Source organism: Gouania willdenowi, chromosome 7, assembly GCF_900634775.1.
Source record: "Gouania willdenowi chromosome 7, fGouWil2.1, whole genome shotgun sequence".
NCBI classification, from domain to species: domain Eukaryota; kingdom Metazoa; phylum Chordata; class Actinopteri; order Blenniiformes; family Gobiesocidae; genus Gouania; species Gouania willdenowi.
In genome coordinates this window covers 39176412-39246827 of record NC_041050.1, presented here as the reverse complement: position 1 = coordinate 39246827, position 70416 = coordinate 39176412, and the positions used below count along the sequence as shown (strand labels likewise).

General features: G+C 39.8%; 5 protein-coding genes across 11 annotated transcripts in view; all 5 read right to left on the bottom strand.

The window, feature by feature from the left end:
* The window catches only part of acss2 (acyl-CoA synthetase short chain family member 2), a 19910-nt gene extending 5077 nt beyond the window's left edge, over positions 1-14833 (bottom strand). Inside the window, exons 1-11 of one of the 2 annotated variants that reach the window (XM_028453533.1) lie at positions 14243-14833; positions 12950-13145; positions 7853-7944; positions 5822-5925; positions 5690-5762; positions 3540-3615; positions 2913-3021; positions 2365-2409; positions 1460-1597; positions 1025-1195; positions 806-939 (exon numbers count right to left, since the gene is read on the bottom strand). In XM_028453533.1, the coding sequence (XP_028309334.1) occupies positions 806-939; positions 1025-1195; positions 1460-1597; positions 2365-2409; positions 2913-3021; positions 3540-3615; positions 5690-5762; positions 5822-5925; positions 7853-7944; positions 12950-13145; positions 14243-14369 (1265 nt within the window). In that variant the 5' untranslated portion in view covers positions 14370-14833. The remainder of the gene's footprint in view (positions 1-805; positions 940-1024; positions 1196-1459; positions 1598-2364; positions 2410-2912; positions 3022-3539; positions 3616-5689; positions 5763-5821; positions 5926-7852; positions 7945-12949; positions 13146-14242) is intronic. The other variant, XM_028453534.1, reaches the window with a different exon arrangement.
* Positions 14834-15542: 709 nt separating this feature from the next.
* Positions 15543-25684, bottom strand: mapre1b (microtubule-associated protein, RP/EB family, member 1b). Its single transcript, XM_028453539.1, has 7 exons — positions 25505-25684; positions 23995-24125; positions 22912-23057; positions 21224-21425; positions 20825-20934; positions 20308-20460; positions 15543-18234 (listed from the first exon to the last, which is right to left on the bottom strand). Exons 2-7 carry the CDS (start codon positions 24113-24115, stop codon positions 18190-18192), a joined length of 777 nt encoding a protein of 258 aa, XP_028309340.1. The 5' UTR covers positions 24116-24125; positions 25505-25684; the 3' UTR covers positions 15543-18189.
* Positions 25685-26458: 774 nt separating this feature from the next.
* LOC114467337 (zinc finger and SCAN domain-containing protein 20-like) lies at positions 26459-32106 on the bottom strand. Of its 4 annotated transcripts, XM_028453535.1 has the most exons (4): positions 31545-32106; positions 30917-31016; positions 28610-28726; positions 26459-27923 (listed from the first exon to the last, which is right to left on the bottom strand). In XM_028453535.1, the coding sequence occupies exons 1-4, from the start codon at positions 31839-31841 to the stop codon at positions 27526-27528; spliced, it is 912 nt and encodes a 303-aa protein (XP_028309336.1). In that variant the 5' UTR covers positions 31842-32106; the 3' UTR covers positions 26459-27525. The 4 variants fall into 4 exon arrangements, with proteins under 4 accessions (XP_028309336.1, XP_028309338.1, XP_028309337.1 ...); XM_028453537.1 differs by lacking the exon at positions 28610-28726; XM_028453536.1 differs by lacking the exons at positions 30917-31016; positions 31545-32106 and adding an exon at positions 29444-29891.
* An 876-nt stretch (positions 32107-32982) lies between these two features.
* On the bottom strand, positions 32983-57529 carry LOC114467335 (uncharacterized). Of its 2 annotated transcripts, XM_028453532.1 has the most exons (25): positions 57106-57529; positions 55400-56082; positions 53078-53308; positions 52823-52987; positions 51434-51529; positions 50273-50549; positions 49161-49241; positions 47235-47335; positions 45615-45743; positions 45441-45548; positions 44278-44404; positions 42696-43139; positions 41118-41162; positions 39654-39733; positions 39190-39302; positions 38938-39121; positions 38592-38676; positions 37893-38038; positions 37725-37815; positions 35882-36030; positions 35702-35787; positions 35553-35622; positions 34664-34785; positions 34175-34538; positions 32983-33952 (listed from the first exon to the last, which is right to left on the bottom strand). In XM_028453532.1, the coding sequence occupies exons 1-25, from the start codon at positions 57425-57427 to the stop codon at positions 33785-33787; spliced, it is 4467 nt and encodes a 1488-aa protein (XP_028309333.1). In that variant the 5' UTR covers positions 57428-57529; the 3' UTR covers positions 32983-33784. The 2 variants fall into 2 exon arrangements, with proteins under 2 accessions (XP_028309333.1, XP_028309332.1); XM_028453531.1 differs by having other exon boundaries at positions 32987-34538.
* A 3732-nt stretch (positions 57530-61261) lies between these two features.
* The window catches only part of dnmt3bb.1 (DNA (cytosine-5-)-methyltransferase 3 beta, duplicate b.1), a 20536-nt gene continuing 11381 nt past the window's right edge, over positions 61262-70416 (bottom strand). The window contains exons 8-22 of one of the 2 annotated variants that reach the window (XM_028453097.1): positions 70181-70288; positions 69058-69199; positions 68857-68979; positions 68453-68497; positions 68301-68380; positions 68110-68222; positions 67032-67215; positions 66586-66670; positions 66339-66484; positions 65883-65973; positions 64873-65021; positions 64715-64800; positions 63608-63677; positions 63404-63522; positions 61262-62894 (exon numbers count right to left, since the gene is read on the bottom strand). In XM_028453097.1, the coding sequence (XP_028308898.1) occupies positions 62753-62894; positions 63404-63522; positions 63608-63677; positions 64715-64800; positions 64873-65021; positions 65883-65973; positions 66339-66484; positions 66586-66670; positions 67032-67215; positions 68110-68222; positions 68301-68380; positions 68453-68497; positions 68857-68979; positions 69058-69199; positions 70181-70288 (1683 nt within the window). In that variant the 3' untranslated portion in view covers positions 61262-62752. Of the gene's footprint in view, positions 62895-63403; positions 63523-63607; positions 63678-64714; positions 64801-64872; positions 65022-65882; positions 65974-66338; positions 66485-66585; positions 66671-67031; positions 67216-68109; positions 68223-68300; positions 68381-68452; positions 68498-68856; positions 69200-70180; positions 70289-70416 lie in introns of both variants that reach the window. The other variant, XM_028453096.1, reaches the window with a different exon arrangement.

Below are 70416 nucleotides of genomic sequence, written 5' to 3'. Positions count from 1 at the left end.
TCGTCAGTGAAAGCAGCCTCCCTTTTTATCCATAGTGAGAAAAGTTTCAGCTTTTAAATTTTTATGCAAAAAAAATTGGTTTCAAATCAAATTTAATAGAAGTAAAAAATGATCAAAGGCAAACATATTCATAATTTATTATTTTATAAAAATCTAAAGGCTTTGTTGGACAGGGCATCAGATCAGAGCTTTTAAATTAAACAAAGTTAATACTTTTGAAGTTTTAAAATGACAATTTTTTTATTGATGACAGCGACCAAAGTTTGAAAAAACATTAAAAAAAAATAAAATAATGATAATTTGAAACAGTTTAGATGGTGTTAAACTTAGAAAACCCTCGACTTGAAGATAGAAATGATAAATATGCTTTGATTTATTGCTGTTCAAATCTCAGTTTAAAACACATTCTAAACTCCATTGTTTTACTAGCGCAAGGCATGATGGGTAATGACGTAGGGTGGTTGTGCGTAGCTCTGGAATTTTCAGTGGAAGCGAAACAAAGGCAGCGATGTGAGTCTACAGAGATTTCTACAAGAGAAGAAGAAACCTGAGCTAATAGAAGAGCTCATATTTCCTAACTTTGTTTTTAAAGGTCAGAATTTTAAAATAAGTGTTTTTAATACTTATACTTTATACTATATATATTAATTATTTTAGGGAATTTCAAAATTAAATCGATTAAAAATTAATGTTGATTGTTATAACCTGATCAGTCAGTGCTGCCACCTACTGGTAGACGTGTACAGTGCAGCGTGACGACATTAAAAAGCCTGACACAGAAACATGAAGTGATTCGCTGACTCACCTCTGCACCGGTTCACTGCCGTACTTCATCAGCAGTCTGATGGCGGTCGGTGCTGTGTAGAATTTGCTGACGCGGTATTTGTCTACGATCTGCCACATGCGGCTCACGTCAGGAAACGTGGGCAAGCCTTCGAACTGAGATACACACACACACTGTTAGCCCCGCCCCCTCAGTGACAGTGACCATGGAGCCAAGTAGTTCCACGCTCCCTGAACTCACCAGGACGCTGGTGGCCCCATTGGCCAGGGGCCCATAGGTGATGTAGGAGTGTCCGGTGATCCATCCGATGTCGGCCGTGCACCAGTAGACGTCGTCAGGCTGATGGTCAAACACCAGCTTAAAGGTGGTGGCGGTGTAGAGCATGTAGCCGCTAACGGAGTGGAGCACGCCCTGTGGGTGCGACACAGGTGTTACACACCAGCTACTGACATGCTACCAATGCTACAGACGAGCTAAATATGCTACTGACAAGCTACTAGTGCTAAATGTGAACTACAGCTACTGATGAGCCAAAGATGCTACAGGAAAGCTACTGACAAGCTAAAGATGCAATAGGAGAGACGATGTCATAAGATGTCATTAAGTTGCAGATGTTACTGTGTGTGTGTGTGTGTGTGTGTGTGTGTGTGTGTGTGTGTGTGTGTGTGTGTGGACCTTGGGTTTCCCGGTGGAGCCGCTGGTGTAGAGGATGAAAAGCGGATCCTCTGACTCCACCCACTCCGGCTCACACACGTCAGATGCTCCTCGGAGGAGAGCGTGCCAACACAAGTCCACGTCAGGGTTCCACGGCACCTGAAGAGAAGAAGAAAAACACCACCAACAAATCACAAACAACCTTTAGATCTACGTCACAACAACAACATGTCTGCGATCTACGAGAAACTAAAGCAGAAAACAGAGTTAGTGTGAGAAACATGCCTTTGGAAACGAGCCCTGAAGAGAAAGACGTGAGTCACCATGTGTTAGGACCAAAAATACACACTTAGAAAAACTACAAACCAGAAATAATCAGGAAGCGGGAAAATAAGCGCTTCATTTGTTCCATTAAAACTTTACACGCTCACGTAAATCTTTTTACGTGCGCACGAAAAAAGATTTACACACTTTGCGAGTTCTTACGTGTGTGCTTGTGAAATGCGAAAAACTTTTAAAATGCATGTAAAAAGTGTTTTATGTGCAGGTAAACAATTTTATACAAGCACTTAAAAGTTTTACGCTCACAAGACCGTTCTCGTACGATGAGAACAAGAAACCGTTAAAGTCGCACACGTTAAAAAAAATTCAATTCATTTCATACAATGTTTAAATGTATGAAGAGTTTCCACAAATTCAGTCCCAACTGTCAAACATCTGCTATTTTACATTAAAAACAATGAGTTTTTATTATTTTACAGATTAAAACTAAGAATGATCAGCTGTAAAACATTGCAGTGAAAGTGAATGATGAAAACTCTTTTACATTTACTGATTCTAAGCGTTCAGCAGGTAAATGTGAGTCCAGGCTGTGAGTGAAACGCTGACAGGTTCAAAGTTGAGCTCAGTCAGAGGAGGAGAAATACCTTCGGGACAGGGCGACATTTCTTTACTCTCCCTGTCTCTTTCTCCTGTTGCATTATGGGTAGAGGAGGAAGAGGAGGAGGAAAGACAGGTTTAAAAACATGTAAAATGCAGCAGAAATCATAAATACAACCAAAGCAGAGACTGTAATGATGATGAATGATGTGAAGCAGTTTCCAAACCACCAGAAAGTGACTTATTTTGAATTATCGAGTCGTCGTTTGAAATATATATACATCACAACCAGCCACCACTCAGACAGACACTACTTAACACAGAGGTTCTCAACGTTAGGGTCAGGACCTCATTTGGAGTCGCGAGACACTAAGAGGGGGTCACCAGATGTCTTTCAAGAAGCTAAGAATATTTTTTTTAACAATTTGAGTTTCTGCAGCTACACCAAACTCACCAAATTTTTACCTTTTTTCATCACTTTTCTTGCCATATTTTTTGCTTGTTTTATGCATTTTTGTTACATTATTCCCATTTCTGACACTTCTTCATCACATTTCATTAGTGTGTGTGTGCATGTACGTGTGTGTGTGTTTACCTGTAGATCTGGACACGAGCGTTTAGCAGGAGGACACTGAGAGCTCAGGTCGTCTTCTGCTGCTTTGGACAAATGTCTCAGCATGATACACTTCTCTACTGGGAAACCTCTACACACACACACACACACACACACACACACACACACACACACAATCATCAACTTTTATTAAAAATATCCTATTCTAATAACAAAAATAATGATAATTTTTTTTTAAATTAAGAAAATAACAATAAATATAATAATAAGACTGTAAACAACAAGAACAATATATAATTAAGAATTATAATAATACCAGTTGGGGGTTACACTTCTATTGGTCATCATGTTATCTGTAAAAAGCTTCTTATTAGGTGCTTCTTTTATTGTTTTGTGACAAAAAAACATTTACTGCCCTAAAAAATACTGAGAATTATAACATTTGAAAATTAGTAGGAAGACGTTTATAAACAAGGAAAACTAAACGCATTTAAAACATTAATATTAATAATATAATTCTGTCATTACAGAAGAAGAAGAAGAAGTGCAGAGTTCAAACTTTTGATTCATGAGAGGTGAGCTGTGTGTGTGTGTGTGTGTGTGTGTGTGTGTGTGTGTGTGTGTGTGTGTGTGTGTGCCCCGTCTTACTTTTCTCTGCATTTCTGTAGCGCCTCGTCAGCTAAGAGCTTCAGGTTGATCAGCTTATCTCCTCGATAGAAGCCGTCTGACACACACACACACACACACATAAATATATAGAAATGGTAATAAGCAGACACTTAATCACTTACTTTTGTTTTTCTGTTTAAAAATGACATATCTGCACAGTGAACATTTAACATTCACCTCTTTAATATTGATTATTACGATGGTGTATCAGGGCCACATTAAAATAAAAATACATTTGAGCACAACGATTAAAGTCAAAATTTGATGAGAATAAAGCCATATTTTAATAAACTGGTGATGGTCTAGTGCTCAGAATTCCCTGTTGAAGTGAACACAACGTAACGTTGATATCCCTGAAGTCGACCACTTCCTGCCACTTCCTCCTCCACAATAAAAGAAGCTATTAGCTCTAATTCTTTGGTCTTTAAAGTCCTTAAAGTGGTAACAGTGGTGATGATAGTATTTCACCATGTGTGAAACATAAAGACTAATATATTCTCACTAAATGTTCCACATTCTCCAGAACACAACATCCTGTTTGGATTTATGTTTTGTGCTGTGGGGGCGCAGAGAAATAGTCTGCTTCTGTTTTTTCACCTTTGAGCATCCAGGATCAGCCCATTGGCAGGTAGACATTTGTAGAGCTGGACTCCACCTTCTCCTTTGCTCATCATTCTGACTGTTTTTAAAAAACAGCTCCACCTCCTGAGGAAACTGAGCACTAACTTATTAAAGTGCCCATGTTATGTTAAATTAACTTTTCTCTGTTTTAAACATGATAAAGTTCTATTATGGCTTCATACACATGTCCAAAGTGTTTATTCCATTGATTCCATCAACTATTAGTTAGAGGGTGATTTACTCTTTTCTTACTACAGGGTGAGACCAAACATCTCGCTACTGTTTAATGACGCGTTCCCACTTTGACGCAGCACTGAGCTGGAGAAGCCACGCCTCCAGGAAGCTCTCTATCGTGATTGACATGCAAACAAACATGCCCACGAAGGTGAACATGTCAGCGTCCTTCACACAGTGCTATGTGTGTAATTTCTACAGCCTATGTATGTATCAGTGAATGCCCCGCCCCCACGCTCTGTCTGTGTTTATAAAGCAGCATGAGCTCAGCTACAGAGTGGGTGGGAGGAGGGTGGGCCGTCCTCTGGCCCTACGTCACTGTGCGGGGAGGAGGAAGCCAGTGTCCTGTCTATAGACACGCCCACTCATGAATATGCATAAGTAGGACGCAAATCAGCCTGTTTGTGTAGAGTTGGTCAGAAAATGACTTTTCAGAAGATAAAACACTGGAAAACAGGCGAGTTTGGGAAAATAAACTTCGAATACTATGTTTTTAAATTTCTTAGAACAAATGGAGATGATGGTGAATAATAACATGATATGCTTTAACCCTGGTTTATGTCCTGTACAGCTCCCTCTTCATCAAATCCAAAAACAAACTGTTCCGTGTTGTCAATCAGGCAAGTAGAATTATTGGTTCACCACAGACGCCCCTTTCTGAACTGCACCACCCACTCTGTGATCACAGAAGACCCATCACACCCCCTCCATCGCTCCTTTCAGCTCCTGCCATTGGGCAGACCGTACAAAGTTCCTCTGGCTCAGAAAAACATCTACAAACACACGTTCACCTCCTCCGCAATAACTGCTCTGAACAACATGAGATAGACATTACAATGCAAACTATTTCTATCTGTTGTTCTTAAAATGATCCTCATTGTGTGTTTTTAAGTCAATTTTATGTTTCATTGTGCTGAATGTGTCAAAAAAAATTAATCTGTCACTGCTTCAGGACAGACAAAGTTTATCTATTCTATTCTAAATATTACAACTTTAATCTTTTAGGGCCCAGATTTTTTAGTTTTAATGTAGCCATAATACGCCTTCGTAGATTAGAATTTATTTTATGACCTTTTTACAAATGCTTTTATATGGATCTCTCTCTTCTTTTACTGCCTTATATTAATGAATTGATTAGATAGCCTCAGGTTATTTTCTTTGCAATGATCGTATTGTTTTCTTGGCTTTGATCATGAGTGGAGTTTGTGTCTGAGAGCGTTAGCTGCAGTGTGTGTGTGTGTGTGTGTGTGTGTGTGTGTGTGTGTGTCACTGACCTGCGGTGATGACCAGTGAACACTGTGAGTCCATGATCCTCTCACACAGAGACTCAGCAGAGAAACCTGCAAACTGAGAGCACGACATGTTGGATGATGTCACGGTTGGGGGGGGCGGAGCTTAGACCTCACCACTATGGAGTGAACGGCTCCAATACGAACGCACGCCAACATGGCAACCACCAGTTCAACCACCATGGGCATGTAGATGGACACACGGTCGCCTTTCTTCACCCCTGGAGGACATAGACATTAACCATCATTTATCAACTGTTGGTACGTTCAGATATGAGCACACGTGCGTTCCACCAATCAACGTTGACGTGATGGTATGCTACGATCAGATCTAACATCAGGTCTGATCTGGTGTAGATAATCTGAGTGGATTAGTGGAGCAGCAGCAACATGTGACTGAGACTGAAAATAAAACAATAAAGGTATTGTGGAGGATGTTATTTTGGCTTCAAATTGCAGGTGGATCATCTAGGCTATTGGTCCTCCTAACTGTCATTCATTCTGACGTAAGGCCGTCATACGTGCTCGTCCCGAGCTAGTTTTCACAAGCTGTGCATGCGCATTTTCAAGTGTTTATGTGTCACGTGAGCCATTCGCAAATCTTCATTTGGAAAGTTAGCTTGTATAAGCGATGCTGCCATTAACTTGTAAACAGAGCTGTGCACTAGGTAAACTGGGCTCGTGCACGCTCTCTCGCACACGTTTGATAGGCGTTCCCTCATGGGAGCAGGTTGAGTGTTGCGCATGTGCATTTTTTTTAAAAGTGGGGAGGGCGTTTCTTTTCTGAATGTCAGGAAAATCCTCCTCTATACCTTTAAACAAACCTCAGCTGTTATTGGAGCATAAATAAAAACACATTCATAACATCTAAACACATTATTCAAACTAAATACATCTAGAATATTTGCATTTGCTGAAAAAGAGCAAGTGATGATGCCACTGCTGGCCCATGCCATTGAACATTAGCCATTAGCATTAGCCTAGCATTAACATTAATATTTATTTACCAACAGATAGCTGAATATTTTAAAAGTTGAATGGTTGAAATCCATTGAAGAACGGCTGAACAGCTGAAGTTTAAAGTTGAAGCTGTTAAATCTTAGAATGGGGACATTATTGAATAAAAACTTTATAAAAGTTACAAATCACAAAAGTACAAACACCTCTAGGCTGAATTTTTGACACGTTTTGGTATTTTAATTGTCAAAATTGGTCAAACGCTAAAGGAGTTGAAACATGCCAAAAAGTAAAGTTGTTCTCAGTGCACACAGGGGGGCAGACGTCTCCTGCTCAGTAGCTGATCCTCTTCCACAGAACATTTAAATTAGATCCTTTAAGTCCAGTTTTCACACCTTCAAAAAGCTCATCTTTGTATTGCTCCACCTCAGATGTGAGGATGATGATTTTCATACTGGAAAAGTACATTTTCTTGTTTGACCTCAGTGGGCGGGGCCTCCAAAACAGGAGGGCGTAGCATGTTAATGTTGATGGAATTCAGTCGCATTTATCAACACCTGATTATCATTTAAAAGCTGGGATTGGTCAGATACCCAGGTTTATAAATCACACATTAGTCCTGTCCTACGATACAATGTGAACTCACATTTACACACATGGTTGATAAATGAGGACCATGTGAGGGTCATGTGAGGGTCATGTGAGGGTCATGTGAGGGCCATGTGAGGGCCATGTGAGGGCCATGTGAGGACCATGTGAGGGTCATGTGAGGGTCATGTGAGGGCCATGTGAGGACCATGTGAGGGCCATGTGAGGGTTATGTGAGGGTTATGTGAGGGTCATGTGAGGGTCATGTGAGGGTCATGTGAGGGTCATGTGAGGGCCATGTGAGGGTCATGTGAGGGCCATGTGAGGGCCATGTGAGGACCATGTGAGGACCATGTGAGGGTCATGCGAGGGCCATGTGAGGGCCATGCGAGGGCCATGTGAGGACCATGTGAGGGTCATGTGAGGACCATGTGAGGGTCATGTGAGGGTCATGTGAGGGTCATGTGAGGGTCATGTGAGGACCATGTGAGGACCATGTGAGGACCATGTGAGGGCCATGTGAGGGCCATGTGAGGGCCATGTGAGGGTCATGTGAGGGCCATGTGAGGACCATGTGAGACAAAGACAAGGTGAGACTCTGACCCTGAGACTTGAGGACGTTGGAGAACTGACACACTCTCTGCAGCAGCTCTCTGTACGTCACCGTCAGCTCATCACCAGGGTCGTTTCCCTCCCTGAAGGAAACAAACACCTCACTTTAGCATGTTTTTATTGTGGTTCACATTCATATCAACACATTGACGAGTCACCAGTTATTACCATCACCAGCTGAAGTGATACACAGTGTTTTTATCTCTTCACATCAATTAACATTCTTCTTCATTCATTGTACCTGAAGAACCAAGTTTTTTGTTCCTGTTCTCGTAAAGCGTGTTTGATTGGAATTTTTCAGCCAATTATATAAAGATGTGAACGTGTAAAACCAGTTACACCTGCTCGTGCTGAAATGCACAACACGACACATTTGGCACAGGTTCAGAAGTTTATCCTGTAATGATCTGATCAGAGAGAGACGAAAACACTGAAACATAATAGTAATTCAACAAATGTTCAGGACATTAGTGAAAAACTAATAAACAATAAATAATTAAAAGACACAGAACAAAGCTACAATGGCCTCATGTAAAGGATTTACAATATTCACGAGTGGTGAAATAACCCAAAAAAACCTCAAAGTTTGGGTCTAAAATAAAAATGAGGAAATCATGAAGACAAATAGTTTTATAACCCAATAAAGAGTAACCTTTATACGTAAAATGAAAACAGATCAGATTCTATCTTATATTCCCACATGCAGTTATGGGCCAATGAAAACAGTTTAAAAAACAGTATATGTTCATAAATCCAGAGCGTGTGAGCCTAGAACCAATGTATATCTGTGACTAATCATTAGTGATGTGAACAGTCTATATTCATAGCTCTAAGCTGATCACATGGCAGGGAGCTGAGACATATGCTAAGTAGTTTACTGAAGACCCAAACATGTTCCAGACCCAAACACACACTGACTTTATGACTATTTAGAGGAGCTGACATGTCCACCAGATAGGATGTATAGCAGATCTATTTCTATATTCTGAGAGAGTAGGTGGAGCTTATTACTATACCATATTTTCCTTTACATGTGATGGAGTTCCTGACATAATGAAATATGGACACATCCCACCCCCCTCACTAAATTGTCCATATCTCAAAAAGTATTGATATTTTTGAAAAATTATTGAATAATGACCCTCCTGTGGACCCACCACCAGCAAAGGGATCCATAGGGGTCGGGTGCAGAGAGGACTGGGTGGCAGTTGAGGTGGGTGCTTCGGCGGCCCGGTCCGCGTCCACAGCTTCTGGCTGTTGGGACATGGAACGTCACCTCGCTGGCGGGGGGAGCCTGAGCTTGTGCGGGAGGTTGAGCGGTACCGGCCAGATATAGTCGGGCTCACCTCCATGCACAGCTCTGTTGGAGTTTACCCCGGTGAACGAGGGGGTCGAACGAGGGGGTCGCATCCCTACGCCTTCGGGTTGGGGACAGGTCTCCCACCGTTGTCTCGGCCTACGAGCCCAACATCGGGGCAGAGTACCCGGTCTTCTTGGACTTCCTGGGAAGGGTACTAGACGGTGTCCCGACTGGGGACTCCATTGTTCTACTGGGGGACTTTAACGCCCACCTGGGCCGCAACAGTGAGACCTGGACAGGGGTGATTGGGAAGAACGGCCTCCCCGATCTGAACCCGAGTGGTGTTTTGTTATTGGACTTCTGTGCCAGTTACAGTTTGTCCAACGAACACCATGTTCGAGCACAAGGGTGTCCATAAGTGCAAGTGGCATCAGGACACTCTAGGCCGGAGGTCGATGATCGACTTTGTAGTTGTATCATCTGATCTCCGGCCGCATGTCTCGGACACTCGGTTGAAGAGAGGGGCTGAGCTGTCAACCGATCACCACCTGGTGGTGAGCTGGATTCGCTGGAGGGGAGGAAGCCGGTCAGACCTGGCAGGCCCAAACGTGTGGACATGTTCTCCTCCTCCATTGTCGATGCGGCCGTAAAGTCTCTGGTGCCTGTCGCGGCGGCAATCCCCAAACCCGGTGGTGGCGCCCGGAAGTAAGGGATGCCGTCAAGCTGAAGGAGACCTACCTGGCCTTTTTGGCTGGTAGGACTCCGGAGGCAGCCGAGAGGTACCGGCAGGCCAAGCGTGCTGCAGCCCGCACAGTCGCAGAGGCAAAAACTCAGGTCTGGGAGGAGTTCGGAGAAGCCATGGAGAAGGACTATCGGTCGGCCTCGAAGAGATTCTGGCAAACCGTTCGGCGCCTCAGGAGGGGGAAGCAGTGCTTCACCAACACTGTTTACAGTGCGGGGGGAGCTGCTGACCTCAACTGGGGATGTTGTCGGGCTGTGGAAGGAGTACTTCGAGGGTCTCCTCAATCCCACTGCCACGTTTTCCGATGAAGAAGCAGAGGCTGGGGACTCAGAGGCGGACTCGCCCATCACCCGGGCTGAAGTCACAGAGATGGTTGGAAAGCTCCTCGGGGGCAGGGCTCCGGGGGTGGATGAGATTCGTCCTGAGTACCTCAAGTCTCTGGATGTTGTAGGACTGTCTTGGTTGACACGTCTCTGCAACATCGCGTGGCAGTTGGGGGACAGTGCCTCTGGATTGGCAGACCGGGGTGGTGGTCCCTCTCTTTAAGAAGGGGGATCGGGGGGTGGTGTGTAGCTCAGTGGGTTGAGCGCCCGCCCCGTGTACGGAGGCTGTAGTTCCTCACCTGCAGCCGGTCCAGGTTCGATTCCCGACCTGGGACCCTTTGCTGCGTGTCATTCCCTGCTCTCTCTGATCCCTTTCCTGTCAAGCAACTGTCATATAAAGGCCACTAGAGCCCAAAAAATTCTTTAAAAAAAAAAAAAAAAAAAAGAAGGGGGATCGGAGGGTGTGCTCCAACGACAGAGGGATCTCACTCCTCAGCCTCCCCGGCAAGGTCTACTCCAGGGTGCTGGAGAGGAGGATCCGGCCGATAGTCGAACCTCGGATTCAGGAGGAACAATGCGATTTTCGTCCTGGTCTCGGCACACTGGACCAGCTCTATACCCTTTATCGGGTGCTCGAGGGTTCGTGGGAGTTCGCCCAACCAGTCCACATGTGCTTTGTGGATCTGGAGAAGGCGTGTCCCTCGTGGTGCCCTGTGGGGGGTGCTCCGGGAGTATGGGGTCCGGGGCCCTTTGCTAAGGGCTGTCCGTTCCCTGTATGACCGCAGCAGGAGCCTGGTTCATATTGCCGGCAATAAGTCAGACCTGTTCCCAGTGCATGTTGGCCACCGCCAGGGCTGCCCTTTGTCACCGGTTCTGTTCATTACTTTTACGGACAGAATTTCTAGGTGCAGCCAGGGACCGAAGGGGGTTCAATTTGGGAACCTCAGGATTTCATCTCTGATGTTTGCAGATGATGTTGTTCTGTTGGCTTCCTCAAATCAGGACCTTCACCGTGCCCTGGGGCGATTTGCAGCCGAGTGCGAAGCGGACGGGATGAGGATCAGCACCTCCAAATCTGAGGCCATGGTTCTTCACCGGAAAAAGGTGGCTTCCTCTCTCTGGGTCAGTGGATAGTCCTTACCTCAAGTGGAGGAGTTCAAGTATCTCGGGGTCTTGATCACGAGTGAGGGTCGGATGGAGCGTGAGATCGATAGACGGATCGGTGTGGCGTCAGCAGTGATACGGTCGCTGTATCGGACTGTTGTGGTAAAGAGGGAGCTGAGTCGAGGGGCAAAGCTCTCGATTTACCGACCAATCTACGTTCCTACCCTCACCTATGGTGATGAGATTTGGGTAATGACCGAAAGGACAAGATCGTGGATACAAGCGGCCGAAATGAGTTTCCTTCGCAGGGTGGCTGGGTGCACACTTCGTGATAGGGTGAGAAGCTCAGTCACTCGGGAGGAGCTCGGAGTACAGTCGCTGCTCCTTCACGTCGAAAAGGAGCCAGCTGAGGTGGCTCGGGCATCTGTTTCAGATGCCTCCTGGTCGCCTCCCTCGGGAGGTGTTTCAGGCATGTCCTATTGGGAAGAGGCCTCGTGGAAGGCCCAGGACACGCTGGAGGGACTAAGTCTCTGAGCTGGCCTGGTGTCACCTCGGGGTCCCCCAGAACAGCTGGAGGAGGTGTGCGTGGATCGGGAGGTCTGGGCATCTCTGCTGAGACTGCTGCCTCCACGACCCGGCCCCGGATAAAAGTGGAAGAAAATGGATGGATGGACTGAATAATTACGGAACAACTGGTACAAGATTCAGAATTTTTTAGACCCAAGTGCGTGGGATATTAGTTAAAATGACATGGAATGACCCGAAAAGGAAATGTATAAACCTACACAGAAATGGGTAAAGTCTAGACATTCTGAAAGAGAAAATCGGACACTATGAAATGTTTGGAAGGGTTTGGTCTGGGATGATCAGCAATAAAAAATAAAAATGTACTCTACATTTCACTGATGATGAGAGAGATTTTCCAAACTGATTCCAATTAAGGTGTTATTTAATCACAATCTGTTCATTAGTTTTTGAGTTTGACTGTTCACAAACGAAATACATAAATTAACAATGGCAAAAAACATAATAACCACCATGGCAGAAGTACAGTTGCTCATTAGAAATAAACATTCATTGTATTTGAAAGGATGTCCTTGCATTTTTATGATATATTAAAAATACATTAACAGTTAATTTAGTCTCAAAACATTTTGCCAATAATATTGTTTATCAGCAATAATTTGTGGGACAAAACATCATCCAGCAAAATATGTTATAAAATGATGACACAGATCTACGTTAAGCAGAGGGCGTCTCTCTTAGGTAAACACACATCACTCCATCACTGGATGCTCACTAAGAGTGAGAAACTGGATTTAAAAACTCAGGCCACGCCCACTTTAATCATTGACGCGCTGACGTCTGCTCAGTGTCTCCACTGTCAAAACACACACGCACACGCACACACACGCACCTTTTAGGGGTTGAGTAGACTAGAAAACTTCAAAAATAATTTCTATGAAACAACCTCATAAACAAGGACAGAAAAGTCAGTTTTCTCCAATAATGACAAATTTTGGATTTTGGAAAGATTTCTAACCTAATTTCTATTAGTTCTAAGTCTTCACCGTATGGCAGGGATTACTGCCCTTCAGAATAAAAGCACACTGACTGACCAGAAGAAGGCGACTTTGTCTCCGAGCTTGCGGTCGTGCACATTGCGGTCCAGCAGGTTGTAGCAGATGTTGGTGGTCGCTCCCTCCATGCATTTGATGAAGATTCTTCCTTTGGTCACATCAAAGTTATAATCCAAGAATCGACCCGAGTGTCTGGTTTTCCAGAAGAAATCTTTGGCCACGTCGCCCCAGAACTCTGACACAAGATTAAACAGGAGCAAAATGTTTCATCTGGAGAAAATTCATTTGTTTAACTCACCACAATAAAAGCTTTTGTTTACAGCATCTTCTCACTTTTTTTTTTTTTTTTTTTTTTTAAGAGTCACATTGTGCAGGAAATATGCAAATAAATGACATCTTAGAAAAGGAAAGGAAAAATTAAGTTAAAATAACTCAGACTGAGTCAAGAAAACTTAAGATAATTTTAAGTTTGAAGTCATCGAGTTAACATAAATTAAAACATTTCAGACTAACTAAAAATAATCTCTAATAAAACAGAGTTTCAATTTATTTGCTGAGTTAACTTGAGTTTACATAACTTGGAATTAATAAGTCCCACAGTGGGTTTTGATTTTGGTCAAATAGAATTATTAAATCTCTTAATTGATTATCATAACTTGGACCTTGATTAATTAGTCTGATTTAAATTGGATTTAATATATACAAGAATGACGTTGAACACATCAGGCTTATCTAAATTTGACATACATGACTGTTAAATTGAGTTAAATTAATCTAGAGTTAATTGATCCCTCAGTGCATGTGTCAAACTCAAGGCCCAGGGGCCAAATCTGGCCATTGAGAGCATCCAATTTGGCCCGCAGAAGAAGAAGAAGAAAAAAAAAAGACAGAAAAAAGATGAATTATTGTGCAAATGATCAAATAATCCAGATGTAAATATCTCAAATTCACCAACTTCACAATATGTTTAGAAGCTTACATTTTTCATTTGTTTATATCACATGAATGCAGTCATTTTTAATTAAATTGTGGAAAAAAACAATTTTTCCACAAATCCTGCAATTTCGCATACATATTACAAAATTCATTAACAAAATCAATAATGTTATAGTTGTTATTTTCCCCAACATAAAATCTGTGGCCCACTTGAGATCAAACAGGCCCATATTTGGCCCCTGAACTAGGGTTTGAAACCCCTGTCTTAGTGGACTCGATAGATTTGGCTCAGTTAAAGTAGACTTAAAAAATTCCGTAGTAAGTTTTAGTGAATCAGGCTTAATTAAGTTGGTTTAGATAAATCAGACATGATTAATCGATCAGTGAGTCGCTCACCATCCGGGTTCTCAATGGACTTGTGGTAAAGCTCCTTGTATTGGTCGAAGCTGCTGATGTGAGCCCCCTTCTTCAGCTCCTCAGAGCCGTGGAGGACGTCCTCCTGTGGGGGCCTGTCCGGGATCATCTCTGGGGCTTCTGTGGAGGTCGGAGGACGGTCGGTCGTCTCGGGGTCAGTGCACGCTGCTAACAGGCTAGTAGAAAACTAATTCAGACTTACTTATTTCTAAATAATTACTTAATTTTCTACGTGCACAGGGGAGATTTGGATCTAAACTCTGCAGGGATGCAAGTAAACCTTTCCCCTAGTGTTCGGCTGAGATTCCCCGCAGATGGAGCTCCCACACGAAGCAACACGGATGGCGGGCTACCTGCTAAGCTAACAAGCTAACTCCACCAACGGCTCAATGCGGTGAAATCAGGATAAAGCTGCAGATGTTGCCGTGCACACTCCAGCACTGGCTAGTGCTCAGAGTAACGGTGTCGGCTCCTGGGGCTCAGCGGGTCTTAGTGCTTCCAGAGGCCGAGGAAGAGGTGCTTTGTCCCCGCAAAGCAGAAGCCTGAGCTCGGGCTGTCGCTCCGCCCTGACTGTCCCACTACAGCAGCCAATCAGAGCCCGCGGTGCCTTCAAGGACCGCTGGTAATCTCCGAAATCACAACACTCACTATTGTGAACCAATCAGTGCTGCGCACTTATATTAAAATAGTTTTAAGTATTTATTATTAGATGGGGAATTTAAAATCTTTTTTTAAGTTATATTAAATCCGCACTTTAAAATAGAACATTAGTCATATAGCAACATGCGACGCGATAATGTTCCCTTATTTTTATAACTTTTAAAAATGTATAAATGCCAAATGTTAGAAAACAGTGAATTTTGTTTTTGTATTTAATATTACGGAATTAGAAAAAATAACTAAATATTAATTTCATTTTAAATGTATTACTTAAATGATGTACGTTTATTTTCAATGTATTTTTACACGTTTTAATATATTTATATTCATTACGAATAACCTTAAATAAAACCTTAAGAATCCTTAGAAAAATAACTGATTGTATGGTAAATTTCGCCACTGTGTGGCTAATTTTAACCACTGCATGTTAGATTTAGCTTTATATGTACGTGATTTTGTTAAAAATAAATAAATAAAAATTGAATATAAATAGACATATTGAACAAATCAGACAGGAAGAGCAACAAGCGTTTATTTTCATGGGTAAATTCTGTTTATTGTCATTGTCTGAATAAACCTGGATTAAAGCACAGAGCTCAACAAAGTAAAAGTACACTTTACCTTAACATTGAAGTACTTTAATTTTTGGCCTATAAATGTCAAAATCAAACTAATTCACATTAACATTGGTCAAACTGACTGAATTGCAGACGTGTGTGTAAAGAAAGAGCAACAAACACACTCATTAATCAACACTAAATACACCAAAACACTTTATTTGCACAACAATGACAGATTTATTAAAAGCTTGTTTTTTCTTAACTCCACTTTATTTTTATCTATTTTGATATAAAATCGTTTTTAACTTTTATTCTGAATTTTCAATTTGTTATTTTCTGTGATTCAACAGGAAACATGAAATAAATTCTACTGCTGTCGACACTCCTGTGATTTTGAGAAGGAAAAAAAAAAAGTCGAAGTTTTAGACGCTCAAAAAATGTTGGATCTTCTCTGAATCGCTAGAGAAAAAAAATGCAGAAATTTATGAATATTGAAGAGTAGAACACCATTAAACGGTGCTAAATTTTAAGGAAAAAAGTTGATTAGATACAAATTTAAATAAAAACTTTTTTTATTTTTAAATAAAATGTATAATATTAAAGATATATTTAGGCATTTCAGATTTGTTTGATTTTCAAGGGGAAAAAAAAAACTGGTAACCAGGGCGACGTGCACCTGCAGACCAACCAGGTAACCATGGCAATGCGCACCTGCAGGCCACAGTAACCATGGTAATGTGGCATGGCAACCTTTGTCTCAAACGATCAGCTTTGATGGCAAAATCAAACAAAATGTTTTTCTTCTAAAAATATCTTTTGTTTCATGTTATTAGAGACAAATCTATCAAAAGTCAAAACTTTAGGAAATACACCAGCTGAAAGAGTTTAGGTTTAAAGTTGAACCTTTATTTTGATACGCAGTAGAACATAAAAAAAATGTCAATCTTTCCAATAATTTTTCTGCTCTTCTTACTTCCCTTATTTTGTTCACTTGTCTTTATTTTTTGGACCAACTTTATTCTGAACACATCTCCTTTACAAACATAAAATCCAGTGGAAACTTTCAAAATAAAATAAGAGTTGGCATGAGATTATGTGAAAACTATGCCGTCTTCTAACTCGACAAAAATAACGAATGCCGTTTGTGTTAAAGGTGAGTTTTGTTTAGTTAAAAATGGTCAAATCTACATTTCTGAGGGTTTTCTTTATGTTAAATGATCTAAAGTGTGACATTTTTCTTTGTTCACTTCTGTTGGAAAATCTCAGACATGAGGAAACATCAGCGTTTTTCTCCAAACCCAACGTTAGATTAAAACGGTTTGTCCTGTGGGGACAGATTGGACATCAGCAAAGGTCAAAGCGTCTGTTTTAAACAGAAACAGAGTCAAAGTAAAGCTGGGAACCAACACAGATGAACACAGTGAGGCTGATTGTGCTTCAGATTTACTCTAAAGAGCAACATTCACCTGATCTCAGTGATTTGAAAAGTACCAATAAAAGCCACAAACAGGCGGGTGACGTCCCAGTACGAAGGCCTTGAAGTCGTCCTCAGTGAAAACCCTCGAATGTTTATTCTCACATTAACACGTTAAATACACACAGAAAACAGCACAAACATTCATGACAGCGCCAGAGCGACACACGTCCAGACAGAAGAATAATAATAAAAAGAAGAGTAAGGCCATGGATTCAAAGGCTTCAGTAACAGGAGGCGACGCGTCCTGAAAACACAAAGGCCACCGGAGACGTTTCAGAGACGCAGGAGGAGCAGGAAGGAGTTCCACGTCTGCAGATTCAAGTCAAAGACAAACTAAACAAATGCAAATGGTTTTAAACTTCAACAGTTCATCTCAGTTTAAAGACAAAAAAAAGTCCAAAAAACTGAGACGAAAAGAGGGGAAAGTTCCTGCTTTGCTGAAACTTTGACTTTAGGAAAAATAGAAAAACAAACAATGAAATTAAACCAAAAAAACTGAACACATCTTAGAGAGTCCAGTTCCTTCTTCTGTGGTGTTAATCTAAGTGCTGGGATTGGGCGTCTGGGTTTTGACTTAAATCTGAAAGTGAAGAAAACCTTCCCGGTGGATCTGAGGATCTGCGTCTCTGCTAAACACTGGGCGGGGCCAGCGCGGGAAAATGGAAACAGGAAGTGACATCAGTGTGGACTGCTTAGTCGTGGCTCACAGTGTTTGGCTGCTGGTAAGGCCGACCGGTGTGGAAAGCACGCACGCACGCACGCACACACGCACACACGCACACACGCACACACGCACACACGCACACACAGAGATCACAGCCGGGCGGCTCCGACTGACGGTCCTGGGAAGGAGCGGAGAGCAGAGGCTCTCCTGGTGGAAACGGCGTGGAGCGGTGGTGACGTGAAGAGGAGCAGGAAAACACAACAAAGGCCACGGAGACGCAGACTGACGTCCCACTGTGAGCCCCCCACACACACACACACACACACACACACACGCACGCACATGCACCAGTGTTGGAAACGCGTTTTCCTGCTGCTCGTCAGAGGCACGACACACAAAGCGCGCACACACACACACACTGAAGTCTGATACAAATAGCAGCCGTTGCGTGCACGCTACACTCTGGCTGTGGATTGGCTGGGGTTACAGGAAGTAGAAAGTCCGATGGAGGGAAAGGGGAATAGAAGCAAACCGTCTGTGGAAGACAGGCTCCGCCTCCTCCTCAGGGCTAGAACTCCACCTGCTCCTCAGAGTCTGGGATGACGAACCCCTCCTGTGGGATGGTCACAAGTTACCAACTTAACCAGATCAACCTTAACCAGAATAACCACAGACACTACTGTACTTTGTTGTCAATTTGTTTTGTAGTAATTTTATGTACTGTAATTTCAGGGCTATAAAGTGCACTGTTTAATTAGCACAATACAATAATTTAGCAATTTTCTAAGAAAAATCCACACAAATGTCACAGCCTAACATAGGCCACACCCTATTGGCTGATGAGGACCATCAGAACGGGCAGGTAGGCGGGCTACTGTACTCACGTTAGGTTTCACTAAACTTTCCGTGTTACAACTGATAAGTTGAAACACGGAATCCACAATTTAGCCACGTCATTGTTTAAGCCGCAGGGTTCAAAGCGTGAGAAAAGTAGCGCCTTATAATCCAGAAATTACAGGTATTTCTGCTGTGCTGCTGTTTTGTGCATTTACGTTGTAGCTTTGTGTGTTTGTTAGTACATTTGTCTTTTTTTTCTTAATGAGAGGGATATAGTATATTAATTAGTATATAATAATTTCAAAGATAAAAATCCTTGTTTTAATCACAAATAAAATGGGTTAAAGGTGAACAAAAATGGTGGAAAAGGTGGCGAAATGAGATTTTAAAAACCATAGAAAGTTGCAAAAAGACAGAAAAAGTGTAAATATTAGCTTAAAAGTGGCAGAAATGGGGTAATGTAATTTACTAGCAAACAATGGGCCAGACAACTGGTGGATGTGGTAAAATAGTCAAAAATAATCATGAAATATGGTGAAAGAAGTTAAAAGTGCCAATAATGGCTCAATGTGACATTAGGTGGAAAGGGTTTAGAAGTAGGGTTGGGTACTGAAACACGGTACCAATGTGGCAATGGGTCCGATGTAAACAGTAGTAACCAGACCAAATAGGAACGACCACCCCCCCAGTTGTTGATCGTGATGTCAGTGCCGCTACTCAGCAGATTCAGCACACCCACTGCTCATAGCTGACAGCAAGAGGATAAAGGACCACATGGAGTTTACTTAAAAGACGAACAATGCACCCGGAGCTAAGCACGTCAGCAACAGCAGCAGCCAGTGTCGACCCCCCCAGACAAAGTGAAGTGTGTCCCGCTCCCAACGCTGTTAGTGTAGCGCACGTCATCACAGATGATGACAGCAGCCTTTCCTCTTCGCAAACATCGTTGCCATTCAACGTGTGATAACAACACGTTTATACATCAACTCAGTGTCCGCTGACTTTCTGTTTAACGTTAAGCTCATAACGTGTCGTGTTTGTAAACAAAATGTTGAACTTAAGCTTTAACACCAGATTTAAAAGGCACAGTTTTACATTTACACAGGAACACAACAGATTGGCTAGCTCAGGGGTTTACTGCAACCTGTGGCTCAGGAGCCACATGTGGCACTTTGACTCTTTTGAAATGGCTCCCTATAGCTTTAACAAAAAAAATTGAAATAAAGTTACTTTTTTTTTTTTTTACAAAAGCTATTAATGATTATTGACAAATAAAATCATGATGACAATATTAATCTCCAGTATTACATAGTTATAATATTGCTTTATTGGATATCATTTAAATGTTTTTGTTTATTCATTATTTCCATATGTTACTTGTATATATAGTATTTAAGGTTATAATGTATTCATTTTGGTCCTGAAAATAAAAAGTATTGTATTTTACAAAGTGTATTCAGTTTAATTTTCTTTAAAGTACCGGTTTAAGCACCAGATAAAACCCAACCCTATTTATAAGTGCTGAAAAAGTCTTGAAAGTGGAAAAATATACATAAAGGTATTGAAATATGATGGAGAAGTGTCAGAAATGGCAGTAATGTAGTAATGCATTAAAGAGAGCAAGAAATAGCAAGAAAAAGTGAAGACAATAAGTTAAAATATGCAAAGTTTGGTGTAGTTGCAGAAAAACGGAAAAAATAAACAAAAAAGGGCTCAAAGTGTTAAAAAAAAAATTCCTAGTTTTTTGAAGGCATCTGGCAAACACCTCCCAGTGACTTGTGACCCTAACTGGGGTCCTGATCCCAAGGTTGAGAACCCCTGCTCTAAAGTGTCGGACACTTAGACTCACGTCTGTGGCGTAGAGGATTTCCATGATCCTCTGCAGCGTAGGGTCCTCCTCCCCCTCCTTCTCCTGGCAGATCAGCTCGATGTTCCTCAGCTTACCAAAATAAAAGTCTCTCTCCTTCTCCATGTCCTGAATGGTGGTCTTCAACATCTCCAGCTGCAGAACAAAGAAGAAAACACTTTCATCAGGTCAGATTCTTCAACTGACCAGAGAATAAATCCCTTTGATGATCCTGGGAATTTTCCTTCAAAAGAAACACTTTAAAAAGCCAAACTAAACAAATGCCTCATTTTTCTTTGAATGGTAAAGTTGGTCAAAGTCTTAAACGCGTTCTGTGCTAAAGGAGACTAAATGTGGACGATGCAGGTCACATTTCATTTGGTGTCATTTCTAAAGTTTAAGTGGAGACTTCTTTCCATTTAAAGTTCTGAGGTCGACTTGTAATTTGTCTGAATTATGGTTTTTCATCTACTTTAGAACTCTTTGTATAAAAACTGACGAATTAAACTCAGGATCTGACCTCGTTCAGAAGCTCCGCCCTCTCCTCGTCCGACCCACCCATCCCGGGCTTCCTGGCACTGACAGACGACACCTTTGGAGCGACTTTGGCCACGGGCGGCCTCTGTGGAGCTGAGGAACACAGAGAAGCATATTCACAAAGGAGATGATTGAGTAGCATTATTCAGCCTGCAGCGCCATCTAGTGAATAAACAGGTGAACTGCAGGATGGTCCTGTGACTTCACATATTTAAACATTAAACAAATAGCGGATAACGCTACGACGCGTCACTAAATATGTGCAGAACATGAAAGAAAATAGAAATGTGGTTTGTCAACCAAACAACTGTAAAATACCGTAAATAGAAAACTGGTGAGTATTTAGTGTGAATATTGAGCTGGTAGGAGTGTGTTTTCACACCTGTGTTGAGGGCCTTCTTCGGGGGTTTGTTGAGCGCTGACGTGGCACCGATGGGCGACGCTATGGTGTCCTGGCCCTGCCGCGCCTCCACGGGGTCGTAACCCTTCCCGTCGTAATTGGCGTCGAAGAACTTCTTGAACCACTGGACGAACTCAAAGTTGTCCTGGAACTTTCCTTTTACCAATTTGTCCACAGGGATGATCTGTAGCAGAAACGTCAAAGTCACCAAACATCAAATCCAGATCTGAGCAGATTAACGGTTTATTAACTCATTCAGGGCCAGCCGTTTTTGAGCATTTTGACAGACCCACAGAATATTTTGTACTACGACAATCTGAATTCTGACACCTGATTCTGAAATATTAAAATCTCTAATTTCATTAGAAAAAAATAATTTTGTTTCTAGCTTGTTTCGTTCTTCTGTAATCATCAGTTGAATAGAGGCAAGTTTCACAGAAATCACCAGTTTGTGACAAAAAGTTCAGAAAAACAGCTTTTTCTGAAAAAAATCTATTAAAGACTGAAGTAACTTTTTTGCTTTAGTGAAACCTCGACATTGGTTTCCTTCTATAAAACTACAAAAACAACACAGACCGAGCACAGAGATGACCCGTTTAGCCCGGTTAGTTTATGGTTTTATCTCACAAGATCACAGCATAATCAATAATCCACTCAGGTCCACATGTTCTGTGTTAGTATGTGCTGCTGGATACGTCACAATATCACTTCATAGCGCCATAATCGCCCACGTCCCTGCTTCTTCCTCTTTAGCTAATGGTAGCATCAGTGGCTAATCTCACATTTTAAGATGCAGTGCTGCCACCTTCAGGGCACAGGTGGTCACTATATCACATTACAGCTTAGATATTGATGAGGGACCTGAACCAGGGTGTAAATATTACATCATCGGCACTGAATGAGTTAAAGGGATCCTCCACTGTTTATACCAATGTGGCCTAAAACCTTTGAAATGTACTTAGAAAATGTCTAACAAAACACATTATTACAGACCATAATCATTTAATTGCCTTTTAAAAACGGGAATAATTTACAATGAATGAATAACTTTACAGTTAATGTTACATAAAGTCTGAGGAACGAAGGACTTTAGGGTGAAAATCATTTACCAGTCTGTTAGGAGAGCTTTCTTCTCTGCTTCATTGTCTACTACCAAACCTCAGAGTTGGAACTGTAGCCTCCTATGGTCACAACTGTTTTTATCCTCTTTCTGTAAACAAGAGGTTTACAACCTTTCCTGGTTTTTTAGAGCAATGAAAAACAGCACAAGTTGTTATTTTGACTGAAAAAGCTGCTAAATCTATAAATCAGGCTGAATGTTTCACTTCAATAGAAAACAATGGGATGTTTACAGACAGTGGGGCCATGTGACATCATCAATCACATGATTTCACGATGGAGGAACACAGGCTCTATGACTGTAAAGTAGTCCTGTTTTTAAAAGGTAATAAAACAAATACGGTGCATAATGTGTTTTGTTAGACATCGATCTACTAATAAGGACATTTAGAAGATGTTGGGACACATTTGTAAAAACAGGAGGATCCCTTTAAGATGCAAAAATGACTCAAATCAGATCAAACTGATGGTGACTCAGATGTTAATCGGACCGTCACGGTTATAGTGTGCAAAAGCATGCTAATGCTAAAGCATCCAGAGCTGGTGCTCACCTTGTCCACACCCATCTTTTTGAAGGCGACCTGCAGCAGTTTGAAGTTGTGGATGTACTCGTGTTCCAGTTTGGCAGCGAACTTGACTTTTTTCAAAGGCACAGAGTTTGGAAACAGCATGTCCATGAACTGGCAGTACGCAGCGCCTGCGCGCGCACACACACACACACACAAACACACTTAACAAACCAGAGCATCACAGCGTCACATCTCAAACAGAAACACTAATAATAGTTGACAGCTCAGCAATGGATGCATCAACTTGAGGATTAAACCAACGTGGCACTCAGCAACATGTTGGAAGAGTGATTCATGCTTTTATTATTAGCTCACAGTTGGTTACTGTAGTGCAGTGGTTCTCAACCTCATAATAGCCCCTAAATAAAGGTTTTAGACCCCGACTGTAGCTGAAGGTGGTTGAACACAGATACAAATATTGAAGAGCAGTCATGTGGAGACAGGGCAAGCTATAAGTGGAACAATTAGCTTAAACTTGCAAATAATTGGCATAAAAATAGTGAATGTGGTTAAATTGGCAAAAAAAATTTAGCACAAAATATGGTGAAAAGAGGTTAAAAGTGACAATAATGGTTAACATACTGTATGTGACATTAGGTGGAAAAGTGGTGGAAAGGGTTTATAAGTGCTGAAAAAGCATTGAAATGTGATGAAGTGTCATAAATAGAAGTAATGTAGCAAAAAAGCATTAAAAAGAGCAAAAATATAGAATGAAAAAGTGATGAAAAAAAGTTAAAATATGGAACATTTGGTGTAGTTGCAGAAAAAGGGTAAAAATAAGCCAAAATGAGCTCAAATTCTTCAGAAAATATTCTTCGTTTCTTGAAAGCATCTGGCGACCCCCTCCCAGTGTCTTTTGACCCCAAATTGAGTCCTGACCCCAAGGTTGAGAACCCCTGCTGTAATGTACTGTATGTATTGAGTAATGATCCAAGACGCTTCTGCACATCTACATTAATGGTTAATTTGGTGATAAAAAAAAACCCAATAATATTGTTTATCGTTAATAATTTGTGGGACAAAATATCAGCCCAATGACAGCAGAAAGAAGGCGTGTGGCGATACCTGTACACAACATCTCTATCTTTGTGAGGTTCATCTGCAGAGACTCCGTTATCCACACCAACATGTCGTGGCGACTCAGGTTGTCGCTGGTCACAGAAGTAGAGTACACGTTCACGGCCATGGTCACTAACCTGAGAACACGTACAGACAGATCAGCCATAATAATAATAATAATATGCATGCCAAGATAGGACTGCACGATTACGGCCAAAATATTAATCACTATTATTTTCATCAATATTATAATCACGATTCCAATCACAATTATTGATCATGTCACACTACTTTAAAACTAACTAAATATGTACAGTTTACAGTGCAAAATGAAGCTTTAAATAATTATACTAAAAACGTTTTTAAAAAATTGTAAAAAAAAATTGATTTGGACATTTTTTTTGGATATTTACGATAAATGTGCAGTGAAACATTGCGCTATATCGCTGAATCGATTTTTTCCTACACCCTAAATCAGTTATGTTCTTTGTGCCATTCTATTCATATCAAATATGAGCTACCAACATTCATAATGAGTCTCATACAATTATCTTTACCTTGTCATCAATCATTTATAATTGGTAGTTTTCTGTCTTGTTTTTTTTTTTTTTTTTTTTTACTTAATTATCACATAATTATGACTTGTTTCTCGTTAGTTGTTTCCAATAAATCGGACTAATTCTTGGAATACTGTTATTATAATTGACATACTTTAAGATATTCTACATACCGATGACAATTGAGTATTTTTTCTGATACACCTTAATGTTGTTTTAAGACATTTATTAACTCTAAAGTTAGTTTAGCACTGCTAGAACCAGGAGACTAACACTGGAGGTCCCCTGCGCCCGGGCTCAGACTCGTGATTCCCGGGTTTCGGACTCTCCGGCCTCCAGCTGCTTCTCCCCGCCCTGCCGTCCGTTAGCCACAGTTAGCCGCTGGCTCTTCCCGAGCTAAACCCTCCACTAGCGGATACCCGGGGGCTCCAGACCCCTGCAGCGGACAAAATAAAGATTTCAGTCCCCACATAATGTGTTCGAGTCCCTTTGAATCCACTAACGCCCAGGTTTGGACTTCACTTACCCGCAGGCTAACTCCTGAGCTAATAGATTAGCAGCTTCCCCAACGGTGTATTGCATGTAGTGGTTTCCGAGTTATCTGGTGACCAACTCCAAAGTTTGTTTTTAAAATAGTTACACAAAATACTGACAAACATGAAAATAAAAAAGGCGTTATCTAAGCAAAATTACACAATTAAAAGGATTTCTCAATACTTATTTTTAACGCTAATTTCGCTTTAAGTAGTATTTTTATGTGACGTCATGTTACTTAAATATTTGTAAATAAGAGTAAAATCATAAGATTAGCCTTTATTATCATTTTAAAACCTTCCGCAAGGACAAATAAAGCCAAACATTGTCCGCTTCTGTCTCCAGATAACATCGTAACCACTCGACGTCAAACACCAGCAGCAGTTTCACATGCCGGTACAAACACCGACTCCGTTACCGCTCACCTGTCGACTGATGTTGTTCTTGGTTCTCGGTGTGTTCGTTACTCTCGGCCTGTGACGCAGTTAAAGTGACGTTTTTCAGGAGAAAACTTCTGCTTTTTCAGCCTTTTCTTCCACTTCTGCTCTTCACGTTCACTCTGCCGGCAGCGGAAACAGCGCGATGACGTCACACAGACGCAGGCAACGCCTAAAAACGTAAAGTTTCTCCTTTTCTTTGCTGTTTCTATGGCGATTTTCAGCAGATTTATTGCATCAGCGCCACCTACTGGTTGTTAGTGGGGACGTTTTCATCACACAAAACTCAGGGTTTTTTCTCCAGGTTCAACATGAGTCTGGCTCAATTAATCCAGGATTTAACTGGAAAAAAACACCTGTTGCCATGGTGATGAAGTCTACGCTACAAACCTGCTCCGACCAGGCTTAAATACAAGACTTAGTTTACCTGCTGCTTTGGACTCTCAGATTAAACCTGGGAATAATAATCTTGATCTGGGTTTGATGATATACATCCTGGATTAAGTTAATCCAGTGGTTCTCAAATTTATTGTTGGGTATTTCCCACTTTTAACGAAGATGAACTTTCAATCCCCCCCCACACACCCATTTTCAGATCCACTTATTCCTGTTTTTCAGGGTCACGGGGGTCTGCTGGTGCCAATCTCCGGCTCACATTGGGTGCTGGGCAGGGGTACACCCTGGACAGGGCGCCAGTCCATCACAGCCCCACACACCCATTGTCCCCAAATAATCCTGACAAATAACACATTTTTGAATTGATATGAAATAAATGCACAGGGAACAAGTAACATTTCATGTCGCAAGTAACAATTTATAAATAAATCAAAAGTAATTACCTGCATAAAACACAAATGTAAAAGTGTAGCAGTAAAAATGCAGGAAATAACCATTGTTTGAAATTTAACACAAAAAGCATAAGAAAACAAAAAAGAAAAGTCATTTTTAAAGTCAGTTATTGAACATTTGTTTATTGCGCTCCACTTTGAGAAGCACTGAGTTAATGTTGCTTTATAGAACAGCTGCTCTGGGATTGAGGATGTCTGGATATATTTATCCAGCTTCAGGATGTCATACATCTAATGTGATGTTTTCTTCTCCATCTACACATTATAGCTCCTGTTTAAAGGAGAAATCTAGTGAAATATGTCATTCTCCTTAAACATGGAGGTGACCTCATACAAACCTAGTGTACCTTTATAAAAACTTTGACAACTTCAAACAATGTTTAAGTGTGTCTCAAAATGTACAAAACAAATAAAAGGTAATTATTTACAACACAGGACATCCTGAAGTAAAAAAGACAAAGATCTCAGTGGGCAGTTCAGGATTTAAATATAGGTTGCCTTTAAAACATGGTGGCAACAGTTTGGTTTTTCTTCCAGTAAAAACATAAAAGAACACGTTTAAACAAGTTACTGTTGTTGATTTGTGGATTTCAGACAGTCTGAGATTAGAAAACAGTTCATTAAACCTGGGCAATGCTGCCCCCTAGGGGGACATCAGCATACTGCAACATTTCTCAACAATTTATTAAAACCAAAACGATGAAATGACTAAGGAAGCATCATGCATTCAATTGAATAAATAAATAAATCCATCTTTTCTGAGTAATTTAATTGTTTTTCCTGGTTTTTGTGCTAATTTTTTTTCTCAGAATTGTCAAAATACTTGGAAATCCAGCAAGAACATCCATCCTATGGTGACTTGTCTGGAAAACAGAAAAAAATAGCCCCAAAAAATTAATTATTCAGAAAAAACAGATTTCTTTTTTTTTTTTTTTTAAGTGAATGCCATACCCTTCCGTAAATGAAAAAGGTGTCGTTTAACATAAAGATTGTTAAACATCAAATGATTTTCCTTAAAGTGAAAATGGAGAGAAACTGAGTCAGAAATGTCCAAATGTTGGAGTTCCTCTGAATGTTTTTAGAAAACACAGACAGACGCAGCACAGTGTGTAAAAATAAAAATAGATCTATTCCATGTACAAAGAGTCTGTGCTCAGGCGGTCAGTAGTTGTGTTTCTCCGTCTGTGGCTGCTCAGGGGGCGTGGCCTGTGAAGGCCTCTGCAGGAAGGAGAGCAGCTGCTGGAACATGAGGTGAGCCTCCTGCTGCCTCCTCTCTTCCATGTCCCTCTGCTCCCTCATCCAGTCACTGAACATGTCTAGCTCCTGGCGCTGACGCTCTTTCTCCGCCTCCATGAAGTCCTCGTGGTGTCGTTTCTGCAGCTCCATGAACGCCGCCGTCGTCTCATTGGTGCGTTTCCTCCTCCTCCTCCTGCTGGATGATGACGGCCTGGCGGACACGCCCTGAGGAGACGCCGTGGCCTCCGCCTCAGACGCTGACGTGTTGTCCTCAGACATGGCCACGCCCACACCTTGCTCGTCATTAGACTCATCTGATGGGCCTTTCAAAGTAAGAGACAAAATGTGACAGTTAAAAATAGGGCTCATTTATATTGCCATTTCAAAATAAGATGAACTTTATTAGTCCCACAGTGGGGACATTAGTGTTGAAAGAATAAAAGGAAATAACTTCACACATTGGGAATTAATAAATAAAACCTGAACAACAAGGTGAGAATAATAATTATAAAAACTATATAACAAAAACACATGGGCTCGGCATCAAACAATTCTCTATATTATATTGAACAGTTTGGTACGGCATCCACGGTTTTTACGGTTTTGTGTTTAGCTATTGCATTTTCCACCGTATAGGAAGCCGAGGGCGTGGCCAATACAGCGGTGCGTTCACTAGCCTCGAAAATACGTTAAATGTTCACTATTTATGTTGTTTAACAAAAATAATTGTTTCTGAAATGATTTGTATCTAATTGTATTGTTTTGCTTTTGCTGCTGTGTAGCTCCGCCCCCTCCTCACGGAACCATTAGTGATTGAGGAAGTGAGTTGTTTGCACTACTTTAAGGATTCTATGTGATAATCAATCTAATTGAGTTAATATTCCACTCAGTTACAAGATGAAACACACAAGACCACACGGCTGTGATCAGAGCTGCACTAAACTATACACTATATTTATATATACACTTTGTTTTGTGTATTTTGTTGCAGTTTACTGTAACAAAATACCTGATTTAATGGGATGTTTGGTGTCATCGTCCTCAGTCTTTATTAAAAACAGCAGAGCATCCTGTGACTCTGGCGGTTTGGTGTCAGCGTCAGGATTGTTTCGGCTGCTGAAAACATCTGGAACACAAACACCAACATCAGCACAGAGTCAATAACAGCAGCTCTACTTGCGTAGATTCCTTTCCTCATTTCAGTGCTTTTACCCTGGCCCTCGTCAGCTTCCGAAGATTTGACTTTTTTTTTTTTTTAAGCAAATTTTCAACTTTTTAATCACAATATTGTATTTTGAGTTTGTTTTTTGAAATTTCGACTTTGGTCTCATTTTCTACTTTAATCTCAACATTATATTTGAACTTTATTCCCAATATTTCAACTTTAATGTTGATTTGCCCAAAATGATCCATGTTATTATGCCGCACAGCTTCTTTCTAGAAGCTTTAAGAACAATAAGCCTAAACTCTAATGCTGCTAACACTCCTACTTTACTGTGCTTGTGCCTACTTTCTTTAATATTTATTTCTATCATATTATGTATATATTGCACTATATTTCGGTTAATAATTTTTTTCAATTTCATGAAAACATGAAAATGTCATTAAAAAACAATGAACCTTATTTTCTACATAAAGAATGGCCCTAATACGCTTCCGTAGTGTTATTTGTATCGAAACAAAGTTCAATCAAAAACAAACCTTCGTTCCTAGATCCACGGAGAGACTGACAGTTTCTTCTTTTTTTAAAAAAAAAATAGAATTAACGTAAAGGTTTTTATTTCGCCTGAAGCAGGCGAACGATGCCGAGTTATTAGGCTAATCTGTTAGCATGTTAGCTTACTGCAGGGGGGAGTTCCGGGGCCTTCGTCGGGTGAGGGTCCGTCCATCGGGGAGCCCACCACCACAGTGTGACACTCCCTGCGGCCGATGATCTGGTCTATGGCGTCGAACCAGCGGTACTTGGCCTTAACGGTGCGCGGGGCGTCGCGGACCCTCTTGTAGTTCATGCGGAGCTTCTTCACCTTGTTGCGGCACTGCTCCGTAGAACGCACGTAGCCGCGGCGGGACAGATGGTCGCGGAATTTGCGGAAAACGGCGGAGTTTTTGTGCGTCTTTTCCAGCTGCTGTTGGATGCCGTCCTCCGCCCAGATGTTTATTAAACACTCGATCTCATTATCAGACCAGTGAGAGCCCTTAGAAGTCGCCATGGCTCACGATGCGGGGAATTTCTTCTTCTTCTTTTACTACGTGTTTAATGGTAGTGTGCATCCGGCGGCTGGTGTGTTACCGCCCCCTCCTACTTCCACAGTGTGTATTAAGTAGTGATGAACACTTTATTACTTTGATTTAACACATTAGGGCCATATTACAATTTTAAAAATCTGGGCAAAACGAGATTGAAGTCGTAATACTTCGAGAATAAAGTAATTTTAAGAGATCGCAATTTTATTATTTTAAAGTCATAATATTTCAAGTCGAATTATTTTGAGAATAAAATAATTTCATGAGAATAAAGTCACACCTTAAAATTATAATTTTATTATATTAAAGTTATAATATTTCAAGATTAGTCATAATATTTTGTGATTAAAATTGTAATGTTTCAAGAAGAAAGTTGTAATTTCATGAGAATAAACTCGTAATTTAATTTAATCGTAATTTTGTGAGATTGAAGTCGTAATATTTCAAGTTTAAAATCTTAATATTTTGAGAATAAAGTTGTAATTTTATGAGTAAAGTTGTATCTTTAAAAAAAACTGAATTTATGAGATGAACAACCCAACATTTCAAGATTAAAGTCGTAAAATTTCAAGTTTAAAGTTGTAATATTTCACGTTTATAGTCATAATTTTATGAGAATAAAGTTGTATTTCAAGATTCAAGTAGTAATATTTTGAGAATAAAGTGGTAATTTTCTGTGAATTCAACATAAATCCAAACAGAATGTTGTGTGTTGCATTCTGGAGAATGTGGAACATTTAGTGAAATTATATAATTTTTTATGAAATACCATCACCACCACTGTAATCACTTTAATGACTTTAAAGACCAAAGAACCAGACTGATTTAGAGCTAATAGCCTCTTTTATTGTGGAGGAGGAAGTGGTCGACTTCGGGGATATCGCTGTTACGTTGTGTTCACTTCAACAATATATATTTACATATATTATATCTCTTGTGCTCAGATTTATTTTAATTTTAATGTGTCCCTAATACGCTGTCATAGGGTAGCGACGCTGAACGCCACAGACTGTGCATGGATTGTGTCCCGTAGCGGTCTGAGAGCAGAAAGCAACTAAAGAACATTTATTACCTTCTATATTCAGAGGTGTAAAGTTGTCCTCAAAGTCTGTCTGTGCAGAAGCATCTTCTGTGCTCACTGGTTCCTTTTTTATCTCCATGGTTGGTTTGGGCTGAAATAAAGCATTAAAACATAATGTTTCACAAAGCTAATGTGAAACAGGCTGAAGGTGGTTGAACACAGACATGAACATTGAAGAACAGTCAAATATCAACAGGACCATCTATAAGGGGGAATAAAGGGGAGAGATTTTTGGGGTCCATCCATAAAGTCAGTAAAATGATGGTCCATTGTTCTATGAATCTGTGATAACCACATTTATTTATTCATCTGAATAATATCCACTGTTATCCAGGAACGTTTATTATTATTATTATAGTCATCTTAAAGATGGAAATCCTTGTTTTAATCACTAATAAAATGGGTTCAAAGTGAACAAAAATGGTGGTGGAAAAGATGGTGAAATGGGATTTTAAAAAACACAGAAATTAGTTAAAAGTTGCAAATTAGAGTAGACAAAAACAGATAGAAAAAGTAGTAAAAAGGTTTTAAAGTGTCAATATTTGAAAAAATTGTTTAAACTGACAAATAATGTCTGTACCATAATAATAATTATTATTATTATTAGTTATATCTGTACCATAATGAGGCGCAGAGAGCCAGACTGTGACGTCACTCGTGCCGGTGGGGGGGCTACCTTGGTCGGTACCGCTCCACTCCTCAGATGGAGAACTTTACTGAACCCCATCTTCACCTCCGTCAGGTTGGAGAAACATTCCGGGCTGAAGTGTTCGTTACAAACCGCAGCTCTGGACACCAGGTCGTGGTCGGTGATGCCGAGGGCTCGGAGCCACTGGAGCCTCAGCTCCGGGTTGGAGGGGAACTGATGGAGCCCGGAACCGTTCCTACACCCGGGAGCACTGCACTGCCGAGTCATGGTGGACAATAAACACTGATAAAGTACAAGCTAAAGCTAACCTACACTCATCTACAGTCACTACTACTACCAGGACACAAAACCGAAGCAAGCAAACTATGGAAAACTGCTACATAACTACTGAACACTATAAAAACACACCTAATAATTATAAACTATTTAAAAACAATCGATGCTATGCTAACTAGCTACTCAATACTGATAATAATGATGTTGGAGATTAGCCGAAGCTACGAAACGGGAGTCCAGGTATGCAGGAGGCACTTCCGGGAAGCGCGTGTTCATCCAGGCTTCCGTCGTTTGGTGGAGGGTTATTATTTTTTTTAAATAACTTTATTGAATTTCAGTCAATGATAAAATTCGATTAAAATTTCCGGGTTTCAATTCAAAAAAGGGCAGTCATTATTAAATTTTTACAACAAAATATGCAAAAAACTGGAAAAGTTTGACTAAAAAATATATATATATATATATATATATATAGAGAGAGAGAGAGAGATATTTCTTTCCATAATTTGCGATAAAAACTACTGCATTCATGCAATATAAGCGTGGGAAAACTTAGAGCTCCTAAAAATATTGTGGAGTTTTAATTGAATTTGTCAATTCGAGAAATCTACAACTGAAATATTTAGTCATTTCCACAATAATTTACATTTTTACTGTCTTATAGTTATAATTGGATGCCCTAAAGGGCCGGATTTGGCCCCCGGGCCTTGACTTTGACACTTGTGCCTTAAAGGGTACATGTACGAGTCATGTATTCACAATAAACTAAATCTGTGCAGATTTTTTTTTTAAAAAACCCACAATTGTAGTATTTTCCACAGAGTTGTTTAGTAAATAACTAAACACCTTCCTCAGGTTGTGCTCAATGTTGCACTAATAATACGTTTAGTTATTGTTTGGATGGATTTGCTTTTTATTGTCCCATTATTATTAACAGATTGGTTGGTTACACTCATAGTGCAACAATAGATCACAAACGCTCTTTCAAACAAATAGAAAACTTCACCAGGGGTAAAAAAAAAAAACAAATTGTAGTTAAGTCAAATCATTATTTTCATTTTTATTTCAAACCAAAAACAAAAAAAGCTCAATATTACTTACAAAAAAAAACAAAAAAACATCACGGTTTGATTTCTTCATTAACAGTTTATGTGCAAAAATACCAAAGTCAAGTAAAAACTTGTAAAATACATCAATAGCTTTAAAAGCACCGTGATAGAACGCTCAAACACCCTGGGAACCTGAACGCATCGCAATATTTAAAATCGAGGTATTTACGGTATTTTTCACCAACTGTCCACTTTGTTTCCTTCAAAGATCCAATTTTTTTATGGACTCAAACTTTTGCAATTCTTGGATTTCTTTTTCTGGTTTAAGAAAAATTCTTAGATCAACGTTTTATCTTAAAAAATTTAAATTTAAAAAAAAAAAAATGTCTTCATTACTTTGGACTAAAGAACCAAACTTTCATCGTCTGAAAATGAGGTGAACTTGTTCTGTTCTGAGTTTTTGAGCCAAGACGTTTTGGAGCTCCACAGAATATAACTAAGCTTTTATTCTGACGATCTGACTCCAATGAAAAAGTCCAGTTTCCTGTTACAAACACGGTTAAACGTCTGATGCGTTGGAGGCGGAGTCTCAGGCATTAGAGGTGGATTCTGAGGCGTTGCTTGAGGTGGAGCTCTAAGTGGAAATTCATGATTAATTATAGAGGATTTTGAGTTTAAGGGCGTCTTTGAGGCCGAGGTTAAGGTGGAGTTGAGGAGATTGACGTGGCGTTTATGATGGAGTTTATTTATTTAAAAAGGTCGGCGCACATTAATGAATGTTCATCACATTAGGACATCGATATAAAAGACTAACACCACCATGAGTTCAGGGTCTCGAGTTTGAGGAGCTGGTGGTGTTGGAGGCAGAGCTTGAGGCAGCAGAGTTTAAGGACTCAGGGTTAAGCTTAAGGTGAAGTCTGATGCATTAGAGGAGGAGTCTGTGGCATTTGGGTCGGGGTTTAAGGTGCCATTTGTGGTGGGGTTTAGGGTGGAGTCTAAGGCATTTAAGGCAGGTTTTAAGGGGGTGTCTGAAGCATTTGAGGCAGGGTTTAAAGTTGAGTCTGAAGCGTTAAAAGCGGGGTTTACAGTGGAATCTGTGGCGTTAGATGTGGGTTTTAAGGCAGAGTCTGCAGCGTTTGAGGCGGGGTTTAAGGTGGAGTCTGAGGCGTTACAGGTTAGTTTTAAGGTGGAATCTGAAGCGTTTGAGGTGGGGTTTAAGGTGGCGTTAGAGGCAAGGTTTAGGGTGGAGTCTGAGATGTTAGAGGTGGGTTTTAAGGTGGAGTCTGAGATGTTAGAGGTGGGTTTTAAGGTGGAGTCTGAGATGTTAGAGGTGGGTTTTAAGGTGGGGTCTGAAGCGTTAGAGGTGGGGTTTAAGTTGTTGCTTGAGGTGGAAATGCAGGTGTTTGAAAAGTGTAGATTTGAGTTCAGGCTGTTGATTGAGGTAGAGATTAAAGCGTTGGGGGTGTGGCTTAGGGCGGAGTTTGTCACTGGCAGCAGCTCCTCACAGGCGTAGTAATCCTTGAGTGGAGCGAGCAGGTGGCGGACGACGGGAACGCTCCAGGACTTCCCCAGAACTCTCTGCCTCTGCTGCTTGTTCATGTTCCTCACATCAGTGTAGTGTTTGGGAAAACCAAAGATCCTGGAGGGAAGGAGAGGGAATCATCATCAATATCCTGCTTTATCCATTATTATTAGTTTTAATCCAATGTCAGAGAAACTCAGGAGTGAATTAACACAGATTGTTTATTTGTTTGTTACACTCACCTCTCCAGCTCAGTGACCCACAACGTGTCCTCCTGTCCTCCCTGAAGCACCGGAAGGATCGACTTCTTCCCGTTCTGCTTCAGACAGTTAGTGTTGGTGGTGATGGTCCTCACTTTGGTCACCTACACACGCACACACATCCATAAATTTAGCAAAATGATGGTCCATTGTTCTATGAATCTGTGATAACCACATTTATTTATTCATCTGAATAATATCCACTGTTATCCAGGAACGTTTATTGTTATTATAGTCATCTTAAAGATGGAAATCCTTGTTTTAATCACTAATAAAATGGGTTCAAAGTGACCAAAAATAATGGTGGAAAAGGTGGTGAAATGGGATTTTAAAATCCACAGAAATCGAATAAAAGTTGCAAATCAGAATGAGCAAAAACAGACAGAAAAAGTAGTAAAAATGGTTCAAAGTTTTAATATTAGTTTAAACAGGCAAATAATGGGCATGACAAATGGTGAATGTGATTAAATTGGCAAAAATAACTATGAAATATGGTGAAAAGAGGCTAAAAGTGACAATAATGGGTAAAAATATGTGACATTAGGTGGAAAAGTGGTGTAAAGTGTTTATAAGTGCTGAAGATGTCTGGAAAGTGGAAAAAATGTGTAGAAAAGTCATTAAAATGTGATGTAGAAGTGTCAGAAATAGGAGTAATGTAGTAAAAATGCATTAAAAGGAGCAAAAAAAATGGCAATAATAAGTGATAAAATAGGTTAAAATATGAAAAATTTGGTGCAGTTGCAGAAAAAGAGTAAAAATAAGCAAAAATGGGCTCAAATTATAAAAAAAAATATCCTAGTTTCTTGAAGGCATCTGGCGACCCCAAATGGGGTCCTGACCACAAGGTTGAGAACCAGTGGATTAAACTGACCCTGGCTTCTCGGCCTCGCTCCAAACAGTCCTGCAGGGTGAGTTTGTCGCTCTGAGACGCTGTGATTGGTCTGAGTGGAGAAACGTTTGTAAATAAATGAAAGTGTAAATAAAAACAAACTCAGGTCGTTGTGGATGTTTGTGACTCACCTGCTCATGCCTGGGATGTTTCCCCAGAAGTACCGAGCTCTGTGAGCCGGGCTCACCAGAACGGCGTCCACCAGAACTGGGTTACACTGAGAGACACGCACGCACGCAGAGAGGACGGAGGGATTAGAACCTATGAGAGGAAGGTCTGATCACTGACCAGAACCAGAACAAAAAACAAACCTCCAGGAAGCGACAGATCCCGACTTTGTCACAGATCTGCATGCTGACGACGTTCTCAAAGAGCCAGAAGAACGGTCGAGGGTCTTCTTCTTTAGGCTTCAGCAGCTGGAGGATCCGATAGTAGTCAAAGAACAGCCTCCCACTGCCCTCTGTAGGAGGAGGATGGAATTACACATCATCACCATCAGCACTCAGCAGGGAAGGTCTAACGGTTTGAAATTAGGACAATATTATGGGGGCAATTTTGGCCACCGTAGTCTAGAAAATGTGGGCATTTTTAAAATGATTAGGGTCTATGGGAACATTTTAGTTATAGCTTGGTTACTTTTATAGATTAAAATGCACAGAAGCTTCTGTCAATGCAAATAAATGAAAAGCACAACAATTTTTAGGCTGGGCTACTGGACCCTCACTTGTGTACACCAGTTAAAATCACCACTCCTCTGTTATTTGTGAACGGATCGGGCTGAAATTTGATATCTATAATCTAAGGATGTGTACGTATCGACGCTCTGTGCCCGATTTTCAATTTGGGGCCCAGGGGGGCCCCAAAAGAAAAAACAAACTTGAGTTCTCTATTATTTGTGAGTCAAATATTACAACGGTTGGTGGTACCGAATCATTGGCACATACCAATATATAAATGGGGCCCATTACCCCCTACGTGTTTTTAAAATGACTCCTCCTTCGTTAATGCTCATTGAATCATGCTGTAATCTGACATGGATATGAGTGGATGTCTAGAGCCTCTGAGACCTTTTTTACACGGTGGAACCGAGTCATTTGACTGAATTCTCGAGAACGTAGTACGTGCTATTTGGCACGGAGACGTTCCGGGGGCGCGGCCGTAGTTCATCAGAACTTGTTTTGTCAGAGAGAAGTTTGCTAGTTCTACAGTAGATATTACAGAAGAAGACAGATGTAGGGAAACTATGGGTTTATTTACCTCTAAACAACCTGTAAATATCACACAAAAAAAAAAAAAAAAACTTAAAAACATATGTTTATTAGACCTACCTTTTCAAAATAAATTAAAATAATATATATACATATATATATATATATATTAAACTTAAAGTTTAAACTGGTTCCTTACAAACACAAATTAAATTGAAAAGTTACAGTAACAGCATTTACACATTAAAAAAAGCTACAATAACTGCTGACTCAAAGCTATTCTTCATGGACTGATATTTTATGGAATATATTTGTGCATGTGGGTCACTCCATTAGTGTTATTGTGTGTAATTCATTTATTTCCTCTCATTCATAATAAAATTATTATTTTTTTTTAAAAAGCGCATAAAAAACAAAAATAAAGTGTTTTACTGTTTTTACTGTTGCTGAATCAGATAATGACTTACATGAAGTTATGATTTCCTATAATTAAACCAGATCAGACTTGGTGATTTAATCAATAATTACTGAAAGCATTACTAATGGGATATTTAGATGTAATAATCACCATAGTTACATTACTGTCTAATGGGACCAGCTTTGTCTGTGAACACATGAAATATAATTAAAAATATGATGTTTCACTGTCAGGATGGATGAATAGTGACGTTAGTTTAATGCTAACATTTATTTCATGTTAGTTTTTATAAGTGTTAAATCTGACCATAAGTAGATCAGTGGCTCTTTGTGGTTTGATGACAGTAAGACGTGATCTTTTTATCTGGTCTCTTGACTCGTAGAAAAAGCTTTTTAGAGGCATTCTTGGCTAAAGTCAGGACCACGTTAGGGTTAATTTCCGACACTGCGGTCTAATAACTAAAGATCCGTACTGAGCGAGTCAGTTTAATGAAGATGAAGTGTGATCTGATGAGCGTTCCCTACGTACCGTACAGTCCTTTCCTGTAAGGGTTGACACAGGCGAGGTCGTTACAGGGACTTCCTCCGATCAGCAGATCAAAGGGACCCCAGGCATCCAGCTGGAGAAGAAGAAGAAACACTTTTACTGAACACTTCCTGCTGAACACACGGAGTGACGAACGAGTCAGTCACTCACTTGTTTCTTGGTGAGAGTGCGCACGTCTCCCACGTGGAGGATCTTCCCTTCGTGGTTGATGGTTGCCACGGCAACAGAGTCCTCACAAACCTCCGAGGCCACGTACTGGTCCACCTTAAAGCCGAGCTCCTTCAGAACCACGAAGCCTGAGCAGAGACAGACAGACAGGGACAGACCGTTAGAACTGTTCTATGACATGGTTAACTGACCACAACAATCACTGAGTGAAGTGTGAGTAGACAGGCTGACTACAGGTAGGAAGAAGTTAGTACTTTTTAAGGCCTTTTATTTGTAAAATATTATTTAACACTATTTAAGGACCCGTCGTGGAATGAGAAGATAACTGACTGAACAGCCTTTATATCATGAGCTAAAATTGTAGAATTCCCCCTCATTTGATAAAGTTTTCATCGTCTTTTTGAACAAATCAGCTCTAAAATTACAATGTTTTCTGCAGGAAAATGAAAGGATTTGGATTTGACTGATCATATATTTGAATAAAAACAGTCTGTGTGTATGTGGGAGGAAGTTTCTGAGCTTCTTATTACTTTATAGACATGATCAGAATTTACTGGAAAAACTACAGACAGACAGACACAGACAGAAACACAGACAAAGACGTAAACAAACAGACACAAATATTAACAAACAGATAGAAACAGATATTGACATAAACAAACAATGTTGTGTTTTTTTTACCTGTAGCGATTCCGTCAAACAGAGACAGGATTCTCAGAGGCTGACGAAGGTTAGCGGGTATAGACGGGTAAACACGGTGAGGCTCCTACAAAGAAAGAAAAAACATCTATTGATCACTTCACTGATGAATTAATCAGTCAAAGACATCCCCTGAATTGCATGAATAAGAAGAGTAAACACTAAATAAATGAAATAATAGACTGCATCAGATTGCAGCCATTGAGTAGTGACTAGATAGCAGTAGCCATCAGAGAAAACCTGGGTTCCTGTGATCAGTGATTGATTGATTGATCATGTTGTGTGTGTGTGTGTGTGTGTGTGTGTGTGTGATGGGACGTTAGCGTACAAACTCCATGTCCCCGTTGCTGGTGAAGAGCTGCTGAACACGGGTGCTCCAGTCAGGGCGTGGCTGCAGAGCGCCTTGAGCAGTGTGAGGCTGACACATGTAGCAGATCCACGGGTCCAGCTGAGTCAGCACGTCATAGGTTCCTGGAGCCACCAGGATGTTCAGACAGTCCTGACAGAAAGACCTGCAGGAGGGGGCGGGGCCACGTCAGAGACAGAGTGAGTGTGTGTGTGTGTGTGTGTGTGTGTGTACCTGCAGCAGCTGTCGTTTCCACACAGTATCACCTCCATGCCGTAGCAGCAGATGGTGCAGTAAGACTGATAACCATCATCATCGTAACGATACACAGTCTCTGCAAAGTTCTCCTACACACACACACACACACACGTGGTATTAATATTTATGTTGTGGGCGTCTGAGCCTTTTTTGTGTCACTATAGCCATAGATTTATATATATTTTTAAATGTAGGTAAACTTGATATGAAATATATTTTAATATTTATTAACTATATGTAAGGTATAGAACTGTAACATGGTTCCTCAGTTTTGTGTTTAATTAAATTGTAATTGACAGTTTTTATGTCAATTACAATTACAAAGTAATCACAAATGATCTGAAGTCAATTATACTTACAGCAGCAACATCATTTTTCAGCAGAGATAGGTGTGTATAATAGGTGTGTACAGTGGGTGTGTACAATGTATAGAGTCAAACCTTGCACTTGCTGCACAGGCCGCCTTTGAACAGTGGGTGGGAAATCACCACGTCTTCAGTCCCACAACACAAACAGAAACCTGTCAGTGAACACACAGACAGTCAATACACAACAACAATACAAACAGTCAGAGACTCACAAACAAACACAATGAACGTAAATTAAAGGTGACAAATCATGGTTTTAAATCCTTCCTTTTTACATATAAATCATACAGTTGTGGTCTATATAAAGCAGAACTGCACTGCTTGGGTCTGAATTCCTCATTATTATAGCTCCACCCCTTTTCTGATGTGCTTCTAAGAGCAACTCGTTTTGGTGCAGTCTCTTTAAATGCAAATGAGACACTTCATACCCCGCCCCCTCTCCAGGTTCAACTCCACCCTGCTCGGCCATTTTTGTAGTTTGATAGAAGAGATACGGCTATGTAGCGGAGCATAAACTTTTTATTCAGAGGTTATTTACAAAATGTCAACAACGTTAGACTTGTCCATCCAGCCTTACATGTTCCAGCCAGAGTCTGACCCAGTGGAGCGAGATGAAAATGAAGATGATGAACCTGCAGAACCCTAACAAGTGAGCTAACACAAGCACCGAGCTAACGCTAGCGCCAAGCTAACGTCACGAAATGGATTTTAATACAGTCTTTTCAAAGACAAAAACATCAAAATGAAATGACTAATGAAAACTTTAGACTTAAATTAAATCACGTAGGCCATATCATCAAGGATCTAAAACGAGCACACAGCGCTAACATATGAAGACGGGGCAACTGCTAATGCTAACAAAACAATGACAGGGACGTCTTATCATCACTTTTTAGCGTTATTTACAGCTTACCGAAGTGCTCTGTTCATCGTCTCCAAAGATAGAAGGAATTGAACCCTCAACCAGACAAAGTCTTTCTGTAAATCCTTCTTTATACTGGTGGAGGTTGATGAAGCAGTCATCATTGAAGTGCTTCACACACACAAAAATGACCTTATCCACAGATGTGGTACATTTCTATAAAAAATAAAACTCAACCAGACACTTTGAAAAGGTTCTGATGCTGGGAGACGGTGTAATGAAGCGTGTGGGTTACTACATCCAACAACCCAACATTTTGACTTATCCTCTCGTACCTTCTGCATCCTGGAGCTTGGACTACAAAATAAAAGCGAGATATAAAAATGGCGGATTGCTTTAAGTGTTGGACCTGGAGTCGATGTCGTAATTTGGCAGTTCTGCTGCAAATACTGTGACGTTATTGTTCAAAAAACGTAATAGAGAATAGAAAAATCGAAACAGATTGAAAAATATGACCAAAACAGAATATAAAGATATCATCGGAGCACCTGAAGAGATTAATTTGAACTTTTCTGAACTTCTAAACACCCTAAATATACAACAAAATGCATTTAAGGGCTAAAAAAGTGGATTTAACATGATATGTCCCCTTTAAAATCCATGTGTGAACCAACCATCAATGTCCAGGTTTGAGTCCATGATCCTTCTGATGGTCTCCTCTGCACAACAACACACAACGATCATGGTTACACAACGACCACTGTTACACAATGTTTAGCTTTTGTTTCCAAAATGTTTCACATTCACACAGCAACGTTTTCAAAACAATCTGTGTTTACATGAGACGACTGGAAACATAACAAAATGATGTAGTAAACATAATAAACGTGCTACTCTACGTTTTCTACCTTGTAACAACAAAATACTATATAATAAATAAATTAGTTGTTATTGTCAATAAAGTTTAAAAATATATTTCTCTCTTTATTACAAAGACTTAAAGAAAAAATCTGAAATCAGTGGTGACTCATTTCAGTCATCTTTATTATATGCATTATAATAAAGTGTCCTTCAAAAAACTCATATAACCTTATTAAAATATTTCACTCATTGAAACAATGAGAAATATTGTTTCCTAAAAAGTTAAACTATAACAAAAAACAACTTCGATTTTAATTAAATCCAACATTATTTAATCTTTTTTAATCTTGGATTTTCCTCCTTTCTCTTTTCCTCGTGTCTGATGATTTCATCAAAACAAAGCACCATCTTTAATGATTCCATCCCATGTGAGTAAAATTACTGTAATGAACCGAATATACAGTATGTATAAAAAGCGACTCTTTAGCTTTCAGAAACGGGTGGAATTTCTCAGATAGAGCAAATATTAGCAGTTACAGTGTTTTACATTTTTTTAAATGTGTTCCTGAGATGCGTTTAAGGTCCCTGAGAAACCTGGACAATTTCATTAATTTGTAAAATATCCAGACAATGCTGAGGTAAAACCAGACGTACGGTCACCCTAGTTTTTAAAAAGTTCAGTTTTTCAAGCAGCAAAACGCTGTTGCCGTAGAAACGAACCTTTGTGTTTTCACTAGAAAATGTTCTCATGTAGTGTGTGTGTGTATGGGTAACTATGCGCGCGTTACTAGGTGTGTGTGCGTGTTACCATGTGTTACCATGTGTGTGCGTGTGTATATGTGTGTAACTGTATCTCTGTGTGTGTGTAATACTGTGTGTGTTACTATGTTACTGTGTGTGTGGTACTTTGTGTGTGCGTGCGTGTTACCTCTGTGAGTGTGTTACTGTATCTGTACGATACCTCTGTGTGTCTGTGTTACTCTGTGTGCGTGTGTGTGTTACTATGTTCCTGTGTGTGTGTTACTCTGTGTGTGTGTGTGTTACCATGCTACTGTGTGTGTGTGTTACTATGTTCCTGTGTGTGTGTTACTCTGTGTGTGTGTGTGTTACCATGCTACTGTGTGTGTGTGTTACTATGCTACTGTGTGTGTTACCTCTGTGTGTGTGTGTGTGTTACTCTGTGTGTGTGTGTGTTACTCTGTGTGTGTGTGTGTTACTCTGTGTGTGTGTGTGTGTTACTCTGTGTGTGTGTGTGTTACTCTGTGTGTGTGTGTGCTACTCTGTGTGTGTGTGTGTGTTACTCTGTGTGTTACTCTGTGTGTGTGTGTGTTACTCTGTGTGTGTGTGTGTTACTCTGTGTGTGTGTGTGTTACTCTGTGTGTGTGTGTTACCTCTGAGTTTCTGGTCTGGCTGCCTGTAGTCACTGCTGGTTTTGTTCACCCTACTGAATCCTTTAACGATCCCTCTGTGGATCTTCTTGCTTTGGTCAAAGCTTCGTTTCTTCTTGTGCTCTTTCCTCTTCTTCCTCTCCTCCCTCCTCTTTATCCTAGCCTCTCTCTCCAGGTCCCTCCTCATCCTCCTCCACTGTCTCTCTGCGTCCTTCTCAGACCAGCGTTTCTGGGCTCCTCCCCACTCCCCCTGCTCTGGCCCTGCTGAGGTCTTCAGATGAGAGCTGATGGTGTGGTCGGGGAGGCGGGTCAGAGACACAGAAACCTGCTTCATCTTCACACTGAGGACGTTTGATGGACTAAAAGAAGAAGAAGAAGCAGCAGCAGCAGGTTTGGGTTTGGAGAAGCTCGGCTTCCTTTTCCTCGCGTCGTTGGATATGTTCACGCCTGAAACAGAAAGTTCCGACACTCAACAATGAAGTGAGTCAGCATGTTTGGATCCTTCTCGTTAATATGATAAATTTAATTTCAGCCAATCCATCGTTCACACCTTCAATTATGGACAGAGCATTTGATCGTTGGAAAGAAATGGGTTTACAAAATATTGGTGATCTGTATTTTCAGGGATCTTTTGTCTCATTTCAACAGCTTCAAGATAAATACAATTTAATTGCTAGTGATTTTTTCAGATTTCTACAAATAAGAAATTATGTGAGAACCCATGCTCCATCCTTTGAAAATCTGACCCTGGATAAATTAGATCAGTGCTTGACCACTTGTATTACAGAAAGACATGTGGTTTCATTTATATATAACATTTTGCAGGCACTCAAACAGGTGGATATGGCAAATATTAGGTCTGCATGGGAAAAGGAACTTGGAACTGAAATACATGACGATATATGGGCTAAAGGATTAAAGTACATTCAACTGTGTTCTATAAATATACGGCATTCTTTAATTCAGTTTTGCATATTGCATAAACTACACTATTCAAAGGCAAGGTTATATAGAATATTCCCTGAGGTTTCACCCATTTGTGATAAACGTGAATGTGAGGAACAAACAGTTTTATTATGTGTACAAAGCTACAAAACTTTTGGTCATCTTTGTTTTGGTTTTTCTCAAAGATTTTTAAGATGCAACTGGAGCCTGATCCTATTTTGATCATTATTGTTCTCTGAACAGACCAGCAAACTGAAGACTCATCAGGCCAACCTTCTATCATGTGGAGTTATGTGTGCAATGACTGAAACACTGCACAATTTTGAACAGATATGGAAGCCATTTATATTATATTTGGAAGATTTGGACAAGTGTACGGTAGCACCTGGGAATTATTTAGGGGGGAGGGGGTTCTGAACTGCTTCTCAATAAACATATTTGAAACATGTTAATATGAGAAAAATATAAATTGAAATCTGTTGTGTGTGTGTGTGTGTACGGATAACAATTTCATCTGTTGTGTAAAAATGTTTCTTGGATTTGGTTTGAAAGTCAGAATTTGGGGAGAAATTTTAGGGGTTTTTTTTGGACAGAAACGGTAAAATGATGGAATATTCAAACACAAAGGCAGCACTCGTACCTTCAGAGGAAGCGTCGTCTTGGTCAGTTTTAAACCCTTCAGCGGCCCAGGACATCATCTCCCTCAGTAGAGTCGCTCTGTCCTCTGAATCTGAAGAAAACTTCTTTGATTTGCATTTTGCCATTTCCTGCAAGGCAAGGCAAATTTATTCATATAGTGCATTTCATACACAAAGCGACTCAATGTGCTTTACATGATCAAAAAGTGCAAAAGACAACAGCTTAAAATCAATAAGAATATTTAAAATCATCAACAAACACATGACATCATTAACATGACCATAAATCTCTATCTCAATCATATGCAGTAGAGAAAAAGTTCCTTTAACTTTGATTTAAAAATGTTCACATTAGATCTAATCACCTTTAAAACCCTTCACTGATTATTTAGATTTCTTTTGTGAGATTAAACTTTTTGAGTTAAATTTTTCTTAAAAATGAAAAAAGAGCAATTTTAATCTATAGGTTACAACAATAAGGACAGAATTACTAAAAAGTACAAAAAACAACAGCAAAAACACACAAAATAAATCCAAACAACACCAACAACATGACAAAGAAAATGACAATTACATGACAAAAACTTACTTACTAATATTAATATTAGTATTAAAGGTATTGTGGACGACGTTTAAAAAAGAAACGCCCTCTACACATTTTGAAAAAGAAAACGCGCAGGCGCAACACGCCTACGTGTGCTGGAGAGCGTGCACAAGCCCCGTTTTCCTCGTGCACAGCTCTGTTTACAAGTTGGTGTGGACATCGGTCATACAAGCTTACCTACCAAAAGAAGATTTGCACTTTTCCCACTACGTCAGACTCGCCACCGGTAAGTAAAAATCCATTTTCAAAGGACCCGGTGCGCACCGGGCAGCATATCAGTCTAGTGATTTCTATTTGTTATTGAGGGGGGCTTATTTCTGCCCTGCGCTTAAGTGCTTAATAATTCTTTGGTGTCTGTAATGCTGACATGGAGCGACTTACGGCATGGAGCGACTTACGGCATGGAGCGACTTACGGCATGGAGCGACTTACGGCATGGAGCGACATCTATGTGAATTTTTACACAAAAATCCTAAACTTCATAAAAAACGAAAGCAATTTAACAATGACATTTTGTCTGTAATCTACGGTAAAATGAAGCGTGGGTGGTGAGATACAGACCTTCAGAGCGAGGAAGATTCCTTCTTTGTAAACACTTAGGAGGGAAAACGACTTGTGACAAAAGCTCGAGTTGAAATTTTTAAAAGGTATCAGATTCTTCACCTTGACCTGAAAACAGAAAAACACACCATCAAACATCATATGACTGACTGACTGACTGACTCACTCACTCACCAGTGACACCATGTCCTGCCCGTACCAGTGGACCTCTCTCATCTCCTGCTGGGAGTTCTGCTCTGTGATTGGACAGATGACGGCCGGCCACGGAGAGAAACCTGGGACTCGACCCCACACCAGCCGACCCTGGATGCGAATCATCAACTATTGTTAAACCAACTCACTTTCGCACGCAGCGTGACAGCAGGATGGTCTCTCTTTACAATCAGGCATATAATGACTTTTAAATTATTTACATTTTACAATAGCTTTACTTCATAATTATTTTTCAATATTCATTTGAGTATTGATTTTTTTTTTAGCAATTATCAAAAACACTACTTAAAAAAAAAGATCTAGTTTTATAATTTGAACTATATATGAGCCATTATTTCAAGGAGCAGACGATATTTATTACAGTGGTTCAATCTAAGAGAAACAGAAAATCAGTTTAAATCAAAGCTCAGCTAATTGGTGCAATTTTATTTATCATCCATTACGACAGAAACAAATGATATTTAAACAATAAAAAATGTTTAAAAATGTACACATGTATCATATAATTAATATAAAACAAATGTTAAGTGGGTGTGGCTTTGTCACGTGTTATTAATGCTACTGTAGCTGCGTTATCATCATCACTTTTGGAAATGCATAAAATCACCTGAATTTTGAAAAAACACAAACAAGTTTTTTTTTGCTTTCTCATGTTTAAAGAGCAACAATACTTAGTGCAAACATTAAAAAATATCTTTAAATTCATGCGCACCAGTCCATCCCACGTGTACCTGCCTAACTTTCACTAAACTTACCTAATTTAAGTAGTTCGATATAGTGGCAGGTGTGGAGTGAGTGAAGCTGCAGTAACAGCTTGGGCGACCGTGGCTCAGGTGGTAGAGGGTCGTCTTCTGATCGAGAGGTTGGGGGTTCGATCCCTGTACCTGACTATGTGTCGAAAGGTCCTTGGGCAAGACACTGAACCCTAAGTTGCTCCCAATGGTCGACTAGCGCCTTGCATGGCAGTCCTGTCCCATTGGTGTGTGAATGTGAGAGTGATTGGGTGAATGAGCTGATATGTAAAGCGCTTTGGGACTGTTTCAGTGGTGATAAAGCTCTATATAAATCATGTCCATTTACCATTTTAATAAGGTGACACGTAAACACTTGTGTGAGTGTTGTATCCTGTCCAATCACAGCAATGATCTGACTCAGAGCGTAACACTACAGTCTCTACCACTCTATGGGCGGGTGTAGTGACACAGACTGACCTGCACGCGTGTACAAGTGTCAAAGGGTTTACATGTCACGTAGACGGTGCTACATAGTGAAGGTCACCTTATTACTGCAGCTTCAGTCACACCACACCTGTGTCTACGTGTGACTGGCATATGTATGTTTGTTAGGTGTACATCCAGGTGTGGCTTATGTGTTAACACGTCTACAAGCACACATGCGGACGTGACTTGTGCATCGTGCCCGTCTACCCATTCTAAGTCTATGGGAAATGTAGATCACAGCGGGCGCAGGCGCAGGGTACGCGTTCGTTGGACTAGTGCGCATGAATTTAGAATGGATTTACCCCCCATACACGTACACACACACACACACACAAATAATAAGTATAAAGTTAGTCCTCACAGAGGAAAAGTCTGCTGGGTCAGCTTCACTGATCTCCATGCTCTGCTGGTCATCGTCGCTGCTCAGGACGTGCACGGACTCAGCCGGACGTTGCCTCTGACCTGCAGAGAAATGGACGAGGGGTCAGTGAACGCACCATAGATATCAACACATTATGTAGCTTTACGAGACAATGTGACAAAACATGATAAATAACCGCCCACGTTTTCTACTAAACTGCCTCAACATTTACACATACTTTGTGTTCATCTCTCTATAAAAGCAAGGTATCGCTGTCTGTCTGTCTGTCTGTTCCTCAAATATCTCAGGACATCAGGATCAGACTGACCTGAGAGTTTCAACATGGCTGCTGCTTGGTTTGGTGTGCAACGTCAAATTTGTTTGGACGCCCCAACCCCACACCCCACCTCCTGAGTTGACGAACTTAAACAAAACAGCAGGACTTAAAACAAAACAGCTCCTGAAATTACCCCAACATGCAGCTTTTATTTACATAGTTTCACTCCACTTGGTCTATCTGAACTGACCTCAATAGTTAGTGCTTCTAAACCAACAACCTGTCTTTTAGATCCAATCCCAATCCAAGATCCAATCCCAATCTTGTACTATTCTGCTGTTTGCATGTGATATTGTCTTGTGACCCTCGAAAGCATCCTGTTCACATTGCCTGCTCTTCCTCCAAATGTAGCTTCATGCCATAAACAATCTAACTCTGGCCTTTGTTCGTTGACATGTGGGAGCCTTACCACCATAATGGACAATTGTTGCTTCCTTTCTTTGTGTCCCAGTGAAGGGTAGTTTAGTTATCATGTGATGTCTGAAAACTTTGTTAGAGATTTAAGCGCCTCTCTCCTGTTCTTGCTTCAGAGTACACATTGGCCATCAGTGCTCTCACAGGAGTTCTGCCTTTCTCCTGTTTTTGGCCTGAGAGCATGATTTGACCCCATTTGCTCTCACAACGTTCCTGTCCCGGCCCTGTTTTTTGATTCTGCTTGTTTTAATAAACTTTGTATTATTATGCGAGCCAGTTTCATTGACGACCTTTTTTCCACACTACACCTCTTTTTCATCATCCACATCATCACTTGGGGAAGTCACGACAAAACCCCTCCTTAAAAAACCAACCCTTGATCCAAATGACAATTATAGACCAATATCTAATCTCCCTTTGTTTCCAAAATTCTTACGTGTGACCCAGTACAAGACAAAACCTTGTCTGTAGTGGTAGCATTTCAGAGCATGGAGGATACCGCAAGACGTTCAATATTAACCTAACCACTAGGAACGAGTGTTTTATAGTGTATCATGTTTTTCCTGCAGTCTGTGTCTTCTCCTCGCCCTCAGCTTTCTTTTCTGTTTCAGGTGTCTTGATGCTGGAGCCAGTGGTTGCTGATCAATGGTTTGCAGCTCAACTAGTCTAGAACACTCTGATGGTCTATCCTATTCTGTTTGTCCTTCTGGTCACTAACCCCAACCAGTGGAAGCAGATGTTCTCCACCTCTGAATGTAGATCTTGTTGGGTTCTTTCTTCTTTCTTACTATGGACTTTTTTTCTGTTAAACGCTTTGCGATGACTTCGTTGTAATTTGCGCTACATAAATAAAGTTGAATTGAATTCATGATGACATCAGTCCTTGCTTGATGATGTAATCAGTCCTAGCTCTACTAGTGATGATGTCATCAGTTAAAACTTGGAAAATAGGGATGACATCGTCACAGTAGAGGTAGAACCAATGTTCTATAGCAGTACATACCTCCTACAGGCACTGCACTAGTTTATTATAAATGGTGATGATTATTAAAAAAAACAGAACTAAAAACACTAACATGTTTTTTAAAATAAAATAAAAAATAAAATCAGAAATTTTACTACAAAATACACATCATTAAAAGTTGAGTTAAATAAATGTTTAATAGTAATAATACCTTTGTGTGTCTTACGGTTCCACTGTCTGGTGCTGCTGCTGGTGGTAGAACTTTGAGATGTTTCAGTCAAACAAACCACGTCTGTGAAAACAACACAAAAAACAAACACATGAAGCTTTTCTCCATCCTGTAGAAGATGAAAACACAACTTTGTTAATGAGAACAAAATCACGTTTGTTTGTCTGGGATCTTGTGTGAGCGCGCGGTAAACAAACGGCGTGATCCGATACACATGGTCCATAAAAAAACTGTGAAACCTCCTGAAACAGTTCCCATTTGTCTCCTGTGTCTTTAAGACGGTCAGAGCAGCTGCTGTCAGGGTTAGATTGGTCATCATGTTATCTTATGACTTTAAATAAAAAATCAAATCAAATCTTCATCTGAAGTGTTTCTATTGTGTTTCAGACATTAAAGCTGAGCTTCTGACATCACGTGTCACCAGTTGTAATGATCACCAGATCAAATAATACATGTCAGGTAACTTCATCTTTGTACAAGTATTTCCCGCATGTTGTTTTGTTCTATTTTGCCGTTTTTTACATATCATGAAATTTTGCTAAACTTCCATCATTTGTATCACACATATCAAACTCGAGGCTCACGGGCCAAGTTCAGCCCACCAGATCACCTAGACCGGCCCGCAGGAAGGTTTTGTTCAAACTAGAAATGACAGCAAAAACAAGATTTTTTTGTAAACGATCATACAAGTCGTAGTTTAGCAACCTCCATCATATATTATCTACATCATTGACAGTGATATTAAATCGCAATTATTTTTAAAAAGGTGGAAAATTCTCATCTGGTAATTTATATTGCAAAGTTTGCAAAAATGAGTTGTAAAGTCAAGGAATTTTCACGAGTTGTTTAACATTTTGGATTTTGCTTAACAACTGGATCGTATGTTGCCCTTGAACTAAAATGAGTTTATATATATTTCTCATGTACTCTCGTACTGTTGGTGGCGGTTGTAGTTTTATACAGTTCAGGGACATTTAAAGGCTTTTTAGTTTCATTTTCAGATGTGGAACTTAAATAAATGCACTCATTGTTTTCAGGTGAAATCAAGGTCAAATCTCCCGTTTTCCACATGACAGCAGAGATGTTTCCCTCACCTGATGATTCTGACGTGTTTTGATCCTCTGAGTTCTCCGTAGAGCTGCTGTAGCTCTGAACACGGCGTCTCAGGGAGGACTTTGATGCCCCGTTGTTGCGCTCGTCCGACGAAGAGCCCTCATCCGACGAGCTTTCGTCCTCCTCTGAACTGGAGCCGCCGTAACCTCTGCGAGCCTCTCTCCGCCTCCTGAGGACGACATCACTTCCTGTCCTCCTGCAGGACGCGGGAGAAGCTCTGGGCTGATCCTTCTCTACAGACTTAGAGCTGCTCAACATCTAGAAGAAGAGGAGTCATCAATTAGTGGACATATGAGTGAAATTATCATATAAACCTGGACCCTCAGTTTTAACTGGAAAATAGCAACGACTTAAGATGATCGTGCAATAGTTTCATTAATCTTTTAACCACAGTCAAGGCTGGCTTTAGGTCACTGGGTGCCTGAGGCAAGAGTGGACTTTAACGCCCCCAATAAATGAATAAAAATAGATAAAGTTTTTCTTTTAAATCTATGCACAGTGTAAACATTATTATTTATTTTTAATATCAAGACAAAAAAAATGCAATTTTGCGACAACAAACCATTGAAAAAAATATAACCTGTTTTAAAAAGTAGAATAATACACTATAAAACAATATAATACCTAGAGTATAGTAAAATGTCCTGAAGGAACAACAACAACGATGCAAAATCTAAAAGAAATGCAAAACAGTGCAATCATAAGTTAAAATAATATATAAAAGTTTCAGTACAAAGACATTTCTACTTTCCTGTTTGATTTTATGATTTTTGTGCAAACAACACAATGGATTTATATAGAATAAGAATTAAAATAACAAATTAAAATATGCATAAATATGGACAGAAGATCAGCAGGTAGTTAAAGATTTTTAATATTAATATTTAATTAACAAAGAACATGTACAATGGTGGTAAAGGGTGTGTTTCACGTTTATTATACCTTTTTAAATTATTACTATTATTATACAGCAGATGGCACCCTAGGCGGCCGCCTGTGTTGCCTGTCGGGAAGGCCGGCCCTGACCACAGGCCATGTGTAGTATGTGTTATTATGTACAGTATGTATCCCAAACAAAAAACAAATAAAGTTTACAGAAGTGGATTAAATAAAGATTTATTATTATTAGTGCGGCTGCTCACCATGGAGAAAACCTGGTCCATGTTCAGAGAGGAGGGCAGAGCCAGCAGGGTCAGCAGGAGTCTCTGTAGAGGACACGCCCCCATTCTCTGTAGCATCTACACACACACACACACACACACACACACACACACACACACACACACACACACACACACACACACACACACACACACACACACACACACACACACACACACACACACACACACACACCAGAGGGATAAAACAGTGTAAGAGTACATTTATAAAAACTTCTGAACCCTAATTTTTTTCCCACGCTCAGGCTTACAGCTAACGATCATCTTTAGACAAAGCTTACATTAAGTTTGAGTTCAGATTAAAAAAATGAAGATTAGACCCTAGGGTCCCAAAGCGGGGTATGCAAATTGTCAAAGGGGTATGTGAAAGTAAAAAAGTAAAACAGTGTGACAACATTGTAAACTATAATATAAATAAAGCAGCAGTCAGGAGCCTCTGTTAGACTGCCCTCCAGTGGTGACAGAAATAATCTCGTCAAAAAAGCACAAATATGACGTGAGCTACGTAGCGTTGTGCTAGTTAAACATGTTTGATGCCCTTTGCCACCACATACTTGTGTGAAAGTGAATTTTCAGCTTTAAAATACACGAAGACAAAATATAAAGAAAGACTTTCTGTATAGAACAATTTAAGACTCAAACATTCCAGAGTTCTGTTCATCCTCAGCGTCTCATTAAAGTTGTATTTCACAGTGATCAATATGTTTTATTACTGATATATGCTCTATCAACAAATGTTTGGTAGATTTATTTTTTCAAAATAAAAGAGATTGGTTTCTCACTGAAAAGATCCGTAGGATAATTAATTAAATCAAGTGATAATTCTGGATAAGAATAAGTAAAATTCAGGGACAAATTTCCCTGTAGGACTACATTGTATGTGATGTTAGATTAATGCTGAACGATTAACCTTAATCGCATTAATATTAAGGCTTTCACTACTGCGATAACGTAACCTCAGAATTCCTGAGAACCGCCTTCCTGGGCTGCTGGCCAATCAGAGTTAGTTACAGGACACAAGCTTGTATGAGCTGCAGTGAGTCTCTGAGTGCAATAACAACTACACTAGGGCTAGGGCGGGCAAATAAAATCGATTAATTGAATTTGAAGATAAAAACGAGTTTTATTTGGCAAATTTGAGTAAAAAATATATATATGTAACTATATTTGTTTTTTTCCCACCACAGTTTTTGTGGACTTTTATGTGAGCCAGCAGTAGGAGGTTCATGGGTTCAGGTTAAATCTCTGAAAAGATTGTGGAAAGTTTAAAAACCACTGGATTAGACCAAAGATTAGACGATAACAGGATCTGATGTGAATATTCTGGTTCTGTCACCCTGATGGACTCACCCTAGCCCAGCATGAAGCTCCGCCCTCTGTCCTCGGTCTGCTCTGCTCTGATTGGATCAGACTCAAATAGTCTGAGGCCAGCCTTTTGGACTCTGCAGAGCCGGGCTGACACACGCCGAGCTGGGCCCCCAGAGCAGGAAGCATCCTCTGGTACAGATCCTTGTCCTGGGGGGGGGGGGGGGCGAGACACAGATACAGGTTAGCAGGTGCTCACGTGGTCGTGTTGTCACGGCGACTCGTGGTGGACGTTCTTACAGCAACGTTGTCCGGATGCTTCATGATGGTGCTGATGTTCTTCAGCGCGGCAGCATCCAGCGGTTTGGGGGCGTCGTCCACGATGCTCTTCAGCACGCCTTCGTAGAACGCTCTGGCCCTGCGCAGGAAGTCACAGCGCCGCTCCTCGCTAAGGTCCACCACGGGCGTTGCCCACAGGAAGTCCCTGGCTTCGTTGCTCAGGTTGAGCTCAGCCAGGGAGAGAAGATCCGCCTACAAATCAAAACAAACTTTATTTATTTTTTTTTATTTTTTTTAAATCGGGCCTTCGCCTTTAATTGGCCATGTAATGTTAGTACATTATTGGAATTTGTCTTCTGCACTTAACCCATCCCTGAGGAGCAGTCGGCAGCCATTTTGCGGCGCCTGGGGAGCAGTTCGGGGTTAAGGGACTTGCTCAACATCCCACAGTGACGGCCCCGGTGAGGCTTGAACCGGCAACCCTCCGATTACAAGCCCAGCGTCCTTAACCACTAGGCCACCACTCCACTGATTTAATAAAAGTACAAACCTAAAAACTTTATTTAAATTAGTTCTATCAAAAAGAAAATTCAGGTTTAAATTCATAGGCAGAGTTTGTGATTCTTGCCGGGGGAGGGTCACAAATATATAGACCATCTCAACCACAATGTGTGCAACATTATATACAATAATGCCAAAAAATGATTAGTAACATAATTGAAAACGTTGTTGACTATAAAAAATTATGTTGACGCGTTGTTTAATGATCAAATTGTATGTGATGTTAGATTAATGCTGAACGATTAACCTTAATCGCAATTAATATGAAGGCTTTCACTACTACGATAACGTAACCTCAGAATTCCTGAGAACCGCCTTCCTGGGCTTTAGGCCAATCAGAGTTAGTTACAGGACACAAGCTTGTATGAGCTGCAGCTACACTAGGGCTAGGGTGGGCAAAAAAAAAAAACGATTAATTGAATTTGAAGATAAAAATGATTTTTATTTTGCAAATTTGAGTTACAAAAAAAAAATATATACATATATATGTAACTATATTTTTTTTTCCCACCACAGTTTTTTCATGTTCCAATGTGAGCCAGCCCTTCTTTGTTTACATGTGTTTACCCTATGAGTAGGTTATATTGTGCAACATGTTTCATTTTTTATTCACACTAGGCTGAGATGCTAAGGGAAGAGTTTATTATTGTTTTAATTGTAATGTTATATGTTATAAAATATGTAGTTATAAACCATTGCATTACTTTAACATTTAGTCCAACCCATGTTTACAATCTGTGTAACAACATTGTATGATCTACAGTGTCAAATGCAGACTTAGATCCAATAGAATGAGAACAGATACTTTTCCTGAATCAGTGTTCAACCTTATGTCATTGATCACTTTGATCAGATCAGTTTCTGTGCTGTGATGAGAACGAAAACCTGACTGAAATTTATCAAATATTTTGTTGAATGTTAAGAATTGACTCAGTTGGTTGAAGACCACCTTCTCAATGATCTTGAATGGAAGGTTCTGATTGGTCTATAGTTAGCCAGTATAGAGACATCCAGTGTTCTCTTTTTAACAGAGGTTTCACAGCAGCTACTTTCAGGGATTTTGGTACGGTGCCTGATTGGAATGATCAGTTAATTATCTGACACTAATCAGTGATAAATGACTTTATAACAGTTTTAAACAAGTTTGAGGGTTTTGTGTCAAGGCAACAAGTTGATGGATTCAGCTGCTGAACAGTTTCCTCTGTTGTTTTTGGGTTCACTGTAATAAACTCTAACATTGTAGTTGACTCATCCCTCAGTGGTTGAAGCTGTTCAAGCTTTTTGTTATTTTGCTGGTTTGTTCTGATGTTTGACCTTATTGATTGTATTTTTTCATTGAAATATACAGCAAATTCATTGCATTTTCCAGCTGACAGTAATTCAGGGGCTATCTGATCTGGGGGGGTTGTGAGCTTTTCAATTATAGAAAACAACGTGCGAGAGTTGTTGACATTTTTGGCAATAATTTCAGAAAAGTATTGCTGTCTTGCTTTGAACAAGCCATCATTGAATTTTCGCAGATTTATTTTGTATAGTTCTAGATAAATTTGGAGTTTTGTTGATCTCTATTTACGCTCAGCTCTTCTACAGTCAGATTTCAAATTCTGCATTATCTCAGTCCTCCTCCAAGGTGTGTTTGGTTTTCTCTTAGTTTTGATTGGAGCCACCACATCTATGACATTACAGACTTTTGTATTAAACTCGTCCAAAAGACCATCAACTGTCTCACCACTCAATGTTGGTGTCATTGCTATGGCTTCCATAAAATAAGTCTGTCTGTACCTTGTTGTGTAGAAGTTCGTGGTTCCACCTCCTCAGCAGACCCTCAGCGGCGGTGGGACACAGGAACCTGTCAGCGTAGGACCTAGCCACCACCGCTAACAGCTGGAACTGCTCAGCCACCAGCGGGGAGTTGTTACGCTGCAGGTCCTGGAGGATCCTCAGCGGCTCCAGAGCGTGAGACAGGAACAGGAAGTCCAGCTTCACGCCGTGGTCCATCAGCCGGTCTTTGATCCGTTCGGCGTCTTTCTGACCTCGGCGAGACTTAAAGTAATCAAGAAGCTCCCTCCAGCAGCCGGCCATCCTCTCCACAGAGCGCAGCACCAGCACACATTCAGACCCCTCCCCCTCAGAGAACAGATCCTTCAACGCGTCCAGGGCGGACGCGCTGGCCGAGCAGTGTGTGTGGACGTCTCTCACCAGGGTGACCACATGGGCGAAGGCCGGCTGAAGCCCCGCCCTGCAGGCCCTGGACGTGAGGCCGGGGAGGCCGGACAGGGACACCAGGCGGGGGCTGTAGCGCCGCAGCTTAGACACCAGCATCTGTCTGACCTCAGTCTGGTAGATGTCACAGTAAAACATGGCCAGGTTACACAGAGGGAGGCGGAGCCTGGTCAGGGCACCAATCAGCAGGTGAGCATCTGGGTTGAAGGTGAGTGTGTGCAGAAGCCTGACCACGCACACACCTGTAGACACACATTTAAATAAACAGAGACGCACAATAATTATCAGCCAACATCATTCTGTACACCAAATGTTCTCAACCTTGGGGTCGCGAGACACTGGGAGGGGGTCTACAGATGCCTTCAAAAAACTAAGAAAATTTTCTGAACCATTTGAGCTCATTTTTTTGCTCATTTTTACCTTTTTTCTGCAACTAAACCAAATTTTCCATATTTTCATCACTTTTTCTTGCCATATTTTTGCTCCGTTTAAAGTTTTAATGTATTTTTGCTATGTTGCTCCCATTTCTGACACTTCTTCATCACATTTAAATGCCTTTTCTGCACATTTTTTCCACTTTCAATACATTTTCAGCACTTATAAACCCTTTACACCACTTTCCCACCTAATTTATTTACCAATACTGTCACTTTTAACTTCTTGTCACCATATTCCATGCTCTTTTTTTTTTTTATTTGCCATTTTAATCACATTCACCATTTTTCATGCCAATTATTTGCCAGTTTAAACTAATTGTTTTAATATTGACATTTTGAACCCTTTTTACCACTTTTTCTGTCTGTTTTTGTCCAAGCTAATTTGCAACTTTTAACTAATTGCTGTGGTTCGTAAAATCCCATTTCTCCACCTTTTACACCATTTTTGGTCACTTTGAACCCATTTTATTTGTGATTAAAACAAGGATTTCCATCTTTAAGATGACTATAATAATAATAATAATAATAATAATAATAATAATAACAATAAACTTCATGGAAAACAGTGGATATTGTTCAGTTGAATAAATAAATGTGGTTATCACAGATTCATAGAACAATGGACCATCATTTTACTGACTTTATGGATGGACCCCATAAATATCTCCCCTTTGTTTAACTACGTTCAGCTACAGTGGGGGTCCTCGCTCCCTGGTTGAGAACCACTGGTCTACCAGTTGTTAATTCACAGTTTACAATTACTGCTTCATGAACATTTCTATTCTATCCCTGTTTAAAACCCTGACATTCCAGTAAACCATACTGCACCTGGTGTGTGGGAGAAGTAACCGACCAGTAAGGCGCAGACGGTCCGTCCATCGTGGAGCCTGAGGTCGGTGTAGAGGTACAGACAGAACGGGGTGTGTGAACACTCCTGGATGATCTCCTCCAGTTCTGATGGATCACTGTGACCGTCACAGTGTCTGATCAGGAACTCAGACACTTCATCCTTCATGGTCGTCGTCGTTTTTCCAAACACGCGCTGATTGGTTTCCATCGTCACCTCCAGAATATCGTCATCGTCAGAGATCAGCACCACGTCCTCAGAGCGAGGGTTGAGACTCGGTCCCAGCGTCTCTACGTTCATCATCTCCGGTCAGAGAGAGGGAGGAAAAAGGGCTGAAAACATACACGGAAACACTCATGTTAGGGCTTTGAGCGCGCGCCGCTCACTTTCGCTAGTATTTCCCCGCGCGCTCCAGAGTTATAGTCACAGACCAAGACTCGACTACACGATCACCGAGTGGATCCTTTTTCACAATAAAATTACATCAGATGTAAAGCCATTTGCAAGTCCCACTTTGAAAATATAAAGTAAAAACAAGCTTGGTTATGCACCTTTCAGTTTTGTATAACTAATAAAATCAGGGAAGTACATTTCAAAATTGTACAAAACATTTATCCCAGTAACATTAATTTCCAAAAAACTGATAGGAGTGATAAATGCACTTTATGTTTTAATGAAGCGTGAACAATTTTACATTTGTTTTACTACTGCCCATTTACGTTATTATTCTGGAATGCACTTAAGGATTTTATATACAACAAAATCAAGAGCACGATAGTAATAACGACAAAATGTTATTTTTATATTTGAAAACAAAAATGAATCAATATCTTTCATCATTAGTCTCATCATATTAATGGAAACATTCCATATTCATGAAGAAAAATATCTTCCAAATTTTATTTTTTATCGAGTTTAATCCTTATATGAATATTTTTAAGTTTTTGAAAAACAAAAAAGGTGAAAAAGCTCTGCTTTTGTATAAAGAATTGTTTCCTGTATCTCCACGTGACATACTGTGTTTGCTTTTAAAAGCAAAATTAAAATAAATAAAAATCACAGAAAGTGTTTCATCAACCGCATAAAAGTATCTTATAATATAAGTATTACCTGTATATGGGTCGTTTAGAATATTACTGTATGTATATTGTTTATGTATATGTGTGTGTGTGTGTGTGTGTGTGTGTGTGTGTGTGTGTGTGTGTGTGTGTGTGTAGCTCATAGATAAATTGGTTATACTGGTTATAAGAGGGGTAGGATTAAATAAGTCAGACCTAAAAAATTAAATGTTTTAAAAATAAAATAAATAAAATGTTTTATTGAAATCCTCTTACTTTGTGTTTTTGACTTGTTTTATTGAGATCTCTTTTATTTTATAGATATTGTTTTTACATGTTAAAAAAATAAATAAAATTTAAACATTTATATGTGTAAAGGATTGAAAATAGTGCCTTTATTTATTAAATAAGTCAAATCTGGTTCATCATCTAACACAAATGGTATGCAGTCTGAATAACATGATAATAAATATGTAATTTGTCTCATATGAGAGGAAACATTAAGATTTATCACTTTTAAAACACTTTATAGATATAGTGTCTTTATAGATCTAGTCCTGAGGAAGACGGTTGTGCAAAACAAGCGAATTGATGTATTTAGTTATGGTTAGAATGTTGTACCGATTTTAACCAAAGTTCGAGTATTTTTTTAAACGGTGCAACGCTGTCAAACCCTCTGACATTACTCAATATTTGTGCATTTTAAATACATTGTTTTCAACCATTTTTCACGATATTTTTTATTGGTAGGTCCATCGATGAAACACACTCAGTGAACGTTTAGTCGAGCCTTAATCCATGACGTATCACCCTCTGAGGAAACACAGTTTAAAAAACGAACCGCGATACTGTTTATTAGCGGCGATGTGCTGCTTTTACGCCCGTCTCTGCTTCTTTACTAAATATAATATTTAACTTTTGCTCAGCCAATCGGGTTAAAGCAGTGGACTTTACGGACAATAGAATCAACAGAGGCTACGTTTCGTCATCTTGGCGGAAGATTTAAAACAAAAAACCCTGTTTGACTATTAAACAAAACGAACACCTGGTTTTATTAAATGTTGACTTCTTTGTGACATTAGCACAAAATAAACACTAACACTTTCATCTATTTAAACGCTAAAGGTCCACCTAGCATACAAACAGCAGCACATACATTTAATTTAAAAACACAAAAAAGACCAATAATCTACATTTAAAGACACAAACTGCAGGTTTGAAGACAATGAATACATGTTGTGTTGTGAGTCATAAGTTAAACGCGACACGTAGAGAAACGAGAGGTTTTACTCCTCTTACGTTAACGTTGGTGTTCGGCATCAACTGGTTTCCGAGTTAAATAGCGACCTGTGTTTAAACAAAAAAATATGTTTAAAGATTGATTTTTCGCTTTAAAAGAAAAGAAAAAAAGATTAGTTTTGCCCAATAACATAATTGTATTTTTAGTTGAACCTTATTTTTTATTATTTCGTTTTACATCACGTGTTATTTAAAAATAAAAAGTAATACAATAGTCGTCGTTTATGCTACATGCTGTTGCTGGTCTTGTAAAATATAGTAATGTAATTTGATTGAATAAAATAACTGTTTAAGTAAAATCAATTTCGTATTAGGTAAGAGCTTTGTGTAAAACAAACATATATAAAGAGTAGCAGCTTTTCAAAAACGATACTCAGTGAAGCTGGTCATCAGGTAACATGGAAACCAATCGATTCACTACACCAATGCGTTTCCAACTCAAACGTGACCGTTTTACACGTGTTTTCTGTTTGTTTTTTAACACACTTTCCAGCACTAAACGGAAAACACACGCCTATGAAACACACAGTCGCCATATTTCGTCTTATTTGATGAATAATAAAGGAAATAAAGCACGGAGAAGTCCTCACCTCTACGTCCACACTGCAGTATGTAGTGTACGGTAATGTGTTTTTAGGCCCAAACCTCCCCCAGTAGAGCCGAGCCGCCCTCACCTCCACAGGGGCTCATTAACATGACAGTAGTGGACTATTAAACCAAGATAAAATCACAGTTTCAGCCTTAAATCACTGTTTAAAGTAAAGACAGTCAATAAAATGAGAACAGTCGCGCCATTAACAAGTTTATCTACGTTGCTAATAAGTTAGCAACATCGTCAAATATTTGTACAGGGCTAGAAGACTTAAATGGTTGATAAAAAATGATGAGGCCAAAACTTCAAGTTAATTAATTCCTAATTCGATGGGAATATGTTTTAATTTTATTTTTTTATAAAAACATGATAAAATACTCAGGTTTAGTTTCTATGGTGACAGATTTTGTTACCCTGCTAACTGGTATTAGCATTCCAATCCTAAACTTTAGTTTATCCGAGATAATCTGGGTTAGTTGGAAAAGGTTAAACCTTAATGTGATGTATAAACGTATGCAAGGTTACTAGTTTTCTATTGAATAGTTTATCTGTTATAAAATTAGAACAGATTAGACATTTTCAGGTTGATAAGAAAAAGTAAAAATGTATCATTCTCTTTACAATCGCAATTGCATTTGTCAAACTCAGTTTTGTTCATTTGATCGCCGGTTTAATTTGAAATACTTTTTTTTCCACAGAAACATGAACATGATTTTTAAATTTTGTGAAATTTGTTGCAAATTTTTAATGGATTATTTGCAAGAAATTGAATAGCTTTAAAAACATTGCAGTCATGCAGCAATGAGCATGAAAAACTTTAGTTTGTTAATAAATAATACACTGTGTGTGTAAGAGCTGCTCAGTTAATTCACTTTATTGCATACAATTAAAAAGCTAAATCTGGTGTATTTCTCCTAAATATTCAATACTCAGACACGGGAAAATGACTGAATTAAAACAATTCCAATCCAGCTTGGTTAACAAAACTTGAATTAATGCGTTCTAAATTTGATTTGTTTAATGAGTTTGTTAACTTGGAAACAGTCTGTTTTTTAGAAATAGATTTAACACAAGGTGCAGTGACATTCATATAATCCTGAGCTGTGAGCGACAACTGGGAAATTAAATAAAAGCATGTACAATAATGAAAAAAAAACACCAAACAGTATCTATAAATGTACATATATGTTTGCTTTAGACTTTTTTAATGTAAAAAAACAGATTTCAACATCAGAACTTGTCTCAGTGACATCAAACCGTTTCAGTAAACTCCAAAAATCTTCAACATCTAAACATCTACAGCAGGATAAAGACCAGCACAATGTATATCAGCAGGAATAAAACACTCACTTCAAGTATTCATACAAAGATTTAAGGGACAAAGCCCTTTAAAAGCAGATTTGTATCAAATATTTGGTCACGTTTTCTACTCCGTTTGTATAAAATGTATAAACACTGTTTTTTATTAATAAAACTACATAAAAACTTGATTAATATAGAGGCATCAGAATCTAAAAGTACTTTCAGCTGAACAACTTTCCATTGCAGCACTTCCTAATAAAAACAAGCTAAACAGTGCGTTTAAAGAACAACTCTTCCTCGTGTTCACTCAGTGAAACAGTAAAAGCACTGAAGCTTTGGCTGATTTTTTGACTAAACTTGGACTATTTGCCCCAAAACAAGATAAAGACCTCAGTGTGAAGACTAAAAAAAGATTGATTATGTTATAAAGTATGAATTGAAGGCTGTAAAATCTGATCCCAGGATCACAAAGTGGAAAATTAAAAGGTTATAATGGCTTTGGTGTCAAAATTAGGCCTTTTTTTTAAATTTTTTTTAAAGAGTTTAGACTCTAAAAGCTTTAAATGAAGGGATATTTTCACAGCTTTGGAGGGTGTAAACATCCTGGGAAACGATGAAAAGCTGAAACACTTGTTACATTTCTTTGGAAACAACAGCGTCGTGTGTAGTTTAAGTGCGTAAACTGCTTCCTAGACGGTCGCTGTCATGCATGTTTCACACGTTCACATGCTTCCAAACACTCATTTAAAACATGCAGGACAGCAGCCGTCCAGGACAAGATCAAGTATTCAGCAGTGATTTCTAACTTTGGCTCCTTTGATCATTTACACATTAGAAAAGAACGACTGGAAATGAGCCTAAAGTTGTATTTTTTTATATTTTTTAGTAACAAAAACCTTATTTAAAATAAACTCGACATTTTCATAAACACCTGAAAGTATTTGTGCATAAAGCAGTTTACAAAAACAATGTTTCATGAACTAGGAACAACACATTTTTCTTTACTTTTAAAATTCCAACATTTTTTCTCACTTTTTTTTGCATCTGTTCCTTAAATCCTGACAATGTTTTTAAAATGTAGGTTTTTTTAAGTTACAACTTAAATTCCGATTCAAAAAAGCTCTAGAAATAATAGAAAAATATATGAATTCAGTAGAAAACGACACTACTTTTGGGAAAACAAAGTTGTAGAAAAAGGTAAACTTTCAAAATTGAGGGGAAAAAAACCCCAAAAAAGAAGAATAACATTTAGAACATTTTTAAATGCTTGAGTTTACAGTTAAAAACACAGAGGTAGGTCTCACTTCTTTTCCTTACACGTCCTTTAACATGTGTAATGTTTGCAGAAACGTTGCTCCTGCCATCTTTTACGTGTCTTTATTCGCAGGCGTAGTAGTCTTTGAGCGGAGCAAAGAGGTGTCTGATGACGGGGACGCTCCAGGAGCGACCCAGGAGCTTCTGTCGGGCCCCCCGACCCATGTTGGACACGTCGGTGTAGTGAACCGGGAAGCCAAAGATCCTGCGGGACAAAAGCACAGAGACGAGACAAAAAATAACCTGAACATTAACTTTGAGTTTGAAGACTTTTTGAGGTAAGAATTGTTTATTTTGGTGAGAATAAGTCACAACCTTTTACATTTCAAATTAAAAATGCGACTTACACAATGACGCGACTTTGGCCAACAGCACCAATCAGTGAGTGGAATGGGATTTGGTCTTAAACTGTTTTCACTAATGTGTCCTAAAACTTTCTAAATGTCCTTATTAGTAGATCTATGTCAAACAAAATACATTATTGTGCACCATATTGGTTTTATGAACTTTTAAAAATGGGACTAATTTACAGTTTTAGAGCCTGTGTTCCTCCAGAGTGTTTTTGTGCAGTTTTCTTAATGCTTTAATACTCTGTATCTATATGTGGCTTTGAACATCCGTACGGTCCCACTGCGTCCTCTTCTAGTGATTCCAGGGATGGACTATGGTGGGTTTTCATGGCTCTGTGGTTGATTGTGTACGTGATGTTCTCACCTCTCCAGCTCAGTGCACCACAGAATGTCCTCCTTCCCGTTCATTAACACTGGGAAGTGCTGGTCTTTGCCCTGTTTGATGGAGTTGGAGCGAGTCGTGATGGTGCGAACCTTTCCAAACTGTGACGTAACAGAGGACAGCGGATGAGTCAACATTTTTATTTATAAACAAACAAACAAACAGATCAAAGTGTGGATCCTCAACCTTAGCGACTCGTCCATGCTCCAAACAGTCCTGGAGCTCCAGTTTATCCATCCCTGAGGCACAAAGAGGCCTGGAGAACAGATGATTCATATACACACTGTTAGCCACGTGTGCTAAGCTATGTTAGCCAAACATGCTACTTTAAAGGGCACATGACACCTAAAGTCAATGCAACAACACACCCTAAATAGCGCGTTCTTTCATGGGGAGGTGTTTTAGACGTTTCAGTATTGAAATGTATGGTTAAAGCAAAATGGAAACACTTTTTACACAATTCCACGTCACAGGATGTGACGCACCTGGTCACATGACCACTTCTCTCTCAGAATATGCAAGAGGCAATTTGACAGATACTTTTGAGAAGCCTGACATTTCTGTTTAGAATATTACATAAGATCAATAACAAATATATTTTAATCTTCTGATAAACTGAATTCTGGGTTTTCATTATCTGTAAACATTAATCATGAAAACATCAAGATATAAAGGCTTGAAATATTTCACTCTATGTGTCACAAGTCTATATCATAAACGGGGTTAACAAAATATATAACGTTTTCATGATGTTGTACTTTTTTACGAGAAAATAATGTTTTACCTGTATAAAGTGTTGTCGAGCAGCATTTGTGTGTGTGTGTGTGTGTGTGTGTGTGTGTGTGTGTGTGTGTGTGTGTGTGTGTGTGTGTGTGTGTGTTGATAGGTTGGAAGGAGGAGACGGAGTCGTATCCTTCCTCTCGTTCATATAGATCAGACTAAATTTTTATCTACGACTCGTCTGAACCATTTCATGCTAACAACTATGTTATTACAACACTCACTATGTTAGCTAACTATGAGAGAATACTTGTTTTTGCTGACTATGATAGCTAAGCACTGAACTTTGCTAGTTTTGCATAGGCTATGTTAGCGACACAGGCCTTTAGCCCTGCCAAATGCGTTAGCAAAGCATGCTATGTTAGCAGGAATAGAACAATGTTATTTGCTAATTTATGCTGAATTCAAAGCACTTATGAATGACAAAGAACATTAAATTATCAGGTGAAATGATGGTAGCTTTAATGACAAAGACATGACTCATGGTGTTTTGCTCATGCAGCGTATTCCTACCTGTTCATCCCAGGTAGATTCCCCCAGAAGTAACGAGCACGGTGAGCAGCAGAGACCTCGATAGCATCGATCATCACAGGGTTACACTGAGGAAGAGGAGGGAAGATGTTAATCCCTTCCTGCATACGCACAGGTAAGCGTCATCAGAGGTCACCGACCTCCAGGAAGCGTGAGATGTCCCTCTTATCGTTGACGCCCATGGCCACGACGTTCTCAAACATCCAGAAAAATGGGCGGTTTTCTCCTTCTTTAGGTTTAGCTTCACTGAGCAAACGATAAAACTCAAAGAACAGCCGCCCTGTGCCTTCTGTTACACACACACACACACACACACACACACACACACACACATCCATGAGATACAAGAACATGCAGCTAACGACATACATCTCAACATAAACACTTAAGACGCTAACGCTAACAACATTAGCATTCTGGTTTGACTAAATCAAAAATCTTAACAGGAACGTAGAAGTTTAGACTGATCTTGGTGTTACGGTTCATCTAGTAATCATGCTATCTGGTGAATGATTTCTCCAATCATTTGGTGTACAGTTTTGATTAGTAATCATGTTATCTCATGACTAGTTCCTGATAAATTGAGAGCTATAACAGTTGGTGTTACGAGTTAACTAGTAATCATGGTATCTTGAGACTGATTTCTGACTTACTGAGCCTTGCAACAGTTGGTGTTAAGGTTTGATTAGTTATCATGTTACCTTTATAAGGACAGATGTCGTAAAATGTAAATAATGCCTTTGACACCAGTTACATTGCTGACCATATGAAGTGTAACACTGACAGATAAGGTTAAGGTTAGATTAGTGATCATGTTATCTGATAACTAGTTTCTGATTCCACGAGGGCTAATTCCAGTTGGTGTCACGAGTTATCTAGTAATGATGTCATCTTGAGACTGATTTCTGACTTGCTGAGGCTCATAACAGTTGGTGTAAAGGTTGGATTAGTCATCATGTTATCTCATGACTTATTATAAGGACGGATGTCATTAAAAATGTAACTGATGCTATTGACACCAGTTACACAGTCCTTCTCTTTCTGCTCAGAGCCAACAGCCTGTTGTTGTTTTTCCTTTGTTTCCATGACGATTATCTCACTGTGGTTGGTTTCTTTGTAATACAGAGTAAATATGTGCATTAGTTCGTACCGTACAGTCCTTTCCTGGCGGGGTTAACGATGGACAAGTCGTTACAGGGACTTCCTCCGATCACCAGGTCAAACGGACCCCACTCCAACATCTGAGTGGAAACAGAAAGAAGTACAGCCATGTATTAGCACGATGTTAGCATGATTAGCACGATGACGCTGCAGTTAAACACAAGCAGTACCAGGTTAAATGTTAGGATAAAGCGTACAAAGCTCCGCCTTCTGACCAATCAGTTCTCTTGTAAAAAGACCTGACAGAGAATAGATGATATAAAATACTATTAATAATCTACACCTTATGATGTAGGCTGAGCTGTATGAACGTAGCATCACAGACACAGACTGCACCCAAAATGAGGCGGAAACATGAATATTAACACGTCTGTGCTGTAATAAAGCCAAACTGTTAAATTAATAAACCACTTCGTAGTTCAGGTCCTTAAATGTGTTTGCTTACATTTTTCTTGGAGATGTTTCGAACATCATGGACATAGTGGATCTTTCCTTCATGTCTGACCACGCCCACTGAGATGGAGTCCTCGCACACTTCTGAAGCCACGTACTGATCCACCTTAAAACCCAAGTCTCTCAGGACCAGATAACCTTAAAACACACACACACACGCACATGCACACACGCACACACACAGACATGAGTCATCGACAAATCACAGCGGGGGGGGGGGGGGGGGGCTACAGACTAACCAGTGGCGATGCCGTCAAACAAAGAGAGAACTCTGATTGGCCGTCTCTGCTCTGCAGGGACTGCTGGGTAAATCTTTGGAGCCTCCTGGAAAACAAACATGAAAACAAGCTCAATATGAAGTATTGATCAGTTAATCAGCTTTTAATGAGCCCAAAGTTCACAGAAGGGATCCACCAATGAGAGCCCCTGATTACAAAGCTCCGCCCATTTTCTACACTTCATTACACACAGAACAACAACAAAATCCCACAAAACTACAACAAATAATCACAAAACAATCTCACACTAATCAACAACAATATTGCAACAAAAACACAAAATTATATAAATCATACAAAAAATCCCAGAGGAGATCAAACATCGTCGTGACGACGGCGTTTGGAAGGAACAATCAAGTGTCAGCACATTACAGCGTGTGTGTGTGTGTGTGCGTGTGTGGACTCACAAACTCGTGTCCGTTGTCGTTGGCGAAGAACTCCTGCAGCTTGAGGCTCCAGTCGTGGCGTCGTCTGAGGACGCCGTACGTTAGCGGGGGCTGACACATGTAGCAGCGCCACGGGTCCAGGTAGCGTGCCTGGTTGGAGGCCCCGGGGTCCACGAGGATGTCCAGACAGTCCACGCAGAAACACCTGCAGCACACACACACACACTGAACATACTGGTGCTCCTCGTTTCTCACACACACACAGAGTTGAGGTCAATTAGAATTGTAGTTGCGTAATTGATGATTGATTACAATTATGCTGCAATTTTAATTGAAAAAATATGTTGCCTTTAACTGACTAATTGATTAACTGACTTGGAAATTCTATAAAAAAATTTGTCAATTATAATTTGATTGAACGCAAACCTGTTAAAAAATGTTTCATTATAAGTTTTCCCACAACTTGTCAGTAACTCTTCACTCATACAGGTGGTAAGGGTTAGTAGTTAAAGTTAGGATATTATAGATTATTTATAGCTATTGATAAATTCCAACTTTTATCCATAGCATCTCTTCTTCACTGCTAGATTAGCTGCATGCCAACTGACCACTGGGATACCAGCGCCCTCTGCTGGTCCAAACAAATATCTGACGTAAATACAGTACAATGACTGTTTTTTTTTTAATGTCTAATTGTTAAGGCACAAAATACATTTTCAGTTGCACTTTTAAACAGAAAAATAACTATTATGCAGTTTTGCATTGTTTACTAAAGAACCAGAATTTAAATTAACAGGCTTCTTCTTCATTTGTATGGTTCCTTTATTTATTTCATTCAAGATTTATTTTCTAGTTTTTTCCCCCAAAAAATAAAGGAATATTTTTCAGTCATCATTTGTCTACAGTCCCATTTTGTAAAATAAATCGTGAGAGAATCGTATCGTGAACCCAGTATCGTGAATCGAATCGTATCGGGAGTTGAGCGAATCATTACATCCCTATTAAATTGTAAATGAACATGGATAGGAAATTTAACTGTAATTGAAACAAACATCAGGCTCTCAGGGTGTGTGTGTGTGTGTGTGTGTGTGTGTGTGACCTGCAGCAGTTTGCGTTCCCACACAGTAAAACTTCTCGTCCTCCACAGCACACGGTGCAGTACGACTGATAACCATCGTCATCGTACATGTACGACATCTCCAGGTAAACATCCTATACACATGCACGCACACACACACATTATTGTAATAATTTGGGCTCTTATTTTGAAAAGCTGTGAGTTATGCTGACCTTGCATGTTTGGCACAGGCCTCCTTCAAACAATGGGTGAAAGGTCGCTGCTCTGGTCTTTCCACAGGAGAGACAGAAATCTAACACAAAGCAAACGCTTGCGTTAGATTAATGTAATGCACATCTGTACCAGCAGGTGTCACTAAACCCACCTTCAATACTTCCTTTGTTCTGAAGAACTTCATTCACCATTTGTTCTGAAGGGGAGAGGAACACTCGTTATTATCACTTCCTGTTCCTGTGTCACTCTCAGAACAAACTCCATTACAGATGAATTCATGCAACATTTGACAATATTTGCACGCTCATAATTTTTACACTTTATTTTGAAAATATCTGTTAGGGATAGGGTTTGGTGAAGCTAACGGAGATAACTCCAGGATATAATTATCTAGCTTAGTATAGGCCCTAAAGCACACAAAAAACTACAGAAAACAACAAACATGAACAACTACAAAAACACAAACAACAAAACTACAAATTTAAACAAAACGACACCAAAACTACACACAGTTGTGTTGTTGTGTGTTACAGTGAAGATGTGGGGAGGCTGTACCTCTGCTGTACGACTCCTCTACCTCAGCTTTACTCTTACACACACTGACTTTGGACCTCTTAGTGTTGGGGAAGTAGTCGCTGAGGGAAACGTCCTGGACACGGTGGTCCAGAGGGTTGGTGTCTGTGACACACACACACACACACCACATACACACATTAGTCCTGCTCCTGGGCTCATGGGGCCCTAAAGTGGACTCACTGTCGTTGGGTCTGGGTTTGAGTCCCTCCCCCCCTTTAGGCAGGAAGCCCCCGTTGGCCCAGTCCAGCATGGGTTTGACCTGCTCATCAGGACTGTCCGACTCACAGGGAGGAAACGTCTTCTCAGCTCGAACACTCGCCATCTGACACAGAGCAGGACAACGTCATTACTAGAGCTAAAGTATCTATAAATGTGTGTTTGGATCAATTTATCTGTTAAATATGTACACAGCCTTCTACCACCAGGGGGCGCAAACACCACCCATGAAAACACTGCTACTGTTTTAAACTGTACCTGTAGTGAATATCATCTATAATAGTAGAGGTTTAGTCTGTTTGTTTTCCATAAAAGCATCAGGAGAAAATCAAACACACCGGTTTGTGGCTGTTGTGACACAGTTTGTGACCAGACTAAATAATGGTTCTATCTGAGCAACGAGAACCAGTGTTTACTTTTATTATAATAATGGCCCCGTACTACAGACTTCAAAGACTTCAAAATCTGGTGGCTACGTGCTAAGCTAACCAAGTCTCAGAGGAAGAAGCACATTAAGCTCAGCACGACAACAAAAAACACAAAACAAAAACAAAAAGATAACTCCACAAATAAACTAAATTACAAAAAACACAAATGACAACAAAAACTAAACAAATAAAAACTCAATAAAGACCCAAAAAACAGCAAAAACGGAAATACACAAAATGAAATACACAATGGACGAAACTAAAATACAAAAACTAAAAAAAAAAACACACAAATGAAAACAACACAATCACACAAAAATAAAAAAACTCCAAAAATACACAACAGTACAAAACACTTTGTAAAGATACATAAATTGACAAGAGAAATTTTTAAAAATACAACAAAAAACAGCAAAAACGACTAAAAAGATATGAATGAAAACATAATAAAAACTCTAAAAAGACCCCAAAACAGCCACAGAAATATACAGAAATGGCAACAAAAATTACAACAGAAATACACAAAATGAATGGAAATACAATAACTAAAAAAACACCACACAATATGACTAAAAAAACACAAATGAAAACAAAAATATTAAAAACTCAACTATAATACACAAAAACAAGCAAAGAAAGGAAGGGAAAGATGAAGTGACCTCCAGAGCCTGGAACACGGCTCTACGATACGAGGCCAGCTTTGTGTACGACGCCTGGCTGAAGAACTTTGGGAAGGAAGTGATGGAGTCCAGTTTATCAGCTGACACCTGCAAAGACAGGGGTGCAGGTTTGATTTGACGTCGCCCCCTTTTGTACGATGTATTACCTACTGTACATAAGCAGAAAAACATTTAGTATAGCACCATGTCAAGTTTACCTGTAGTTCTGAATATTC

Bases quoted from the DNA above. Each gene is read 5' to 3' on its own strand.
- mapre1b (XM_028453539.1), bottom strand. From the start codon at position 24,115: ATGGCCGTGAACGTGTACTCTACTTCTGTGACCAGCGACAACCTGAGT. The intron at 21,426-22,911 runs GTGAGCACCAGC...TTTCTGCTACAG, and splicing joins AAAAGATGGGTGTGGACAAG to ATCATCCCTGTGGACAAATT. The intron at 20,935-21,223 runs GTGTGAAAACAC...TGTGTTCCTCAG, and splicing joins GAAGAAGGCCCTCAACACAG to CTCCACAGAGGCCGCCCGTG.
- LOC114467335 (XM_028453531.1), bottom strand. From the start codon at position 57,427: ATGATGAACGTAGAGACGCTGGGACCGAGTCTCAACCCTCGCTCTGAG. The intron at 37,816-37,892 runs GTGAGTGACTGA...CTTCTTCTCCAG, and splicing joins GCACTCTCACCAAGAAACAA to CTGGATGCCTGGGGTCCCTT. The intron at 35,788-35,881 runs GTTTGTTTTTTG...CGTGTCTCTCAG, and splicing joins GGATCTGTCGCTTCCTGGAG to TGTAACCCAGTTCTGGTGGA.
- LOC114467337 (XM_028453535.1), bottom strand. From the start codon at position 31,841: ATGACTCGGCAGTGCAGTGCTCCCGGGTGTAGGAACGGTTCCGGGCTC. The intron at 31,017-31,544 runs GTACAGATATAA...GCTTTATTTCAG, and splicing joins GCTCTCTGCGCCTCATTATG to CCCAAACCAACCATGGAGAT. The intron at 28,727-30,916 runs GTAATAAATGTT...TTTGTGTTCCAG, and splicing joins TACACCTCTGAATATAGAAG to ATGTTTTCAGCAGCCGAAAC.